Raw genomic sequence first — 67,641 nt, 5'->3', positions numbered from 1 at the left:
GAGGCCTCTGTGGCAGCTAGACTAATGCCTCACTCACCCCAACTCCCACTCCCATTCCCACTCCCACTCCCACTCACTACCCCCAACCCCAAACCCCAGTCCAACCCCAAACCCATGTCCTGAGCACAGCATAAGGCTTAACTGCAACCTGCTGCGATCAACAACAAAAAGTTTAATTAAAAACTTGCTGTGCTGAGGAGGGAGCAGACACGTTCAGGAGAGACAGGCCCTCTCACTTCAGCGCCTCAACAACCAACATGCTAATGTGTAAAGTGGTGATTCACAGCAGCTCCACAGCTCCACATTCCTCAGTGACGGGCTGCTGCCTTCATTAAAGCTGCCACACAATAGAGAAATAGACAGCCGGCTGACACAGAGTCTCAGCCCTGTCTGCCACACAAAGAACTGCCCCAGAGTTTGTATGTATGTCAGGGAATATGAGGGGCCACATTTGGTTAATATTCACTGTAGTTTAAATCTTATTTTAGATTTGTGACTCACACTTCACACTCATCAGCAGCACATTACACCACAAAACGTTTACAGAGGGGAAGGGATCAGACCTCTTCATAACCACCTCCAATTTGTTAGAGAGACTCTGAAGCGACCTCTGTGATCTGCAAAGCGAGGATCACATGACTGACAGTACTGCTTGCTAAAAGGGAGTCCACAAGTAGTAGAAAAATAGTGGGATGTAACAAAGTGCATTCACTCAATTCCATTTTTACTTTACTTATTTATTTTTCAATATTACTCTACATATGCACTGCATTGATAACTTGTTTATATTGTTTTTCATATATATACAGTATATATACTACTGATCCAATCGGATCTGGCAGGGAACATTAGACCCCTCCTCCTTCTATAAGAGCAAAATGCATCGGCAGCAGCAGCATCACTGGTGCAGAAACACAGAAGAGGCCACCACTGACACGCAATCGTACTGATGTAGTAACCTGTTGCATTAGGGCACAGAACACTGAAATATACTTTAAGAAGTCTATATTTAAAATCATTTTTCTCAGGTAAAGATTCATCTGGTACTTTTAGTTTATGTCTATTATATGTACTTTACTTTTAAGTGGGGTTAGCATAAATAAATTGATTTACACATTTGGGCAAGATCTGCAAATCTGTCAATTCTGTGTGAGCCCTGAGAGCTAACTGCTGAAGCACCACAGAATAGGCAGCAAACACAAAGCAGAAAACCAAATAACTGAAGAAAAACCTCCATTGGTAAGCCGTTAAGACTGTGGAGAGACCACTGCGATGTGCCTCCGGACCGGGCTGCAGGATGTGGCATGAGCATGCATGAATATGGGGGGTGAAGCTTCTGAAGGAGCAGTGAAGAGAGGGGTGCATTTGTTTTCAAATATCAGCAGTCAGTCCACAAAAAGCCGTAGTTCAACCTTTAAGTAAAATGGTTGGGTACGTCCCCCCACCACTGTCTGGATGTGATCGACACAGTTTGAAAGGTTGAAAACTGATTATCAGGAATATCAATCAATCAATCAAATTGTATTTGTATAGCCCATATTCACAAATCACAATTTGTCTCATAGGGCTTTAACTGGGTGTAGCATCCTCTGCCCTTAACCCTCAACAAGAGTAATGAAAAACTACAAAAAAAAACTTCTATCAGCTCTTTAAGTGGCACATTCTTTAATATTTAGTCAGCAATTTTATGTTATAACAACAAAGTCACAAAATCCATCTAGAGAGGTGACTCCACACCAAATACTGTCCTTACCTCATTTCAGACCCTACAGACCGACATTGTTTACAATTAATGGAGGTGAAAACTGTCCTCGCTCTGTGTGTGGGCAGGGTGATTTATTGTGGGGAACACACAGACAACACAGCCGGGAACCATCCATCTCAACACTGGAAAAGTAACAGTTTCACAATTGATTAGAAACCAAATAGTAATTGCAACAAATTGAATGTTTTCTCTTTTAAAGTCAGTCAATGTCTTTTTGAACAAACAAGTTCAGGACATGAGTAGGGGGCAGGAGAACCTAGTGAGCCAGTGGGTCCTCTCTTAAAACTTAACAAAATTTAAAAATAATACCCAACCAAACCGATTTGAGAGTCAATCTGCACTATCCACAAAAACATGTGTTAATAAATCACCCAAACCTGACCAGGCCAGCACTCGACCAGCTGTCTCTTTTCCCTGCCCATATTTTTTTTTGCGCTTGACGCGAGCGTATCGCTCCAGGAAACACACTGAAAAATGATTTTAAACGATATTGATGACATTTTATATGATATAAATGATAAAGTATGCATCCCATAGTTTGTATTCCCCTTCTGTTGTCCTGGAGTTTTAATTTTACCAATTTTACAGATCACATTATTAAATGCCCCCCTCTGCCCATCCACTACAGACACACAAGCAGTCATAAAGATAAAAAGAGAGGGGGGGGCGGAGAATACGTAATTTACCCTCGACACCCGACATTGAACGGAGCAAACAGCGGAGAAGTTCTTGAAGATAGATGACATTAAATTGGGACGCTGTTGCAGTTAATGTTGGAGCAACAAGTGACCATATGCTTTTATACTACTGGGTCAACGGGTGATATTATTAGCGCTGCCCGGCGCTTCAGCGTCCGGTGTGAACCCGGCGTGCCTCGCTAGCCTCCTGCGGAGCCATGACAGCGGAGCTCTGGGAGCGCAGGTCGGTCTTCTCTCACCAGGCGCTGGAAGGGCAGCTGCGGATCAGCAGCTCCGTAGATTTCTGGTAGCGACGGAACTCTCTCAGAGCCACGGTCCCGGGCCTGTAACGGTCCCGAGCCGGTAGCGGTGAGGCTCTTTCACGCCGCCGGGGTCCGGGCGCTCTTACGGCAGCCCTGGTCTCCAGCTGCTTCCTGGGGGCTTTGCCGCCGGTGGATTTACGAGAGAGTGAATAAACTCGAGAAGTACCGTCATGTAATCCACTGATTTCAACAATGTAACTGTATTCTGAATACCATCTATTTATTTTGTAACTGTAACGGAATACAGTTACTCATAATTTGTATTCTAAATACGTAACGCCGTTACATGTATTCCGTTACTCCCCAACACTGTATACTCCCACCCACCTCCCACCGGCTGACCTGTGTGATGCATTATGGACTGGAGCGAATCCCGTCCACTTCAACCCTCAAGTATAAGCAGGGATAGATGGAGTTTTATTATAATGTTGATGTTTGTTTCTATTGTTAATGCAACTGCATTAAAAGCGGCTTTTTGAGGAACTGATAAGGTGAATAATGTGTCTGTAAGGTACATGATCATAAATTCAGGCAACCATGCAAACGTGGTGTATTCTCTCAATCCAGTTTCCTCCAGAGAGCACAGACAAACCATGACAGGGGGTCATCTTCTCTGGAAACAAATACTGTCCAGATTAACTCACAGCAACACAATCTGTCCCTCTGAGTCAGTATTTGCAGCTTATACATGGCACCATATGGGGCAGTGGTCTGTGGAGAAACAAACATTTTTACAATACACAATACATTCACAAGCAATAATAGATTTCATGCCTGAAAAATTACAGCTATTATATGTTAACTTATATTCTCCTTTTACATCTGCACAGTATGGTATTAGAGGGAGACTTATAATAAGTGCAGCAGGAAGATTCACAGATCAACAAACATCTAAGAGTGTGTTTAACAGCAAGAACATGGACTTTTGTATTCTGACTGTTGAGTGAAGCTGCACAATCTTTCTCTGTTGCTTTTCTGAAAAGAAATTAATCACAATTTTTGAGATGCATTTTTAAACTATTGAACACTGAATCACTACATGCTCCATACACTGAGACCTTCTCTTTGTGGACCATTAAAGGAGTTGCTCCACACTTTGAAGTTGTATATGAAAGTCAGGGTTCATTCATTTGCAAATATGTTCTGCAAATCATCAGGGAATGTGATACCTTGTATCTGGGAATTTACAAGTGTGTGTGTGTGTGTGTGTGTGTGTGTGTGTGTGTGTGTGTGTGTGTGTGTGTGTGTGTGTGTGTGTGTGTGTGTTTGTGTGTGTGTGTGTGTGTGTGTGTGTGCGTGTGAACATACTATTCCATTTAAGAATGATTAAGTCCATACAAAGACCATGTGTGTTTTAAATTATACTGAAAGATGTTTACATGTTGTACTTTGAATCTCTCAGATGTAAGATGCACTTGCTGCTGTTCAGGTTCCGGCTGGTACAAAGCAGTTAAAGAAGAAACACTGTTGGTGGTATTTAACAAGGTGTGGGAAGAGCAGCAGCTGGCTGCTAATGGGCCGTCTGTACTAATTCTGCTATTGAAGAGAAAGTGAAGTTTACAACAGTCAATCACTGCCCACTGATGTGCATCTATTAACAGTCTGACCACTAGTAGGCCTTTTCTGTTTTCTTTATAAAAACTACCAGATAACATTTCCCACCTTCTCTGGTGAGAGGGGGGGACAGGGCTGTTTATAATTTATGTCTCCTTATAACGTTCCAGACAGGAGATTTGCTGTGGGCACTCCATCTCACCCTCTCCCTCTCCCACTCTCCCCTGCACACAATCGCTCCACGTCTCAACAATGGCATTTCAAAAGAGCTCCAATTGCCTTGCGAGCCTTAACCTCACCCCCTACTTCTCCTTTTAAAAAAAAACTGGCAACAAAGAATGCTGCAGTGCTCAGATGGGGAGGCATTCAAACTCCATTTAACACAGAACAAACAAGCATAACAACTAAGCTTTAAACTAAAGGTTACTAGGCCAAACTAAAGGCAGATATGAAAAATGCAAAAATAGATCTAAAGGTCAATCAATCAATCAAGTTTTATTTGTATAGCCCACATTCACAAATAACAATTTGTCTCATAGGGCTTTAACATTGTGTGACATCCTCTGTCCTTAACCCTCAACAAGAGTAAGGAAAAACTACTAAAAACCCTTTTCACAGGTAAAAATATGTAGAAACCTCAGAGAGAGCCACATGTGAGGGATCCCTCTCTCAGGACGGACAGAAGTGCAATAGATGTCAGGTGTAAGAAAACATCATCAGGATTTTTAGCAGCATCCATTAGGCTAAACATTTTTCAATACTATGTGTCAGGCAGTCCCGCTGCAATCACAGTCTCTGGCCAGCAGCAAGACCACGATCCAGCATCAGGATGGATCCACTATAATCCACAGTCATTGTCCACCGCCGCCAGTTAGAATCCATTATCAGCTGCCGCCTCGGTCGTGGTCCCTCATCATCCGATGCCAACGCGACAAAGGATCCTCCATTACAACGACGATCAGCTGGCACGATACAGAATCCACCGAACTGGATCCACCATTGCGACCTCCGACACGCGATCCACAATCATAATCCATGGTGCGGCCACAGCTGTGGCCCTGCATCCGCGGGCGCTAAGGCACAGAAACTCCGGGAAAGGGGTCAAGTTAGTAACATGTACTGATCAGATAAGAATTATCTTGATGTGATAAATATGGAGAAAAGGAAGGAGAAGCAGGAAAGAGAAGCTCCGTGTGTCTTGTGTCATAAATTCCCTGTGCGTCTTAGCATCATCAGGGGTTTTTGCCATTTAATCAAATTTGGAACATCGCACAAATTAGCTCTAACTATAAGCTTTATAAAAAAGGAAGGTTTTGAGTCTACTTTTAAACGAACAGAGCGTGTCTGCCTCCCTAACTGAAAGTGAGAGATTATTCCACAGCAGTGGGGCTTGATGGCTAAAAGCTCTGGCTCCTACTCTACTTTTAGAGACTTTAGGGACAACAAGTAAACCTGAGTTCTGGGATCGGAGTGCTCTAGTAGGTTGATATGGAACTAACATCTCTTTAAGGTAAAGAGGTGCCATATCATTAAGGGCCTTGAAGGTGAGGAGGAGAATTTTAAATTCTATTCTAGATTTAACAGGAAGCCAGTGTAGCGATGCTAATACTGGAGAAATGTGCTCTCTTTTCTTAGTTCTCGTCAGGACACGTGCTGCGGCATTTTGGACCAGCTGCAGAGTCTTTAACGACTTACTGCTGGAGCCTGATAATAGTGAATTACAGTAGTCCAGTCTCGATGTAACAAAGGCGTGGACTAGTTTTTCTGCATCTTTTTGCGAAAGGACATGTCTGATTTTTGAGATATTACGCAAGTGGAAAAACGCGGTCCTAGAAATTACTTTTAAGTGACTATTAAAGGACAAATCAGGATCGAAGATCACTCCCAAGTTCCTGACTGTGTCATTGGAAGCAAGGGCAATGTCATCTAGCGCAGCTATATCATTAGATAATGTATCTCTAAGGTGTTTAGGGCCGAGTATTATAACCTCTGTTTTATCTGAGTTTAATAAGAGAAAATTGCGGGTCATCCAGGTTTTTATGTCCTTGAGACATGCTCGAAGTTTAGTTAATTGATTACTTTGATCAGGTTTTATTGACAAATATAACTGGGTGTCATCCGCATAACAGTGAAAATTTACCGAGTGTGTCCTGATAATGTTTCCTAGTGGAAGCATATATAATGAGAATAAAATTGGGCCGAGCACAGACCCCTGTGGGACACCATGGTTAACTTTGGTGCGCACCGATGACTCATCATTGATTTGAACGAATTGGGAGCGATCAGCAAAATAAGATTTAAACCAGTTTAAGGCCGTTCCTTTAATGTTAATTAACTGTTTTAGTCTCTCTAATAAAATTTGATGGTCAATTGTGTCGAATGCTGCACTGAGATCTAACAGAACGAGGACAGACACAAGTCCCTGATCTGAAGCTATTAGAAGGTCATTAGTGACTTTTGCCAGGGCTGTCTCTGTGCTATGATTGGTTCTAAACCCAGACTGAAAGTCTTCATATATATTATTTTCCTGGAGAAACTCACACAGCTGATTGGCTACAACTTTTTCTAAGATTTTAGATAGGAAGGGGAGATTAGATATTGGCCTGTAATTTGCTAAAACCTCTGGGTCTAGGGTGGGTTTTTTGAGTAGGGGTTTGATTACAGCTATTTTAAAAGACTGTGGTACATAACCTGATGATAATGACAGATTGATTGTGTTAAGTAACGAATTATCTATTAGGGGCAGAATTTCTTTAAGTAATTTAGTTGGAATCGGATCTAAAATACAGGTTGTTGGTTTAGAACCTGAGACTATTTTGGTAAACTGATCACGGGTGATCAGAGAGAAGCTGTCTAAATAATGGGAAGGATTCTCAGCCGTTTCTGAGATCTCTATTGTTGGGAGGGTATTAGTGCCAATTGAGGGCAGGAGATGATTGATTTTATTTCTAATAGTTAGAATTTTATCATTAAAAAAGGTCATAAAGATATTGCAATTTAGGGATCGAGGAATACTGGGTTCGGTGGAGGTGTGACTCTCTGTCAGCCTGGCTACAGTGCTGAAGAGAAACCTGGGGTTGTTTTTATTCTCTTCTATTAGTTTTGAATAATAGGCAGCTCTTGCTTTGTGGAGAGCCTTTTTATATTCTGTAACACTACTCTTCCAGTCTAGGAGATTTTCAACACTGTTGCTGGAGCGCCACTTCCTTTCTAATTTTCTTGATATTTGTTTCAACTCATGTGTCTTGGAATTATACCACGGAGCTAATTGACTATGTTTTACACATTTCTTTTTTAGAGGCGCTATTGAGTCTAATGTTAATCGTAATGAGTCTGCAGAGCTTTCTACGAGGTGGTCAATCTCAATAGAGCTCGGGTTTTTAAAGAATTTGTTGTTTATGTCGACGGATAATACGGGTTTAAATGTAATCGGAATTATTTCCTTAAATTTAGCTACAGCACTATCAGGTAGACATCTAGAAAATGAGTTTTTTATTAGTGGCATATATTCAGATAGTGAAAAATCGAAGGTTATTAAATTATGGTCTGATAGTACTGGATTGCGCGGAAGTACTGTTAAATGTTCAATTTTGACACCGTATGATAACACAAGGTCAAGTGTGTGGTTACAACAATGAGTAGGTTGATGCACACACTGACTAAAACCAATTGAGTCTAGTATTGAAATAAATGCTACGCTCAGGCTATCTTTATTATTGTCAACATGAATATTAAAGTCACCAACAATAATAATTTTATCTGTCTTTAGGACTAGGTTTGATAAAAACTCAGGGAATTCTGTTAGAAATTCAGTATAAGCCCCAGGAGCACGATAAACTACAGCAAATATGATTGGCTGTTGGTGTTTCCTGGATTGACGTGGAAGATTAAGAACAAGACATTCAAATGAGTTGTAGCTAAGTTTAGGTTTAGGATTAATTGATAGACTGGAGTTAAAAATAGCAGCAACTCCACCTCCTCGCCCGAGTTCCCTGGGAACGTGTGAATTTATATGACTGGGGGGAGTAGATTCATTTAAACTGACATATTCATCAGGATGCAGCCACGTCTCAGTAAGGGACATTACATCTATATTGTAGTCTGAGACTAGTTCATTAACTAAAATAGCCTTTGAGGACAGTGATCTAATGTTTAAAAGACCACATTTGAAAGTCTTAGTTTCCTGTGTTGTTCCAGAGGTTGTGTTAATTTGTATAAGATTATTGTGAGTTCTCGCTCTGTTATTGTTTAATTTAAATAATTGAATCGGACGGTAGACAGAGACAGTCTCTATGCGGTTGGGTGACTGATCCAGAGGGAGCGCAGAGAAGTGTTTAGCACTGCAGCTCTGCTTCCTGGTCCCAACTCTGGGTTGTCATGTGATAGACTTAGTAATATTCTTAGATAAGAGAGCTGCTCCATCCCAAGTGGGATGAACGCCGTCTCTCCTAACAAGACCAGGTTTCCTCCAAAAAGTTTGCCAATTATCTATAAAGCCCACACCGTTTACAGGACACCACCTCGACAGCCAGCGGTTAAAAGAAAACATGCGACTAAACATGTCATCACCTGTAGTGTTAGGGAGAGGGCCAGAGAAAACTACTGTGTCCGACATCGTTTTAGCAAAAGCACACACAGACTCAACATTAACTTTAGTGACCTCCGACATACAAAGCCGGGAGTCGTTGCTGCCGACGTGAATTACGATTTTACTGTATTTACGTTTAGTTTTAGCCAGCAGCTTCAATTTGGATTGGATGTCGCCGGCTCTGGCCCCCGGGATACAATTGACTATGGCCGCTGGTGTCGCTAATCTCACGTTTCTGAGAACCGAGTCGCCAATAACCAGAGTTTGATTCTCAGCGGGTGCGTCGCTGAGTGGAGAAAAACTATTTGAGACGTGAGCTGGTGGGTCTTTAATCGTGGGCTTTCTATGGGTGGTACTATGCCCCCTCCGGACCGTCACCCAGCCACCCTGGGCTCCCGGCTGCCCGGGGCAAGTCGAGGGACTGCTAGCTGAAGCTAAGCTAGGTGGCTTCGCTGCGGCTAGCACGGGCCGGCTAACTATAGCTAACGGGGGTTCTAAGCTGAGGAGCCGAGCTTCTAAGTTGCTAAGCCTCGCCTCCATGTCTACCAACATACTACATTTATTACATTTACCACTACTGTTAATGGAGGCGGAGGAGTAAGTAAACATGAGACACTCGGAGCAGGAGAGAGCGGTGGAGCGAGAGGGAGAGAGAGAACACATCGCTGCTAAAACTATGAGTGTGAGATTTAAACAGAACACAGAGTCACAAAGCACCAGAGAGGAGGGGCTGGTATGTGAGGGTCCTTAACTATATACCGGTGATTTTAGCCGTAGTAGAACAGAAAGACAGTTGTGTTTAGCGGAGGAGCTAATTCAGATAGCGACTACACCACCCGTGTCCCGTGGCAATAACAGGAAGTGACGAAATGACGCAGCACGCTTACCGTAAACACTGGAGAAGATCCCACATCCACCAGCAACCTGTGAAGAAACAACGTCCTCCTCCTCAGACGTGATGAAACAACACAGACCCTAGGTGGGCACTAATGACTGATAATGGAAGAGGACATGTATTTGTCAATGGAATTAAGGGGGCTTTTCTCCTTTAAGTTGACTCTTCTTGCTTTTGTCTGTGAAAACAGTTGTATCACGTCCAATGTGGCTCTGGAGGAGGTTTTTTCACGAATTAGAGAATAACCTGATGAAGTCACCAGGGTTATGTTGGCTTGTGCTTAGAGAATACAAATGATTATGATATACACTTTTTAACAAGGTGGGGAGGTGCAGTTGAAAGACAAGGACATCAACCAACCTGAGAGTACTAATAAAAGTTCATGCTTTATTGCATAATGGGAAGGATTACATGTTGTAACTTGATTCATTTAACTATAGGCTGTATACAAGAGGATGGGACTCCTCCCCAAAAGTGAAGCTAAGGGGGCCTGATCACCCCTTGGTGGCTGGGTGCAGAATATGTCATAATTCACACCTCCTCCATGTTAGCATATGAGACTAGAATTATGTGTTTTTTCTATAGTTGTAGTGAAGGCGGAGAAAAAATTTGTAGGGAAATGAAATAAGTCGTTTTCAGACATGACCTACGGGTTAAAAACCAGGGGAATTGGCTACAGAGTTTACAGAGAGTTTGACTTTCACACATGCATAACCAAGCAGGAGGTTCTCTGCATAGACACATTCACAACAGCAAGAAATCCTCTGCATTATTCAGTGGAGTAGCAGAGCTGACGGGTGCAGCAGGCGGAGGCAGGAGGTGACGTATTAACTTTGCTGGGTAGATCAGGGGATTTGTTAAAAGCACCCCGACGCCGTCAGCAGCTCTTATCGCCACAAAATCTCTTGACATCTTCGTAGAAGGCTTCCACTCCCCCACTCGCTCACGGTGAATCCAGCTGTCTGAAAGCAGCAATATAGTCAAACCTTCATTTGAATCTAATCAGTAGGTCACATCTACAGCAAGAGTTTCACTTTAGAAGCTGTTGATAAAAAAGATTAATAAGCATGAATGTGTCTAGCAAAGTTCCTCTGACGAACAGCGAATTGTGGTCCACAAACAAAAGTATTTGGTTCCCTGAGAAAACTTGAAGTCTTCCCTTTCATTTTTATATTATTACATTCACATGACTCCTCTTGATAACATACATAGCTCATGTTAATTTTAATATACTGTTTATAATCAAAATTAAGTCTATTAACCTAGGTAAATACCATAAGTGAATGGTCTAATTTAACCAACTTTAAAAATAGATTTGTTCCAACAACAATGCTTTCATTCAGCCACGAACCACAGTTTATCGTGTGTGGAAAACCTCTTGAATACATCTTTAATCCAGTTTTACAATTAGTCTTTTCTAAGTGAAAATAGCATAAGCCGCTGTAACTCTGTTAACCCTCACATATGGGAATACCTGGAGTTTTAGACACAAATGTGGAAAGCCTGTATTTCAGAGAACGTGTGGACTCCCTTAATGACATGGTGAAAGCTGAGTGATCCTCTTACTTCTCTAATCTAATATCCTCCAGCAAGAAATATCCTTAAGTCTCGTTAAGGCATAGGCTATCAACTATGCTGTCTTCTTTGACAGTGGCTTCCAGTGGCGGCAGGTCAATACGAGGCGCTGGGGTGCCGCCCCCTTCAAGTCCCCGATACAAAAAAGCCTCTACAAAAATGCTAAACATAACTTACTTTTATAATAATATCTCGTACAATGCTACTGGTTGACTGTAATCGCCTGTGAGCATTCAATATAAGTTTGTTTCAAATTGTATCTGGTTAATTTTTGTCTAAATACATATACTTCCAGGTCCGGGGCACTGGCCAAATGTATGTGAATGTGGATCCTGCAAGTTTTGGCAAAGACAAGACCTGAGGCTGATCTTAAATTGGGTGTTTCAGATTTTCCATGTCCAATGTCACTGAGTGACGTCCGCTGCGAGATCACCGGTTACAGGGGAACTTCGGCAAATCTGGTAATTTCTTTACAAAAACAACCTGACATTAAAAAAAGAGGCGAGAGGTTCCGAACCACCTGATTTACAGATTCAGCAGCAAGTATGAGGGTGAGCTTAAACCCTGGGCTTCTCCAGCTGTTGTTATGAGAAACAGAGTTGACTATGTGGTGTGAGTAAATTTTATTGAGCTGCTGTTTGCTGTTTTGCATGAACTAAAACATCTCTCTGAAAAATGCAAATGACATGAAAGTTGCATTAGTCATAATGAGGCTACATTTTAGATGCAGTGTGTTGTGTTGTTCTTGTTGAGTCTTGCTTCAGTCCCCCCCCCCATACAAAAAAAACAGCCGCCACTTCCCTCAAAACCCCTGACTTAATCCTCTCGCAAAAAAACTGTGATACCTTTCTTAAATATTCTAAAGATGGCAAACATCTCACCCTCAGCAAGTCCAGTGCTTTTGTCTTGAACCTCTTCTGTTCTGTGTAAACAGACGCTATTGCAGCCCTTTAAAGACATCTGAAACTGTCATAAGCCGTTGTAAGACATGAACTCCGGAGAATATTTATACAATGGGGTCCGGACTTACAAGAGTTTGCCTTACATAAATAACGCAGTAGGCGATTCTCCGCTCAGCTGATTCACAACAACACAGAAATCAAATCTCTGGAGCGTTCAAGTGAGAGGTGGCAAAGCAAACAGATTGTAACATATTGATTCTGCAGCAGAAAGCAGTTTTTGTTTTTGTTAACAGCGCTTCAATACCGGAATTGGCCCTTTTAACCAAAAGTTCTCTTGACATCTTTTTTGGTGTCTTCTATGTCTATGGCACCGCTACTTCATCATGAGATATTTGTTTTCTTTTAGACTTGTTTTTTTGCGTGTTTTGTTGCATTTTTCTTGTATTAGAAACATCATCAACATGCAATCTTGCTTCCAGTGTTTCCTCCAAAGGATCTCTTACTGTGTTCTCACCTGGACTCATGTGGACATATCCATAATCCAGGGGCTGGCAGGAGATGATCAGGAGCCTCGCACTCATTTGACTTCTCAGGGTTAGGTTAGATTTGAACTGTACTGGCCTTCCATGATTAATATTGTAAACCGCTCTCTTTCAACAGAGTGCATTAAGCTAGCTGCTTAGCATTTCTGGTGCTGCATTGGAGTGTTTTACCCTTATCCCACAAATAGGACTTTGTCAGTCTCAGTTGGTTTGCCATGCGGTGTCCCCCAGGGGTCAATGTTCGGACCCACTAGGGAAAATCACCCTTTTAATAAAATGATTTGCTATTATTAAGCTGAAGACAACCAGTAACATCAATCATTTATGTTCCTTTCTGAAAAACTGTTAATTAGGATTTGATGAAATGTAGATATATGCATATAAAGCTGCAGTGAAAATTATTTCTACCTCTGTATTTTCTTCAACTTCTCTGTCCAGTCTACACAATCCATGAGTTTTGAGGCTCAAAATAAAAGCATAGACTCCATTGTGTGTCTTTCACCTCAGAAACCATATAAAGGTGTTACATGCATTGCATCAATACTGAACAACTGTAAGTCCTCTCTCATAAATCAGCCTTACTCTGTTTACAAACCAATTAAAACAGTGCTGCTGGGCTTTCAACTTTGATTCAACAGATGGTGAAATAATACACTTATTACAACTATAAGTTCTCTGCACTGGCTTTCTGTTCATTTAAGAATAAATCTTGGTGCTCACTTACTGAACCTTCTTCACCCCGTGTTCAGCTACTCTGTCCTCTGCCTGGGCTTTTCTAAATGCATCCCATACACATGTTAGGACAATAGAGATTTGGATTTGGGAGAGGCGGTGGACTAGTTGCAGAAATTTGAACTATGGGCAGAAAAGGTCTCTGGTTCGTCTCTGGTTCGACTCCACGGAGAAACAACAAAAAGACGAACCTGGATTGATCTGTCCAAAAATCCAAGAGGATTCTCCCTACCCTGTCTAGTGCCCCTGAGCAAGGCACCTTACTCCCCCAACATCTGCTCCCCGGGCGCCGTACATGGCTGCCCACTGCTCTGTGTGTCCTGCACCAGATGGGTTAAAAGCAGAGGTTCAATTTTCCTCTTGCATGAGTGTGCTTGTGCATGTCTGTGCATGTGTTTGGGACAAATAAATGTATCTTAAATATCTTAAATAATTCGACTCCCCCAGGCTCTTCCAGGTTTTGGAACGTCCTTGCTTGCTATATTTGGAGTTTATAAAGGCATTACGCCAGTATACAGTTATTTTGTGTTTAAACTTGAAATGTACTTTATAAAGGAACTAACTAAGAAAATACCAAAGACAATTACTTTATTTTTGTAATTTTGGAACACCAAACAGTCTTGAATCAAAATAAGTAACAAAAAGGCATTACAAACATGTATGCCCCCCCCCCCTTTCCCCAGGTACACACCAATTAACAACCCTGAAAAGAACTGCAAAATCTGCTTTTTTGTTTATTTGTTCATATTTAGATAGAAGACATTGGTGGTCATCCAGACTTGATAATTCATCCACTTTGGACCATGACAGTCTAAGAAGTTTGGTTCAATTTGGCAGAGATCAAAGGTTTTCCATCATCATTATGAACTCTCCTTTGGGGACCATGAATATAATTTACAAAATTCAATGGAATTTGAACAATATTTGTTAAGATTTAGACATGTAACATTCCGTCAGTCTGTTGAATTTTGTAGTTCTTTTCTGCAAATAAATGAATGATAACAACTACAACCACGTTTTTTCCTCCTCTTCTGGAGAATTAGTGTAGAGTGGAAGCCCCAGTAAGAGGATTCTGGCCTGTCCAAGCATCTTAAAGAGCCGCAGTATTGGATACGTGACCAAATCCCTGAGGTTTCTCACTGAGGGAGAAATGTTGTTTCCTGACACTAACTCGCCAAAACAGATCTGTGCTCTGATTTCACTAATTGCTCCCGTTGTCTCTAATACCTGATTAGCACAATAAAGTGATTTATAGGCCAACTGGGGTCTTACTCACTACTATGTCTGTACATGGGTCTGTCATTCTCTTTTGGCTCTTATTAAGGATGTGATCCATGCTCTCCTGGAGTCTGCATCGTACTATACAATATATTTCATTTTCAATAACCTAGGTGGATGTGTGCCTAAGTCTTCAAGTTTAATATGAGAATGTCTGCTGTACAGAAAAACAGCTGACCTCTAATGATATTTTCCCTGTATGGTACAAAGAGATTGTCAGGCCCCAGTCTGTTGTCTTGTCCACTGGCCCCATGTGTGCAGTAATCTTGATGAGGGGCTAATAAGCTAGAGAGACAGCAGATCGGAGTAGTGCCTACTTCACCCCACCCCCACTGGGCCCCTCGACCTTCTAAAACATCCCCCATTAACCCTTCGTCACCCAAACCTGGTCTGAAGTATGGCCGCTCAAATACTCAAGTAATGAAAAGGGATTGGAACAAAGCTAGGAGGGATCAAAGCAAACTTCCTCTAGTAATATTTGGAAAGTAAATATAATAGAAAAACATTGAATTCCACTGAGCTTTTAAGATTGTGTCTGCCTGTCAGCTTAGCTCTGACATTCCTACCAGGAATTCACAGCAGGGGATTCAGGACAGGCCAGACAGACATGTATGTCTATTCTCTGAATGGTGTGCCATTTTATAAGACTTGCATTTTTATATATAACATTGATGAAGTATCACATTCATTTAATAACAAGTTTGTAAAACTTTACTTAAAGAAACACTCTCATTTTCAGAATAGAGGCTTAGGTACTTCTTATTATAGGCCTTTTTACAAACAGCTTCAAGGAGCTCTAATTAGTCAATGAAATCAGTTTGCCTCACTTGACCTAAAATAATTTAAAAGTCACAACTATACTTCAATCCAATTAAAAGTTGAGTGTGAGTGAGTCTTTAGAAGTTCTGAGGGTTTGTGGAACAGAGTTGCTGCTTTGCCTGATCTGTATTCCAGGCTTAGCATCGGTCATCATCAGTGTTTTCTCAAGTGAAACAAGAAGAATGCAGTTTCTTTAATGTTTAACACCATATAATACATCTCTGTGACAATGTTCAGATATCTGAATTATACCAACTGTGCCTGAACATGAGACTTCAGGATACACATACACACACAAAAACAAACTATGATCCATCTCCAGTGATGGTGCATTTGTTGCATGTCCCTGGCTGCAGGTAGGACCCGGATGTGGGCTCTGGCCACTGACAGTCATGTGCTTTGGCCGACTGCACTCTGAATCCATTGCTAATACATGCAGTGCATTTCCAAAACATATTTGCTGCCACGATTTATTTGTATAGGGAGACAGACTTGAATATGCACTCACAGGATGACTTTATTCCATGATTAACTTTTTAAAACAATTTAATAAAAATCTTAGTAGATTTAGTAGTAGAAAAGTCAGTAGTCTAATTGAAATAGATCATGTGAGTTTCATATTAAACCATACAAACAGAGACACAGCTTTCAAGTGGTGACTGTGCCCTGTAAAGACCCAGCCAGTAAAAAGGTGGAGGCTGGAGGTCCAGGAGGAGAGTGTGAGATGATCTTACCTGGAACAGAGTCAAGCCAGTGGAAACTGAAAGGGCCCAATAGTTAAAGTGGGCATTGCCTAATGCAGAGATGAGTTTAAATTTATTTTATTTTTGTAGTTTTTGTTACCAGTATTAGATTTGTATCTTTTCCTTCTGTCTATATTTTCTTCAAAAAACAGGCCTGCACTGTGAATATTGCTGCACAAGTTTGTGCCATAACCGTATGATCCAACCTTACAGTAGCAAATCATTTTTATAAAGAAACAAGCCACATGTTGTAAATGCTGCACATACGTTTGGCTTCATTACCTGATGTCATAGTGACACCCTGAGAAATCCCCTGGCTAACATATCGTGTAGGAGTTGTTATCACTATGAAGGTGATCTTTGGAATCTCTAAAAACAGTCCTGGGATTGTTCGAGGACAAAATATTATTTATAAAACTAGAATATCAATGAACGGTTGGGTGGAACAGATTTTGTCTGCACATGTGAAAATTATAGAAATACTGCTGCAGAGTGACTGTGGTACAAACTGTGTAAATAACTGTGTATGTAACTGTTGAATGTAAACCATTAGTGTAGAGTGTTTATCAAAGAGACTACGTTCCTGAGTCAGCAGTGATACAGTAAAGGTTCAGATCAGTCATGAGTCCAATGCAGGCTCCAGATGTTTGAGCACTCCTCCCACCAGGTACAGACTTCCAGTCACCAGCACAGACAAGGTGCCCGTCTCTCCCAGCCTGTCAGAGAACTCAGTGGAGCCCACTGATCCAGCGGGTTTCAACACTGGCTGTTCTCTCTGGTTTATCCATCGGAGGGCGCTTAGGATGCAGGGGAATACCAGGCTGTGACTCACAGGGCTGGTCACCAGGTGGCGCCGGTGATGATGGATGGTTTCTGCTGCGTTCAGGCTCTGCCAGTTGCTCTGGTTTTCTCTGCAGTGAGCCAGCAGGCGCTGCACACACACACTGATGCTGTGATGAGCTGCAGAGAGCAGCAACATGGGAGAAGCAGGAGTACATGTAAAAACTAAAAGTAAATCACGTTACCAAGAAACTATAATAAACCCTGCTGACTCATTTTAACAATATAAACCATACTGTATTTGCTATCCACTGTCAGTAATGTATTATTGAATTTCCTAAAACCTGTTTTAGCGTGTCAAGGACATGTGAAGATATATTGTTGAAAGTTTTAAATCAACGCCCAACCCCTACCCCTCAGCCCCAAACAAATGTAAGTGACAGAAACAATTTACTGAAGTAAAGAGAAATATGGAGAGGTGAAAGTTGTAAAATATGCAGAATTATTCATTGACTTGAGGCTCAATCGTCTCCTTGAATTTAGTCAGGATTAAATGTGCACACACTCATAGATATTAGTCCCCTCAATGTGCCAAATCTTTTCTGAATCAAGAGCTCATGGGAAACTGATGAAAATTACACAAAACTCTCTATCTTGCAAATCATTTTTTCATCTTTCTTTATTGCTAATGTTCCACCTGTTCCATCCATTCTGTGTTAACAGATGCAAAAATCACGCATGATTCACCAAATACAATTTTTTGGCTCTGTAATATTTCTTGAAATATTCTTTAATATCTTTCAAACCTTTGAATTATCTCTCTCATTGGAATTATCTCACATCTGATTGTAGTCTGACAACTGATTCACACTAAATATCTCCGAGATCACCCAGTCTGAACAAATCTGTATTTGAGAGCCAAATGCCTGACTTTGTTAAAAAAAAAAACGTGTTCCACCCAATGCCAGCAGGAGGAGATCAAGTTAAAGGATCACATGCATCTCACCTGTTTTGTCAGCAGGTGTTTCAGAGACGTTGGGACAGAAGAGTGCGTAATCAAATTGGCAGGTCTGCAAATCACACACAGTCACTTAGTGTCATGTAGGTGTTGTAGGAGTATTGAAGTTTGTATTCGACTCACCAGCAGCACTTTGAGTAAAGCAGCAGCGTCCCTCTCTCCTGTTGTGTTAAAGAGCAGGATTTTAAGTGCACCGCTCCTGTAAGACAGAAATGGTCTGTATTTATAAAGCACTTTCTAGTGTTGATTATCACTCAGAGCACTTTACAGTACAGTTGATTGCCATTCACACATATATTCATACAGTGCATCTATGGGCAGCACTGAGGGGCAATTCGGGGTTCATTATCTTGCCCAATGACACTTCAGATGCTGATGGGGAAGACTGGGATCGAACCACCTTCTGCTAAGAGGACACACACTCTAGTCCCTCAGCCATAGCCATACCAGAAGAAGATCTATAGTTATCAAAGTCACTCCTCTAAAACAACAACAACAAAAAAACATAAAGAAACACATCGTCCTTCTCTCTATTGTTATCCAGATTGGTTTAATTAATCCATCCACCGAGAAATTAAATTCCTTTTTGTGGTTGTCTCTTTCCAGAAACAGTTTATCCTGTCCTGCTGATCATCCACACAAATTTAAACAGCTTTCTTCAGGACTATTTCTTTAGTGGAAAGTAGTTCCTGTAAAAACTGTTGACAGTCTGTTTTTGCAGGAATTGGGGCAGTGGTTGTGGAAACACTTTCTATGTACATTAGCTCTATGAGCACAACAAAGTAAACTCCCTTACCACATCTTGGAGACAGATAGCTCAGCTGCAGCAAGAAACAGACAAGGTAAACTAAGAGAATACATATTGTATAATTCAGTGAACCAACTGTCAAAACAAACATTTCCTTAGATCCAGCAAATAAATGATTTGATATAATTCAAACATTTCACTTTTTAGTGAGTATCTGATGCGTTAATGTGCATTCCACAACTACACACAGTGATGGGATGTAACAACTATATCAAAATATAGATAAATATAAAACGATTATATATATAAACTCTATATTACATGTCATTTAGCTGACGTTTTATCCAAAGCAACTCATAATAAGTGCATTCAACCATGAGTGACAAACCCAGAACAACAAGAATCAAAAGAGTACTATTTCTTCAAGCCAAATTACAAAATGCTTCAAGTAAGTGCCATTTAAGTGCTACTAAATTGTTAGCTTAAACTTTTATTCAAGGTGTTTTTAGTTTGCAGCGGAAGATGTATTGAATTTCTGCTGTTCTAATGTCATTGGGGAGCTTGTTCCACCATTTAGGAGCCAGGAGAGCAAACAGTTGTGATTTTGTTTAGTGTTTAGCTCCCAGTGAGGGAGCAACAAGCCGATTGGCCGAAGCGGAGTGAACGGGCTAGGGTGTAATGTTTGACCATGTCCTGGATGTAGACTGGACCCACAGCACAGTACACATGTACTAATGTTTTGAAACGGATACCGGCAGCCACTGGTGACCAGTGAAGGGAGCGGAGGAGCGGACTAATGTGAAAGACTATATATCACCATAACACTTTAATTACGTTGGTTACTGAGTTTTTTTCTAAATGGTCATATCTGTTCAGCATACCTAGGGATCTGAGGACCACACATACATTTCACATTGTGGGTTTTGATGACAAGTGGTTTCACTTAAAAAGTGGGGCAGCCTTTGAAGCAATATTAGGTATTAAGAACCCAAAATTAGAATTTCAATGCCTGAACATTAAAGGCCTTGTATTTGTCATCATTCACTGGTCTCCAACTTGTGTCTGTGGAGTCAAACTGCAATGTTGTTAGTTTCCTCTTACTGAGTCTGGTCCCTCTGAATCATCTCCTGTCTGAACCAGTAGACGCAGGCCTGCATACTGGCTGTGGTATGTGCTCCATCCAGGTAATATGTGACAGAGCCACACTTCAGCGTCTGGTTTCGTCCCAACCACTCTGTTTCCTGTAGACCTGGAGGGGGAGAGGGAGGGAGAGGGTAAGGCGAGTATATTTATCCAGCACCTTTTCAAGGCAGAACAAAAGATCTTAGGAAAATAAACAGAAGAAACACACAAAGACAAAAAATTTACATAAGGTACACCTGAGCTAAATAGAGGAGGGCGGATTTAACAGCTTGGTATTTGGTGCAAAGGATATATTATAGATATATTATATATGGACGTCTGGATCTTAAGTTGTCAGAGAAATAAGCTAAACAAACCTAATGTTTGCAGTTCGTCGAACCATCGAACAGGGAATTTCAACATGAGGGTGCCTTACTCAGTGTCTGTATTGGAGTTAATCAGCAGGCCTGCTAATGGAGGAGGACGAGACCTCTGAGGAGAGTTCATCTCTTGTTAAAAACCTCCTGAACCATGAATACTGAAGGAATCCTAACCAGGAGAAGTCTGACTGCACTGACAATATCAACTTCCATTAACACACAGGAACAAAAAGAAAGTTACCTAACGATATTTAATTATACAGTAGTTATTTAATGTGACAAGTTTAGCGAGTGAGTCAGGTTTTAAACTAACTAAGAAGTTGATGGGGGTGGAAGTGGGTGAAAAGGGGGGCTGAAATCTTGCATAATCAATGTTTATGTAAGATTTTATAGATTTTGATGATGCAGAGTTTTTACCAACATACACTAGTGCAGATACCCGTTTATTTCCGTCTTCACTTTTGGAACTTGCCTTTTAGCATGGCTGTGCTGGGCTGGAACACGGCAGCTTGAGAGCTCAGTCTGCAGCCTGCAGGAACTAAGCTGAGACCACCTGCAAGTATTCACAAGTGTGAGGTTTCAGCATTAAGGATCTCTATGTGTGAAAGCAAATGTACAAGTGAGAGCCTGTAGACCAGGGGTCGGAAACCTTTACCCACATTTTGCCCCTTCTTCCAACTAGTTCACGTTCATTTGTTCTATTTTTTATAATAATAATAATAATTTAGGTGACAACCTACCGATTATGTGTATAGTTATTAATCGATGGTGTCAGTGTTAAAATTAGCAATGCGACACAGCAGAGATCACAGCAGGAGATCCTATATATGCAGGATTCACCGCAAGTAAGAAGGCGTGCTGACAACATTTCTAACACATGACAGGCACAGAAATTAAATAAAAGCAAAACAAATATTGCTGGATGAAAAAGCAGTACCACACACATGAAAAACACAGTCGAAGATGGCAAGAGAGGTTTTGGTGACAAGGGCCGACGCCTCGGTTGATGTGCTCTTAACAAAGACGTGTTATTTCCGCAGAAGAATGAATACAATAGTTCCTGCCTCTGCCTGCTCTGCCACCTCTCACCTGAATGCTCCAGAGATTTCTATGCTGTTGTGAATGCTTCTAAGCAGATAATCTTTTGCTGTGTTGTTCATGTTTGAAATGAGAATAAAATGGAGAAAGTCCCAATTCCCTAGCCTTGCTCCTGAGGTGATGTATGAAAATGACTAAAGAGAGCAGAGTAACTACACTGCTTAAATAAGTCCATTAGTATTTAAGAGATTTATTAGAAACCTTCTCACTTGATTTATAACATCAGTAAATATTTTTCTAACAGTTAATGAACTAATTCGCCTGTTTAAATTCTCCTGAAGAACAATTTGATGTCAATTGACTTTTTGCAGTTGTAACTATTCATTTAAAATCAACAATCATTGTAGGATCACATTTGACCTCCTCATACAACTGCTGGTACAACATATTTCCCACAGTGCACTTGTTCCATTTTCATCTGAACAAATATAGATTGCCCACCTCTTTTCTCCTCGGCTTTGTGGCGCTGCAGCCAGCTGTAACTGAGCTGCAGGGCAAGGGATGCATTTGAGCGCTGGTGTTTCCCCGACAGTCCCAGGCTCACGGGCCCGACCGCAGCTTCATACTGATCCAGCTCAGGAGAGATGTACAGAGGACACTGTAGAGGGTCACGAACAAATTCAGATGCCTTTGTGTGCTGTAAAGGCTTACATTTAAGTTATCTTTACAGAACTAAATCACACAGTGACTTACAACTACACTTCATACCGGTTAAAAGGTCAAAACTGATTTGAACTAATTAAGCAAGGATAAGGGTTTTTATTTTATTATTAACATATATGTCCCATGTGTCTCTATCCATTATTGTATTGTTTAAGGTAACATGTAAATTTGTATGTCCACACAAACACATTTTTCTTTCAAAACGTCTTCAATCTTCGTCAAGGTGACCGCTGAGTAATCCCTGTCCATATTAACGCACCTAACTGAAAGCATATATTACATGAACATTTACGTAGCACTTTGCTCCAAGACAAATTTTCAATTTTGATTTGATGAATGTACACGGATCATGCATATGCCAATACAATGCGTGAGAAGCAGCGATGGTGAAGATAAATAATGAGGTGGAATTTACAGTGCTAGCAACGTTTTGTATTCACTGTCAAGTAAATTGACTGACACGACCCAGTAAGAAGATATTACACATATTAGTGTGGACGTGGCCTTACTCCCATATAAGTGAGGGCTAAACACAGTGTCTGTCTTCATACCCCGATGTCTTCAGCTCTGCGCCGCAGGATTGTCAGGGAACTGGGCTGTTGCCGGACAGTAAAAGCTGGTACACCTGGCTGAGGACAGAGGCAGCCATCACAACATAAACTACATCAGTCTGCCCTCATTGTTTCTGCAGTAAGTTGAAGTTCTTTCTAATTGCTTTAATTATGTAACTCAACACAGGGGATCTGTCCTCACAACCATCATACTGTATCTTTGCCTGATATCACTTCAGCTAAAAAGAATGTGCTTTGCACCTCATTACAAGATCATAATTATCACTCTGTACTCCATGGAAATATAGTTAGTGCCATATTTATTCTACTGCCTCCCCTTGTTGATCAAATGAACTACAAAGGGTTTTCAAACTTAAAGTCTGATATTACCAACTGATTTATACATTTTAATTTTCAAATCTATTATGTGGAGTTTGTAAATGTGTATAAGGCTTTGTGTATTTTTTTTCTGACTATTTTCTTTCTCTGTGGTGTACACTTGTAAAAGAGATGCTGGGCTCCATTAAATCAATAAATTAAATAAATATGATATCACAGTGTTAACATTCGTCTTATAATCATTTGATCTGTTTGTAACACTAAGTGAAGGAACTTTGATCTACCTTAAATATCCCAGCCTTCTGCCAAGCAATCTTCTCCATTGTGTCACCCAGCAGACTACAGTGATCAAAACCAAGAGATGTGATCCCACACACCCATGGCTTCCTATGGACCAATCACAATAATCAACTACTGCAGCATGAATAGAAAACATTAAGCAAGATAGATTATACATCTGAAATATATATAAAACCATTCCGTTATCCAAAACATTACCTAATTATATTTGTGCAGTCATACTGCCCTCCAATCCCCACTTCAACCACTGCTAAATCCACCTGTGCTCAGAGAAAAGCCACAAAGATCAGTGTCAGGCTTTTTGAGGGTGTGTGTGTGTGTGTGTGTGTGTGTGTGTGTGTGTGTGTGTGTGTGTGTCTGTGTGTGTGTGTGTGTGTGTGTGTGTGTGTGTGTGTGTGTGTGTGTGTGTGTGTGTGTGTGTGTGTGTGTGTGTGTGTGTGTGTGTGTGTGTGGGGTACAGGGGTATGTAATGGTTCACTGTGGTGGGCTTCCGTGTGCAGCTTTACCCTCTCCTGCAGGAAGACGTGAAAGGCCAGTAGCGTCAGGAACTGGAAATAGAAGGGCATGGTGCCTCCATTGGCATCCTGTGGATTCATGGAGGTTTGTTGGAGCAGCTCAGTTGGTTTTAACACGAGACACATCTAAACACATGCAGCCTGACATATCACATCTGCTCAACCTTAACCCGTCATTTCTAAAGTCCGATACACAGATAGCTTTGTATGATGTCATTTATGACTTTTATTTGCGGTCATGTTGGTTGGGTTACACTGCTTGACTTTTCACACTGCACACACAGTATCTGCAATAATGGAAAACAAGCAAAACTTGTGACTGCATATACGTTGGGCTCGGTTGGGCTCAGGCATTGTCAAACTGAATTCCTGTGGCGTTTGGCTCAGTTTGTTTTCTCATGAGGTCTAATACAGGCAGGGATGAAAACAATACACTACTTCCGGCTAAGCCAGCACACAGGATAGCACATATTTGCTTCCCACTTTTGGAGACAGCTCGTAATCAGTAATGTATTTATATAGAGCTTGACTAGTCTTGACCACTCAAAGCGCTTTACACTACAGTTTATTGGCATTCACACATTCACACACAAATTCATGAAGCACTCTATGGGAAGCACATTTTTTTCTATGAGGGGCCACTTTGGCCTGCTGATGGGGAAGACTGGGATCAAACCACTGACCTTCTGGTTGGAGAACGAACGTTAAGTAAAAAACTGGTAATGCAAAAGTTGGCTAAGTAAGTCCACAATTGCTCAGGACATATTTTTTACATGTCATTCACAAGTCCTCCAGGAAAACGAGAAGTTTAAAGTTGAAGTTGGTCTGATGGTATCAGAGTGTGTGTACTAGGGTACTGAACCATAATGTGAAAGCTGAGTGAAGTGGTGGTGGTGGTTGTAAAAAACCTAAGTCTGGACTGACGCTCATAGTAATTTATTTCCTATCAATACCAGAGAGCACCATAAACAAATCCATGTGTCCACTTTTATAAAAGTCATATGGACTAAAATCATGAAAGGTTCCTACCTTTGTGTCGTCGAGTCGCTCATAAGCCTCCCAAAAGTACTTGGTAAAAAGATGCTTGCTGATTGGCCATCCATTAATGCGTATTCTCTCTCTGACATGAACCAAGTGTGGAGAGCTAAAGGCAGGAAGGCAGTGGTTATCTTCCCAGATAAAATAGTGAACTTCTCAGAAACTCCTTGAATTCATCCACTGGATTTTAAAAAGCTTTCCAATGGACTTTTGAAAGCAGTGAGGGGTGTTACATACCAAAAGGACACCTATGAAAGTTAGACTGTATGTTTACTTATGAGGTAAAAATGTGGTCGTTATTGTCATTGGACTGTACAGCATAGAGACTAATTTGTGATAGGTATAAACAAACAGTAAAAGGTTCTGCTCTTACTTGGCTTACGCCCCTCCATTGAACCATGATTCTGACCTATAGAGCTCATTCCTCCCTCCATGGTGATTATTTTAACAAGTAAATTTGCATGTCACCATACCCAAAGCAAACTACAGATAAACTCCTGCTATCTCCCAGACAGGCAGACATGAAACAGCAACATCTGTTAACCATTAATTAGTTGGAGAGCAAACCAGCCAAAGTCCAGACTCCGAACACCACAGATGATAGTAAAATATTGTAATACGTTGTCGTGTTTAGTATGGTTTTGTTATTAGAGTATTTCACTAATATGCACTACTTATAAGAGATTCTTGTGAGCATCACCATTATCATTCGTGGCAGTTTGCTAAATTATTCTTTAAAATGTTTGATTCTTAAATAATAATTATTATTATTTAATAAGAAAAATATCAAAATAATGTATAAAATACCTGTAAAACCCTGTGCGAAAGCCATAATTCCGGATTATTCTTTCAGTAAAAGCACACGTTGATCCCTGGAAATAGGAAATATATATATAGTTGGTTTTGTTGTTTCACTGTTAAATTAGAAGATGGTTTTGCTGTCTGATACCTTTCCTTTGGTCCCAGTGACATGGATGATGTTGAGTTTGTCAAGTTCACTCACCTGAAAAAATTTCCAGATATAGTGGTAAACACAGATCCTGAGTGTTCTGACTATATGACGTTTGTTATTTACATGTGTTGGAATGCATCACCTGAGTGGTTCTTATTCTTTATTCTTGCTGTTTACATGAATGCAGCACTACAACTGACTACACTGTTGTACTTTATTGATTGTTTTACTTAACTTAACATTACTTCTTCTCAAAACGTCTTTCACTACAGCAGCCTCAATGCTATCAATGAGGTTATCCTCAACAGGTAAGACACCACTTTAGAAACTATAAGAATAATAAATCAGACTGGATGTGACCAGGTCAGTTGCTGAGGGCCCTTCTTCACAATTAGATAGAATAACAAAAAACCTTGAGATACTTGGATAATAATGGAATAAATGCTGCCGTAATGTCTGTACGTACAGTGATGCCAGTGCGATGGAGGAATCCCTGCATGGCCTGGAGCTGCAGGCCTGGTTTCTTCTGACGTCCATTATTCTGCAGGCTGTTCAGGACACATACAGCTCTCTGAGAACACACAGACACACACATATACACACACACACACACACACACACACACAGTGACACTTATAGGAAAAACAATTCAACCAATATCAAACCATGTTAAACAAAAAAATATTTTACTCACATCTCACCTGTTATGGTGCATATAAAGGAAGCTTGAATTTTTAATGATACTCACCTGAAAGGTTTTGGTCCTGTTCATTACCACCATTTGACTCACCATGGTAGTAAAGCCTTATCAATACATAAACAGTCTATAACTACGACATGAAAAGTACAGCAATATAAATAAAGCCGGAATAAAGGCAATATAATCAGCATAGTGTAGAGCACAGCTGTTATAGACTCTCTTGGGCTGAGCAATGGAAAACTCCAACTGGTGTTATCATGTTCCTGCTGTTTTTTGTTTTGTTTTTTCAACAAGAGGCCACTGTTTGCACAAGGCAGCAGTTTCTCCTATTTAATAGCCTCATAAAAGCATGCTGGCAGAGGAAAGATATACAGAGAGACAAGTGGCCATCAGAGTCAAAACATTGGTTTTAACTAACTAAAACTCTATATTCTACTCTATTAATATATATTTAGGTATGATTTTCATAAAAAATGCTAATCAGAACGACTGACAGGATAACATTGCTTTCAATGAAGTCAAGTTTTCAAAGTTTCTACCTCATAATCTATCATGAACTCTCTGCTGGTCTTCGATCAGATTTGTTGTTAGTAAATCAGCCTAATCTGATGGGCACATGTCATTTTTAAGGCCCAGTGTCAGATGATTGGTATATTTTAGCTGAGTAAGAGAAAATGTATGGATTTGGACAGTGGTCACCCACCTGGCTGAGTTTCATGTCGCATGCAGTTTTAAGGTCAGTCAGCCCCTCTGTTACTGTTTAATTAAGGCAGATTAAGAACTGTTAACGTTAAAAACAACAACGATAGTGACAGGACAACATTATTTCTATCCCAGCATTTTGCTTGTAAGTTTAACCTGCCTTCTCTGTCACAGCTTCATGACTCTTAGCAGCACTTATTTTCTACACTTTTATCTTCAATATCTTGCCAAATGACACTTTGGAATTCATACTGTAGGAGCGCAGTGTATGACCCACTCTACCTTCTCAGCCACAGCCCCCTCATGTAGCATCATCACTGCTACTAGCTACGTTTCTCACTGGAATATTTTAGCTTCCAAGGTTGTCCATCAAAGGCTGTGTGTGTGATTTTTTTTTAGGGCAAGCAATGGGAGTGTGGCCTAAAAATTTACCTTCAAACATCAATTTCACAAGTTTGTGCTGCGTTGTAAACTGTATGACAGATAAACAGATTTAATTCTGAAGAGGTTTTTTACTATTGAGTCAAGAATTTAGAGAACAGTGTGAAGTCTACGCTGATTGAACAATTGACTACAATTATGTGACCTGTGGAGAAAGCTTTCACCTGGTTTACATTCAGGGTACTATGGATGTGCATGGAGTTGGGAAAGTTAAGTTTCACTACGTTAGAATTAATTACTTTTTCAATAGAAAATGGGCCAATATTGGAATCAGTTTTTCAGTAAAATATTTTGGTAGATAACCTGACATCCTGACCTAGATTTTGGGCTTCAGTTCTGTGACGCTTGTTAGCTTTAATGGTCTTATAGGGGCAGGTCTGGTCCCCTTCCATACTGGAACTGCAGTGTCATATTCCTGGGCTAGAAGAGGGGTGGTTACTCCAGAGATACCTGGATAAGAAAATACCTGTAGCAGAGCAAACTAAAGAATCATGTGAATATTAAGTTAAGACAATTTGCAATCTTCAAATCTGGAGTACTGGCAACACAGCAGAGAGAAGATTCAAAGTCCTGATAAGTTTTCTCTGATTGTCTATTAGACAGGGGATGAAGACCAGAGAATAACCCTGAACTTTCTGAAAACTTCTGTCAACCAAGAGATCTGAATTAGGGAACCCTATCAGAAACTAATAAGGAATTCCCAATTCAATGAGGGTAGGCTAGATAAATGAGCAAAATAATTGTGTCTTTAGCTTAGTTGAGTTTGGGCAGAGCTGGGTTTAGGTTATTCATGAGCTCATAAGAATCAGTTCACTGTTACTGTGATACTGCAATGTTGAATGATGGATTGTTGAATGTGAGATCCCATTGTGATTGATGTCTCTAGCCAAACATTTACCATCAAGGGCAGTCCCTTTGATAATTTAAACAATTGTTCAGGGTTAATCTCACATTTTTTAGCCAGTTCATTTTCAAGACATGTCCTTTTGCTCCAGTGTCATGGAAAGTCTAGATAAGGAATGGATAGGGTTTTCACTACTCCCATTATTACTTATGAGGTTGGTGAACAAGTCGATGCAACGGCCGGTTCACAACAACACAGGCATTTTCCAGCTCAGTTTCTTCTTTGGCTTTCCTCTGCTGTAGGCTGAGTTTTTCCAAATTGCATTGTCTCCACCTTCTGGGAGCAAGGGGAACCTGCAACTGAATCCTGCACTGACATGGGCAATAATCGTGGCAAAGGCTGAATTTGACAGCATTTGACTGTAAGGTTTTCTTTTTTCCCTTTTCAAGACGTCTAATGTCTAATCTAAAGACAGGTTGAACCTGAAAACTCGTCCTTAATCTGCTCATTGATTGATTGAGCCCTTTGATAAAAATCCCATTTAAGAGACATTTCATTCCATTTTGCATGAGGAAAAAGTCCAAAAATCTGTCAAGGTCAAGGAATTTATGACCATCCTCATACATAGCTGTATTTCACTATATATTATGTATATATTGCATTTTACAAATTATATATTTACAGGAGAATAGTTCCTGTCTAATTCCACACAAACTCTCTTCTCTCTCTAAGCAGTACCAAGGTCAGGTTATAGATAAAGGACTGTGGCAGTGGTGCATGCCAGGGGGCTCTCCAACACACAGCCAGAGACGGAATGATTGCTCTTGAACATTTGTATTAAACACCACACACGTGCACAAACAAATAAACTTAAGTCACTCGCTTTTCAGCCGAGTCTGGCTTCTCTAAGGTCTCTTGTCTCTGAAGTGCCATGAGGCAGCGAAGCCGCTGCCTTTCAAAGTGTGAGGACCAATCAGCTAACAGCTCTCACCTGTGCTGACTGATCCTCTGTGGTGCAGGTGAGTGTTCTCTCCCAGCCCCCTCACCTCCACAAGGACCAACCTACACTGTAAAAAAAGAAAAGTTGACTCAACTTAAAAAAGTAAAGCAACCAGCTGCAACGCTTTTTTGAGTTGACCTCACTTAAGGGCTTGTGAGTTGTGTCAACTTAAATAATTAAGTTCACTCAAAATGTTATATAGAGTAGCTCTGAATGGTGATGTTCTGTTAGACTAACTTAACATCTCCATTCAGAGCTACTCAAATCTACAAGTTAGGAATACTAGATTATATGCATGCTAATGATTTGAAAACATACAACAGAACTGGATAGTTTCAGTCGAGAGAACTTAAACTTAAACTTGAAATGCTTAGTTAACTCAACTTTGCTGCCCATCAGTTGAGCTAACTCAAGTTTACTCTATTCATACTGTTGTGGAAATTCAATAATAACAGCAAAATTCTATAAAGAATCTGTTTATTAAGAACACAGGGGTTAACATTATATACATCCAATAACTACAAAAAAGGCAACATTGAAATTGCAGCAGCAGGGATGCTTAAGTGAACTTGGTAACATTATACAATTATTTTCAAAGATAGAATATGTAAACACATAACAAAGTGCAGAATCAGCTCTCAATACTTTAGCTATAATATAGAAAACAGTATGATTGACACTATGCATCACAAAACATGTGTTAGTCAGATACTTGAGGAAACCACTGGCCAAACCCAGCAGTGAAGAAAGTGCATCCATAAAAAACATGTAACAAGACACAAACGTGTTCAGTTGCAGAGATAACCAAATCCAGCACTTAGTAAACACTAACTTCCAATGGGAACATGGGATTCGTAGCAACACTACACAAACTTGTGTAGCTACTACTGAACTTGAAAACATATTTTGAGGAATAAAGTGACATGTCTATAGAAAGTGCATCCATAAAAACGTGTAACAAGACACAAACGTGTTTAGTTTCAGAGACAAACAAATCCAGCAGTTAGTAAACACTAACTTCAAATGGGAACATGGGATTTGTGTAGCTACTACTGAACTTAAAAACATATTTTGAGGAATAAAGTGACATGTCAATGTGTGCAAATATGTGCATTGAACACATGTCTATGTGTCATGGTATCGGGCTACTTTAACAAGTTGTTTTTCAGAGCCTGAACACGGGCAGAACACTCTGTGCCAAGGTTCATAAAAATCTTTTGAAGGGCCTCAAAAGTGTACCTCAACCCTTTGGGGTAGTCCAGGTTGAGGTTGTAGATGCATCCAAAGAGAAGGACAATGGCTGTACTGATGTCAGAGATGTCCTCCACAACAACCTTTTCCTCGATGACAAGGGCAATGTTGATTGTTCTGGGCATTGAGTGAGCTCTCCCAACATCATCTTCAACAATGGTGACTATGCCAAGTTGAACACCTGCAACGGACGTTTCCTCCGAGTCTGTATCATAGAGAAAACAAACAGACATTACTTAAATTTTTAATGTTTTCATCACCACATTTATAAATAAATTATATACCCCTGCCCATGAGTAAAGTGACATGCACCTTTATGAGTTAAACTTTGAGTGCAAGTGACCACTGTTCAAAATATGAAGAAATTTCCTAACGACAAATTTAAGATACATTAAAAAATACAATTTGTAAGGCCACCAGATAAATTTTGACCACCCAGATGTCATCAATTAATCCATGTGAAGGGATAATTTGTGCGAAATCTGGCATTTTTTTTCTAAAGGTGCTCTTAAAATTCAGCTGGTGTGCAGTTTAAAAGGTGTGGGATAATCCTTTGATTCCATAAGTGTTAACAATCCAAAAAGGATGGACAATATCTCACCCTGACAGTGCATATAAAATCGGCCACAATCCAAACACTAAAACTTGCAGCAAAATTTACTGATTTAAGGTTTTTTTTAGGTCAACCCTCATAGATTACCTCTTGATAATGTGTTTTTACTTTTATTGTTAAAGATTTCAGCCTTAATTAGGGATAACTACTTATATTACATTAAAGGGAATATAAATAAGTGGTTTTATTGCATATTCCTATCAAATGAATGCGTTTGCTCCTTAATCAGAGATGTACTGGCCCCTTGTATATTTATATTGGCCCAGCTATTAAAAAAAATGGAAGAAAAAAACTTCAATGGTATAAACCGAAGTATTCTTACCAGACATGTCTTCAGGACGTTGCCTGGATTCTCCCTCAAATAGAGAGGTAGACCTCGGAGAGCTGTGGCCTTCCTTTGTGCAAGCACATTGGTTGTCTGAAAGACACAAATAAAGTTAAAAAAAATATACCATGGCCTGAAAATAAAATCACACCACACCTATTCACAATTTATGTTAATGTCTGTTTGCAATGTGAAAATGCACTCTCAGAAAACCTTAATTTATCTCCTACTTGCATTACCTGTTCATCAAGGTTGTCAAGGAGGGCCTTTAAGTCCTTTCCTAGTGTCCTGCTACGTGTTCTGTAAAGCTTTATCAGGTTTGAGGCGTGTGCATCCAAAGATGTGAAGAATGTCTTCTTTAGATCCACTTGAGTGATTCAAAAAAACTCAGCATATATCTAAGAGAGGAGAAATAACAGTATTAGTGTTAATACAGACTCCAATTACAGAAGGTGCCCACATTGTACAGTTATAAACTAAAAAGGTTTGCTACATCCGGAAGCTGAGCAGAATGGTGGAATTGGTAGAGCATTTAGGACATTACACATTATATAAAAAAAAAATCTTACCAACAGTAAACAATAAACAGTCACATGCTGCCTCAAATGAGTCCTTAGATGGGCTATGTATTTCTTTGGGGCACAGATGTCTTTAAAGTCACACAATTGACAAAAAAAGGTGACTTCTACTTCAGTTTTTCTGGACTTTGTGTGTACTCTTGAAAGGTGGCATTTTAACCCACCGCTTGTTTTGAAAGTGCAGCAGCAGTCAGTGTACAGGCACGGCAGTGGCCAGAAGCGTCCCCGGTAGTGGCAAAGTCGGTAATGCTTGAGGAGAATATCCTGATTAGGGTGCGAGAACTTGCACTCCTAACACTGCATCCAAATCCTGTGAAACAAGGAAAACACATTTAGTTTATGAGTTTAACACCACCCAAATGAACAAACTCAATTTGGCTGAGGCAGAGGTAGGCAACCTTTACATCAAAAGAACCATTTTGCCCACTCTTCGCCCAAATAAAATTTGTCTGGAGCTGAGAAACATATTTGATAAGAAAGCTTATAAAGTTGCATTTATGAAATTATAGAACAATAAAGAACTGTTGACTTTTATAGCTATTTTTACCTGTTACAAAGGAAAACACCAAACTCTTATGAAGAGAAGAAAAATACAGAGGCAAGTGTAGGTGTACTTTGAAATAAATTAAACACAGAACTATGTAGGGCTATTTGAGTTACATTTCCCCATATTTGTGGGAAATGTATGAAATAAGTAGTTATTTTGAAATAAATAACACGTGAACGAGCTCTGTATGAAAGCTTAATTGTTAAATTCACCGTTATGCTAAGATTCAAACAGAAAAGACACCAACAGACGACACATACCCCAGTATACACAAGGAGAAGATCATCAAAATTTACCATTATTTTATTGATAACTCAACTTAACACGTTGGTAGTTTATAAACGTAGCACGGTGGTTTGGGTGGGGTTGGTCTACAGATAACTTAAAGTAAGCAAACACGTGGCTTTCACATGTAGCTGAAAGTTAGCAAACACGTGGCTTTCACGGGTAGCTAACAGGTAGATTTTATGGATAGCTTACACATGTAGTTTTGTAAACGTTGTGAATCATTGCATTCGAAAGACAACGGGTCGCAGAATAACCAGTAAAATAGCGGCGGGAGTCTTACCTAGTTAGTGCTGGAAGAAAGTGAGGAGGACACGCAGCCGTAGGACATGCGGTCGGAGGACATCAGTCGACAAAACTTGCCGTCGGGCGATATCAGGCGGCGGAACTTGCGATAGAAGGACGTGAATCTGATCAACTACACCCCAACATGTCCGGACAAGCCCACTCTATCTGAGAGCGCTGGGCTGGCGTCTCAAAACACGAGTGCGCAGTGACGCTGACTACGTCATGACGTCGCTTTCCGGACGCGGAAGCCACGCTGAAGCGCCGTGCAGCGCTTGCTCCAACATTAACCAACATTGTCCCATCATTAATCTTTTTTTTCACTGCACTTCTCCACTTCAATTATTCATTTAATGTCATCCATGTTGAAAAAGTTCTCCGCTGTTTGCTCCGTTAAATGTCGGCTGTCGAGGGTAAATTACGTATTCTCCACTCAAGCCTGTGTGGAGAATACGTAGCCCCACTCTCTCTTTTTATCTTTATCACTGCTTGTGTGGCTGCAATGGATGGGCATAGGGGGACATTTAATAATGTGGTTGGTAAAAGTGGTAAAATTGAAACTCCAAGACGACAGAAGGTGAATACAAAGTAAGGGGTAAAAAGAAATCTGAACATGCTATATATATATATATATATTTTATATGTGTGTGTAAATGTGTATAATAATAATACAAGACATAAATATATATGTTCACATATGTATATATGTTTGTTTGTGTGTGTGTGTTTATATATACATATCTAAGTAGATATATTCCATATATAAATGCATTCATATCATTCAATCTGAACTTATATTTTGCATCCCGGAGCTGGCTAAGCAATATTTGAAGTTTCCTCAACTTAAAATGTTCAGTTGACTGCACTACTTATTTGTAAACTTGAAACTTTGGGTTTGCTCAACATTTAAAAAAAAAATTTGCTCACTCAACTTTTAAAAATAAGTTAGACCAATGATTTTGAAGTTGGGCTTTTTACAGTACAGTGCATTGTAGCGTCTATGCTTAGGGACTTTCAAATCTAATTCAGATGTACCAAGAGAAAGAGGCACCTACTTCAACCCTCACCAACTGTAACTCTGTTGCATATTCCACCAGTGGCAACATGTAAGGACACAATATGATTTAGGAATGCATCCTTTAGACTTAACTATCCAATAGGATGCGAACACCTACATGTGACATAGAGAGTGACAGCAATTCTAACGCTTCATGGATGTGCTGTTAGAAAGGGTGACGCAAGTAGAGGGAGATATACTGGGATGCAATGGGAGACATCTTGAGACTTGGGGGTGACAATTGCTCACGTTACTCTGTTAGCGTTTGTATATTGTTCCACCTTCTGGTCTCCTTGATGCATCAAGTGTACATTAAAATCTTCTGCATAAGACATCAGCTGCTGACTGATTTATCCTTTCACCAGCTTCCAGAAAACTTCGACAACAACTACCAGAGTAGATGGTCAAATGTTTTTTTTCAAATATCGTTTCTGAAGGCATAAATTACCATGCTAGAGCCTTTTCAAATGTAATGTTATAAACCGTTATTATTCATAGAGAATGAGAGAGGGCACTTGTTGACATTCTATCAAACTGAAAGACGAATTCACAGCATTTATAAATGTTGCTGTTAACTCTACAGGTTTTGGGGAGTATACAAGTTCAGTCCGATTATTGTAGTGCAGCAGGTGAGTGAGTTTATTGACTGTTAAAGTAAAGGTGTTTAACAGGAGGAGACTGAAGGGGTGTTCATGCCAGTCAGCAAAATTGCCTTTAGAAAAACAAAGGGATGGGACAAGTTTAAACACTCCAAGGTCTTACTTTGAAACCTGTTTTTCTTTATTATTATGGTTATATGATTCACACAAGCTCACTAGTTAAGGAAGATTTACTCATCTCTCCCAAGGCACATTTTACATAAGAAAAATGTCTGCAACAACACTGAGTGCAGAAAACCAGGTGATCATCAGCGTAACATGATACCTACGTCATGTTTGTAATGTTGCAGGAATATACACATTGGAAAAGATCTGTGATGGAAATAATGCAGCAAAGACAGAGTATTGTTTCTAGTGCTGTGACTATCCTGCTAGAGCAGTTAACTATAGCAGTTAACTATAGTATAAATCACAGGAAAAATATATTTACTGAAGAGTTCACCTTTCAATGAACTGTGACAATGCTACTTTGCTAATCTACAGCAACATGCTATGTATGCATTATAGATTAATAATGAATTGAAAATCACCTGACACAATATTCTTATTTAGATCCATCATACTTCTCTTATCTACGGTGGCCCTGAGAGCTCAATGCACAGCAACTTAAGAAAACATCTTCATCAATTTCACAACAAACCACAACACATTTCAGAAACACGCAGTAAATAGAGAAATACGCAGCAAATAGAAAAAACGGCATCGGAAGTGTTTCCAGAGGACAGCTAAAAGTTATGGACACTGCTGCCATAGGAGACACAAAAACGTCCAATACATCATACAAATTCGGTTCCCATAGGGGTCTGCAAACCGCGGCACTGGAGCTGCATGCTCTTCAGCCCATCTGCAGTGGCTGTACAGTACAGTGTTGTGCATATTTTTCGCGAACGGTGAACTTAACGAATCAGTTTTCATATGATTAACGTGAGCGTAAAGATGAACGTGAGTGAACGTCACGTTCATTTTTTAAATCATCATCGTATCAGGCCATCATGAAATACCAGGAGCGGTTGTGTGTGTGTGTGTGTGTGTGTGGCCCCGGGGCTCCGACCCCGCCCACTCGCCCGGAGAGACACACAGTGAGATCGGAGCTCGGAAGAGGGGGCAACATTTCTATTTATTTAGATTTTATTTACAGAAAGCAACACAGGGATCAACAAGGACTGTCCGTGGCACCAAAGAAAAGAACATAAGTAATTTCCTCCTGTCGGCAGATTCATCGATGTAGTTTCCTCTGAAGAAAATCTGAAAAGAAACCAGTTCCAGATTTGATGCCACTCTAGGTCCAGGGCAACAGCAGGACATTTTCTAACATGTTATTTGCATGTCCTTAGAGAAAGCCAAGCACTCAAAACGGTCCACATAAGGCGTAAGACAAGATTCAGTGAAACCCAGAGCCATCTTGCTGTGAAGCAACTATACACATAGTGTTTCTTGCATATAGTGAAGTAGCAGTGAGTTTTTATTGATTCTGTTGTGTTAACATGTCTTTACACCCTGTTTAATTCTCTCGCAAACAGATCGGTTACGTAAATTGGGTGGGAAAACAATTCAATTCAATTGAATACATTTTTTGTTAAATTCACTTCACTTTGTTTCACTTCAATTAGGTTTGTTTGGTTAGCCCAAAAATCTTTACTTTACATATAAGTCGAGTCCTTTCAATATTACAGAGAAACCCAACAGTTCCCTCAAAAAGAAAATAATTAGTGACTGTGTAGAGAATAAAAATCTGCACAGCACAGAGTGAGGCAAGGCTTGCACAATGCAAATCACAACAATCATCACTTTGCAGGCTTCAACATCTTTGAATCCCTTAAATCTTGGGAATGGATTGAGAGGTTCATCTTTGAACAAAACAGATAAATATATATTTGCATATCTACGGGTGACATTGGACGGAATCTCTCGGAGACATGTCCAAACTAGTTCCTGTCAGTCTCCAGTATATGCAAACAAGGTCTCTGATGCAGTTAAATGTAGCTTGTTAAATAACACTTGTACTAGTGGGCGTGTTGTTCTTATAATGTGGTGTGGTGAGACATATTGCTGGTGCATCTGTCCTTAGGCTGCAAAAAGTAATTGAATAATTCACCAACAACAAATAAAGTCGGTGTTATTTAAGGTGGCATTATCTAGATACTAATATTCACCCTTCATGTGTCTGCATTACATGCATATACTCAATTATTATCTATTCGCTCTGCAGAGAAGTATTCTCTCTCACATCGTGAGATCCAATTGGATACTACACATTTGCCAAAGCCCATGAGTTTTGTCAGGCCAGATTCTGCATTAGTATTATTATGGTCTGTATCTATTTAGTACATTTCTAGTCTTGGTGACCAATCAAAGCACTTTACAGTACATTTTTTTCCCATTCTACAATTCACATAAACATTCATACAGTTCATCTATGGGCAGCACTTTTTCTGTGAGGGGCAATCTCCCCCCAGAGGAATCCGCATATCCTGATTACCTAATTACTGAATTGGGACATTTAGATATTTAAACATCTGGTCTGACATGTAAGGATATGGTCGAAGTCGGAAATAAGTTGTGTTTGTGTTCCCATCTCCCCATGTTCCCACTGGTGTATGTGAGGAAGGAGCTAAATGCACACTGCTAAAAACTAAAGTGAGCCTGTACAAATAGGATACAGAGGTACATATATCACTTATTCACATTCTGTCCTGAGGGAGTTCGATGAAATCGTCCTAATGGGAACATGAATCTCCACAGCAGCCTTGTTTACACTCTGGCCTGTATTGTCTACATACTGTACATAGGTTTTGGACAAAAGTGACATCCTGGACAATGGATTTATATGATGAGTTGGTTCACAGAGATTTAACAGGTGCTTTGAAACCACTGCACAAAAATATGGTGTGAATTACAGACTACTGGTCAAAGTTCAAAAAGTACAAACTTTGTACAAATCATGATGGATTTATGGATGATTTATTTTCTTTCATTCATGAATCTTACCGATCTGTTCAGTATATTCTCTAAAAAAAAGTAATGAAATAGAAAAAGCTAAGCTAATTCAATATACCTACATCTTTTTTGATGATGTGAATCCATTAAAATGTCCATCTGTAAATTAGTTACAACTTTTCAACTTTTACCATTGACTGTTACTCAATTAGAGATAATTTTGATGGGTTCCAAGTTACCAACCATACATAATGTGATTGTCCAATCCTAATTAATGATATCATCAATCTGACTCACTGATCAAAATGTTCCTTCTTGATATCAACATTTCAGTTTTCACAAGTAGAAAGGTCAATCATTGATTACAATTCAGTTCTTACTTCTGGGGATGTTGCAGATACCATCACCTATTTTTCATTACAGATATCATAACATGCATTTATGGATTCTGAATATCTCAAATTAATTTCTGGCTTGTCACGATTAGATCATTGATATATTGGTTTGGAACTGTAACTAGTAAGACTGCAATTTCAGCCATGTAGAAATCCGTTTCAAAAATAGGTGAAAATTCTATTCATAATAGTTGGAATTATATCTAGGAACTCTACATTTTCCTTTTAGGTCGATATGAATTAACAAAATAATTCCTTTGAGTAATAATTGCATTTTAGATACCTGGATCAAATGAATATGCTATTTAAAGCGACATATATTTATCAATCAATTAATCAAATTTATTTTGTAAACCCCATGTTCACAGATCACAATGTTTGTCATTCAGCTTTAACAAGACGTGATATCCTCTGCCCTTAAACTTCAACAAGAGTTAGGAAAAACTAGAAACATTTTAACAGGGGAAACATGTAGAAACCTCAGAGAGAGCAACGTGTGAGGGATCCTTTTCCCAAGATGGAAAGAAGTCTGGATATGTAGGTAAATAAAGTTTTATCAAAAGTTGCCACGTGTGACTGAGTTCATCAACAAAATTACCATATTTACAACATTCATTACCAGAAACAGTTTGTAAAATAATGTAATTTTTGAAAGTGTGAGTAGGCATATTGCATATCAAGCAGGTTTTTTGTTATCATAGTCCATGATCAACTGCCACCACGATCAGGATCCACCACCACTATATCTGACGGTCATCCTCCATCATTTAAAGAATATGAAAATTGGGCCATGTCAATCATATCAGAAATTGCAATTGTGGATTTCTTAAATTTGAAATTATATTTTATTTTAACAAAACACGTGTGGAATTTCAGTTGTAGATATCTCTTATCATTTTTATGACTTGTCAAATTTTACTATTTTTACATTACATTTCATTTAGCTGACACTGTTATCCAAACCAACTTACAATAAGTGCATTCCACCATGAATGTACAAACCCAGAACAAAAATAATCAAGGAAGTACAATTTTATTAAAAATAGCCAAATTACAAAGTTCTATATGTAAGTGCCATATACGTGCTACTAAAGCGCTACTTTTTTATTTATAGTTATATTTTTAGTTTGCGGCGGAAATTGTGTAGACTTCCTGCTGTCCTGATGTCAATGGGGAGCCTGTTCCACCATTTAGGAGCCAGGAGAGCAAAGAGTCATGATTTTGTTGAGTATTTAGCTCGCAGTGAGGGAGCAACAAGCTGATTGGCAGATGCAGAGCGGAGTGAACAGACTGGGGTGTAAGGTTTGACCATGTCCTGGATGTAGACTGGACCTGATCCTTTCACAGTACTTTACCCAAGTAATAGTGTTTTGAAACGGATGCGAGGAGCCACTTGTAACCATTGAAGGGAGCGTGGGAGCAGAGTAGTGTGAGTGTTCTTAGTTTAAAGACCGGTCCAGCGGCTGCATTCTGGATGAGCTGCAGAGGCCGGATGGCACTAGCAAGTGCACCAGCCAGGAGGGAGTTACAATAGTGTAGGTGTGAGATGACAAGAGCCTGGACCGGGCCCTTCGCCTTCTGAGTGAGAAGGGGACGTGTTCTCCTTATGTTGTGCAGCATGTATCTACAGGAACAGGTTGTTACAGTTATATTCCCAGTAAGGGAGAGATTACTGTTGAGTGTCACACCCAGGTTCCTAGCAGTCTGGGTGGGGGCTACCATTGAATTGTCAAAGGTAATAATCAGTTCGTGGTTGGGACAGCCTTTCCCTGGAGGGAAAAGTAGTCCGGTCTTATCAAGTTTGATTTTGAAGTGGTGTGCAGTCATCCAATGAGACATGTCAGTCAGACAGGCAGACATTTTTACTTTGAATAAGTACATTTTGTTCATAAGGATTGATTATCTCCAAATAGGTACGAGTGACAATTATGTATATAACATGAAATACTTTCCTACTTGACTTAAGTAAATAATCCGAGGACTTCTTCCACTATGGTGTGTAATCGTTTCTCAGTCTTCTTGTAAACAAAATGTTGAGCTGAATGAAATAGTGAACAGATAAAAACTTACGACTAAACAGTAACAATGTTCTTTACAGCAATGTTCATTTGCATGTATTTTAAGAGCAAAGCTTGTGTCTCGTTGTTTGTGCTTTGGCCAATCAGCTGGTCTCGATGAAAAGAATGAAGACGTTACCCTGAGCATCACGTCAGGCCCTGCTGCTGTAGAGGAATCTTCTCCTGGTGTCACAGTTGCATCACAATGACAGCCGTTGAAGCAAGTTAGTCCAGATGTCTGTTCCTCCCACCGTCCCCCAGGCTTCATCGATGCCCATGTGAGCCTTGAAGCTCCTCAACGGGGCTACTGAATCCCAAAGTGATCTCACCTCATGGACCACACCTATAGGCTCCAAATGGTTGTCTGTTCTCTACATATACTGGCAATAATCAGAGCTGTCCTTGGAGCAACTTGCTGTGCTTTCACTGGTTGTGATCCTCTTTTTCTCCTGCACAGCTGTCCCAGTGCCTTGCAGCCTGGTCAAGACCGGAAAAGGATCAACTGCAGCCCCGGCAGGAGTCTGTTTCCAGAGTCAGTCTTCAGTTTGTCAGTGTTTGATGTAGGCCACAGCTTGTTAAAACCACCAGCAACTGTGTAAGATTGCTGTCAGATGGCAGGAAGGAAACTGTACTGCACCGGAGGAGACTTTTCCACAACCTGTGTGATAGAATCTCAACCACCTCAAGGCTTCGCTCATCTATTTTCTGTTTACATGTTTTCTTTGTGTGCAGCTCTTCAGTTGCTTCATTTATCCCTTGTATTGTATGGATCTATGGTGGTAACCAAGACTGAGCAGTATAACAGGTACTATCTGTTAATTAATAGTCATATGAACACATTTTCCATCTTTTAATTGAAATATATCATTTTTTAAGTACAGAGGAACCAAAAAAGGCCTTATTCATTATCACACGCTTCAAAACATTTCCCCCAAAAAAGAAGAACACAAAGTTTGACAAAAGCCTAAATTGCCTAAATTGCACTAATTTGTCTGTGGAATCCTGGATTAGAGAGACAACCACTCAATCAAGAGTGGTGCAGACGAGTAGCAAAAGTGGGCTATTCAACAAACAGCCACACTGTGCGCTGTGAGACATGAAAAAGGTTAAGTGGCTGCAGGGAAGTACCAGCAGGAAAGGGCTGGGGGTCGGTCTCCTCCTCCATACAGACAAGAGGAAGGAGCGGTGAGATCTGTGTTATAAATACTGGCTTTGAGACAGCAGACAGCAGTGTGTACACAGGACATTCCCTCAGATCTTAGGAACACAACCTGACGCAGGTGAGTGCTAGAGATTAGTTTGTGTAAGATACAGTAGATTTGTTTCAACCATCAGCACATTGTGTCTGAGCACCTGCTGAGTGTTCCTTCAGATTATTGGATTTTATCTTTTAACTCTGTCCTCATTTGTTATGTTCTCCCTTTCAGCCCTCACAACCACAGACATAATGGCAGGTAAGTGACTAGGAACTATTAAGAAACAAAAACATCATCACTGTCGAGATCTTTGTCATCACAGGTCATAATTAATCCTGTCTGTACCCACGTGTGTGGACAGCCAGGCACAGTAATTGCTCATAGCATGTGTTTTTTTGTGTGCACTTAAAGTTGATACCTTCTTTTCTGCAGATGAAAGCTTTCAGAAGGAGTTCCTGGAGACTCACAATGCCTACAGGGCGATGCATGGTGCGCCGCCACTGACGCTCAGTAGCGACATGAATGATTCATCTCAGAAATGGGCCGATCACTTGGTGGAGCTCGGTACCTTAAAACAAAGCGATACAAAACATGGAGAGAACATCTACTACATGATGGGCTCCGGGGCCATGACAGGTGAGATTCACACAATCACATTCATTCAAACATTTTAAATAAGGAATATGACTATTCTAGACTGATCATTAAAACAACTTAATGAACAAGCATAATATCACACTCGGGGGATTTGGTGCTGCAGCCTCACTTACTGCAGTGTAACCAGCAGCTCCTGGGGGCTGAACTTAACAAGCTTTAAGACATTCCTTAGTCAGTTGTGTAACTTAATGGGACTTCTTTACTCACTATGCTGTTACACTATGTTTAGCATTTACCACTACACTGTAATTTTCTCTTACAGCATCTTAAGTTTGTCATAATGGCATTATCATCATTTTGTTTTTCAATCACATCATTGTAGTTTGTTCATATTGTGTTCTTTTTGTGCGTGTCTTTTCTCTTTAGGGAAAGGAGCTGTGGATGCGTGGTACAGTGAGATCAAAGACTACAACTGGAGCAGTCCTGGGTTCGGCATGAACACTGGTAAAACACATAACATCAGATGGGCTACATAGGGAGACAATGAATGAAGCCAGATTTGAAATGTGCGGGTGAAATATATATCACTTTCAGATAATTACTTTTTTTCTGTAATAATTCAATTCAGTAGAAAAGCAAAACATTTATACCGACCTTTACTTTTGAAATATTACTCATTTTATAAAACACTAGACACAACAATTTAAGTTAGAAACACATCACGACACATTTGTCCTCACTTCACTGCTGTGCTTCTTCTCGCAGGGCATTTTACTCAGGTGGTTTGGAAAGAAACCACTAAACTGGGCGTGGGTGTCGCCTCTGTTGGTGGCAAGGTTTATGTGGTCGCCCAATATTCTCCACCTGGCAACATGAACATGCCGGGATACTTCGAGAAAAACGTCCTTGAGAAAGGTAAGAAATTACCAAATTACGTATCTGTCAACCCTCGACCACTGGTAATCACTCTATTACTTTAGTTTTACTGTTTGTCCACTAAATATTGTATTTTTCTCACACTAAATGTATTTGACCACACTATCATTTATTTTTACTTTGAAGATTCCAGTTTTACATAAAAAACACATGATACACTTCTATAAAAAAATTCATTCATGTATTATTTTATGTATTAATGTGTGATATATAATAGCATTCAAATACAGCATTCATCTAATATATTTACTGTATATGCAAAGGAGTCAGTTTCTAGTTACTTTAGGAATGTTAATCACACTTTGCTTCACAAACTTATGATCTTTTACTCATATATAAATATTCTAAATGCAGTCATTTGACTTGTAAATTAGTATATTTAAACTGCCACTTTTTAAAACTGCAGACACATAATGAGCCAGTTTTGGTTTGAAAAACACACAGAGGAATGCTGCAGCACTGGATTTATAAAAGAATCGGGATATCTTAGATGTGGTTCACTTTTAGTGAGCAGAAACTCATTGTACATCATAACAAACCAGTTATGTTGGATCCAAATCTTCTTGAAGTGTGATGAACTGATCAAGAAAAGTTTTTTTAATGTGCTTGATGCAACAGCTATTAGAGGATTATCTCCTGCTCACACTATGTTAGGTATACAAGGACAGATTTGTGGGTAATCCAGCAGGTTTAAATTGTTCCTATGTATTTTCCTGCAGCAGCAGCAACAGTCGTGTGTTTCAGGTGATTCGGCTTAAGTTTAACAAATTACTTTTACGGGTAGTGGACGAATGGGGAAAGCAACAGGCAGCAGCCCCAGTTGGGATTCTGACAAAAGCCAAAGGAAACGTTGCACACTGCTTGCTCCATGTTGTCAATGAAAAATTAAAGCTTGTCTTATCAAATTGTTTTGATTGAGAATGCTTTTAGGTGTAATTTCAACAACTGATTTAATATCTTCAAAATTAACACAATAAAACGGGCCTTCTCCAGATTGAGCTAAATTGACAGACAGTGTGAAGTTCCAAAATGTACCACGAGGTAGAAGCATAATACAACTAATCGTCTCCCCTCTCTTCATGTTGGATAAATAAAAAAACTGAAATGGTTGTTTTCACATAAATCTGCAACTCAAGGAAAGATCTATGCTTCATATTAGTAGCTAGTGACTACAGTTCCCTTTAAACTATTTTCATAAAGTTTCATTAAGTGAAGCCAAGAGACATGAAACCAGCTATACAGACCTTTCAGAATCAGTTTTTGATGTCAAATAAATATGAAGGATCTCAGTATTTCAGAGTAACATAATGTTCACATACAATTAGTAGACTACAGCCACCATAGTCTTATTTATTCTGCTTCAGCTGATGTATTATCAGTAGGAATAGGGACATAAATGCATGTACTCTGTGTTTGCCCAGATGTGGGGAGCGGGACGGCCTGATCCGAGCAAAAGGCGTGACCTGCTGGATTTCAATTAGGGAACAATAATCTACACTAGTGAGTGTACTTTCATCATCAGTATCTTCCAGAGTATAATCTCTCAGATACTCTGGGGTTTTACGCTCTCTGGTGGGATATCTCCCACTGTCTGAGGCATGTGACGTCACCCTGTGTTTTCTCAGGTGGATCTCATCCCACATGTTCGAGTCTGTCAGTAACGGTGGAAGAAGGTGAAGACGTGAGTCTTTGGTGTGGACTTGTTGTTCCCTCGGTCAACTTGAGGAATTACACGGTGGAAGTTACAAGAACTGACCCCAGGCAGTTCGTCCTCCTGTATCGAGACAGAAGAGTCCTCCTTGATGTCCAGATGGAGCAGTACAGACACAGAACCACACTGGACCTCAGAGGCCTGATCAGTGGAAACGTCTCAGTGCAGATCTCCTCTGTGAAGATGTCTGACAGAGGAGATTACACATGTTTGATCCCCAGACTGAAACCCAGGTGCATCATCACCCTGCATGTCGGTAAGGATCCTGAACTCATGTCTGTACGGCACAGTGGACAAACGGCAGATTGTGAGTGAACGTGTGATGTGAGAAAGTGCTCAACCTGTTTGTATCTCATGTGAAACAGTGGAACAGAGGAACCACGTCAGTGCTGCGCCTCGTCTGGAGAACATCTCCACATCCAACCAGCCGGGGAAAGGTATCATCACATGTCAGCCCAAGTGTCAGAAAAGCGCTGGAAACAGGGAGATAAGCCTTTTTTGGAAGAAATGGTTAAATTCTTGAATTTTTCATCACACATCATCCCAAATGTCACTAAACAGCTGGAAACGGGGAGATAAGCCTTTTTTGGAAGCAATGGTTAACATTTTGACTTTTTCATCACATATCAGCTCCAGTGTCAGAAAAGCGCTGGAAACAGGGAGATCTGCCTTTTTTTGGAAGAAAAGGTTAAATTCTTGAATTTTTCATCAAACATCATCCCAAATGTCACTAAACAGCTGGAAACGGGGAGATAAGCCTTTTTTGGAAGCATTGATTAAGATTTCTGACTTTTTCATCACATGTCAGCCCAAGTGTCAGAAAAGCGCTGGAAACAGGGAGATAAGCCTTTTTTGGAAGAAATGGTTAAATTCTTGAATTTTTCATCACACATCATCCCAAATGTCACTAAACAGCTGGAAACGGGGAGATAAGCCTTTTTTGGAAGCAATGGTTAACATTTTGACTTTTTCATCACATATCAGCTCCAGTGTCAGAAAAGCGCTGGAAACAGGGAGATCTGCCTTTTTTTGGAAGAAATGGTTAAATTCTTGAATTTTTCATCACACATCATCCCAAATGTCACTAAACAGCTGGAAACGGGGAGATAAGCCTTTTTTGGAAGCAATGGTTAACATTTTGACTTTTTCATCACATATCAGCTCCTGTGTCAGAAAAGCGCTGGAAACAGGGAGATCTGCCTTTTTTTGGAAGAAAAGGTTAAATTCTTGAATTTTTCATCACACATCATCCCAAATGTCACTAAACAGCTGGAAACGGGGAGATAAGCCTTTTTTGGAAGAAATGGTTAACATTTTGACTTTTTCATCACATATCAGCTACAGTGTCAGAAAAGCGCTGGAAACAGGGAGATCTGCCTTTTTTTGGAAGAAAAGGTTAAATTCTTGAATTTTTCATCAAACATCATCCCAAATGTCACTAAACAGCTGGAAACGGGGAGATAAGCCTTTTTTGGAAGCATTGATTAAGATTTCTGACTTTTTCATCACATGTCAGCCCAAGTGTCAGAAAAGCGCTGGAAACAGGGAGATAATGCCTTTTTTGGAAGAAATGGTTAAATTCTTGAATTTTTCATCACACATCATCCCAAATGTCACTAAACAGCTGGAAACGGGGAGATAAGCCTTTTTTGGAAGCAATGGTTAACATTTTGACTTTTTCATCACATATCAGCTCCAGTGTCAGAAAAGCGCTGGAAACAGGGAGATCTGCCTTTTTTTGGAAGAAATGGTTAAATTCTTGAATTTTTCATCACACATCATCCCAAATGTCACTAAACAGCTGGAAACGGGGAGATAAGCCTTTTTTGGAAGCAATGGTTAACATTTTGACTTTTTCATCACATATCAGCTCCTGTGTCAGAAAAGCGCTGGAAACAGGGAGATCTGCCTTTTTTTGGAAGAAAAGGTTAAATTCTTGAATTTTTCATCACACATCATCCCAAAGGTCACTAAACAGCTGGAAACGGGGAGATAAGCCTTTTTTGGAAGCAATGGTTAACATTTTGACTTTTTCATCACATATCAGCTACAGTGTCAAAAAAGCGCTGGAAACAGGGAGATCTGCCTTTTTTTGGAAGAAAAGGTTAAATTCTTGAATTTTTCATCAAACATCATCCCAAATGTCACTAAACAGCTGGAAACGGGGAGATAAGCCTTTTTTGGAAGCATTGATTAAGATTTCTGACTTTTTCATCACATGTCAGCCCAAGTGTCAGAAAAGCGCTGGAAACAGGGAGATAAGCCTTTTTTGGAAGAAATGGTTAAATTCTTGAATTTTTCATCACACATCATCCCAAATGTCACTAAACAGCTGGAAACGGGGAGATAAGCCTTTTTTGGAAGCAATGGTTAACATTTTGACTTTTTCATCACATATCAGCTCCAGTGTCAGAAAAGCGCTGGAAACAGGGAGATCTGCCTTTTTTTGGAAGAAATGCTTAAATTCTTGAATTTTTCATCACACATCATCCCAAATGTCACTAAACAGCTGGAAACGGGGAGATAAGCCTTTTTTGGAAGCAATGGTTAACATTTTGACTTTTTCATCACATATCAGCTCCTGTGTCAGAAAAGCGCTGGAAACAGGGAGATCTGCCTTTTTTTGGAAGAAAAGGTTAAATTCTTGAATTTTTCATCACACATCATCCCAAATGTCACTAAACAGCTGGAAACGGGGAGATAAGCCTTTTTTGGAAGAAATGGTTAACATTTTGACTTTTTCATCACATATCAGCTACAGTGTCAGAAAAGCGCTGGAAACAGGGAGATCTGCCTTATTTTGGAAGAAAAGGTTAAATTCTTGAATTTTTCATCACACATCATCCCAAATGTCACTAAACAGCTGGAAACGGGGAGATAAGCCTTTTTTGGAAGCATTGATTAAGATTTCTGACTTTTTCATCACATGTCAGCCCAAGTGTCAGAAAAGCGCTGGAAACAGGGAGATAAGCCTTTTTTGGAAGAAATGGTTAAATTCTTGAATTTTTCATCACACATCATCCCAAATGTCACTAAACAGCTGGAAACGGGGAGATAAGCCTTTTTTGGAAGCAATGGTTAACATTTTGACTTTTTCATCACATATCAGCTCCAGTGTCAGAAAAGCGCTGGAAACAGGGAGATCTGCCTTTTTTTGGAAGAAAAGGTTAAATTCTTGAATTTTTCATCAAACATCATCCCAAATGTCACTAAACAGCTGGAAACGGGGAGATAAGCCTTTTTTGGAAGCATTGATTAAGATTTCTGACTTTTTCATCACATGTCAGCCCAAGTGTCAGAAAAGCGCTGGTAACAGGGAGATAAGCCTTTTTTGGAAGAAATGGTTAAATTCTTGAATTTTTCATCACACATCATCCCAAATGTCACTAAACAGCTGGAAACGGGGAGATAAGCCTTTTTTGGAAGCAATGGTTAACATTTTGACTTTTTCATCACATATCAGCTCCAGTGTCAGAAAAGCGCTGGAAACAGGGAGATCTGCCTTTTTTTGGAAGAAATGGTTAAATTCTTGAATTTTTCATCACACATCATCCCAAATGTCACTAAACAGCTGGAAACGGGGAGATAAGCCTTTTTTGGAAGCATTGATTAAGATTTCTGACTTTTTCATCACATGTCAGCCCAAGTGTCAGAAAAGCGCTGGAAACAGGGAGATAAGCCTTTTTTGGAAGAAATGGTTAAATTCTTGAATTTTTCATCACACATCATCCCAAATGTCACTAAACAGCTGGAAACGGGGAGATAAGCCTTTTTTGGAAGCAATGGTTAACATTTTGACTTTTACATCACATATCAGCTCCAGTGTCAGAAAAGCGCTGGAAACAGGGAGATCTGCCTTTTTTTGGAAGAAAAGGTTATATTCTTGAATTTTTCATCACACATCATCCCAAATGTCACTAAACAGCTGGAAACGGGGAGATAAGCCTTTTTTGGAAGCATTGATTAAGATTTCTGACTTTTTCATCACATGTCAGCCCAAGTGTCATAAAAGCGCTGGAAACAGGGAGATAAGCCTTTTTTGGAAGAAATGGTTAAATTCTTGAATTTTTCATCACACATCATCCCAAATGTCACTAAACAGCTGGAAACGGGGAGATAAGCCTTTTTTGGAAGCAATGGTTAACATTTTGACTTTTTCATCACATATCAGCTCCAGTGTCAGAAAAGCGCTGGAAACAGGGAGATCTGCCTTTTTTTGGAAGAAAAGGTTAAATTCTTGAATTTTTTATCACACATCATCCCAAATGACACTAAACAGCTGGAAACAGGGAGATAAGCCTTTTTTGGAAGAAATGGTTAAATTCTTGAATTTTCATCAGTCATCATCCCAAATGTCACTAAACAGCTGGAAACTGGGAGATAAGCCTTTTTTGGAAGCAATGGTTAACATTTTGACTTTTTCATCACATATCAGCTCCAGTGTCAGAAAAGCGCTGGAAACAGGGAGATCTGCCTTTTTTTGGAAGAAAAGGTTAAATTCTTGAATTTTTCATCACACATCATCCCAAATGTCACTAAACAGCTGGAAACGGGGAGATAAGCCTTTTTTGGAAGCATTGATTAAGATTTCTGACTTTTTCATCACATGTCAGCCCAAGTGTCAGAAAAGCGCTGGAAACAGGGAGATAAGCCTTTTTTGGAAGAAATGGTTAAATTCTTGAATTTTTCATCACACATCATCCCAAATGTCACTAAACAGCTGGAAACGGGGAGATAAGCCTTTTTTGGAAGCAATGGTTAACATTTTGACTTTTTCATCACATATCAGCTCCAGTGTAAGAAAACCGCTGGAAACAGGGAGATCTGCCTTTTTTTGGAAGAAAAGGTTAAATTCTTGAATTTTTCATCACACATAATCCCAAATGTCACTAAACAGCTGGAAACGGGGAGATAAGCCTTTTTTGGAAGAAATGGTTAACATTTTGACTTTTTCATCACATATCAGCTCCAGTGTCAGAAAAGCGCTGGAAACAGGGAGATCTGCCTTTTTTTGGAAGAAAAGGTTAAATTCTTGAATTTTTCATCACACATCATCCCAAATGTCACTAAACAGCTGGAAACAGGGAGATAAGCCTTTTTTGGAAGAAATGGTTAAATTCTTGAATTTTTCATCAGTCATCATCCCAAATGTCACTAAACAGCTGGAAACGGGGAGATAAGCCTTTTTTGGAAGCAATGGTTAACATTTTGACTTTTTCATCACATATCAGCTCCAGTGTCAGAAAAGCGCTGGAAACAGGGAGATCTGCCTTTTTTTGGAAGAAAAGGTTAAATTCTTGTATTTTTCATCACACATCATCCCAAATGTCACTAAACAGCTGGAAACGGGGAGATAAGCCTTTTTTGGAAGCATTGATTAAGATTTCTGACTTTTTCATCACATGTCAGCCCAAGTGTCAGAAAAGCGCTGGAAACAGGGAGATAAGCCTTTTTTGGAAGAAAAGGTTAAATCCTTGAATTTTTCATCACACATCATCCCAAATGTCACTAAACAGCTGGAAACGGGGAGATAAGCCTTTTTTGGAAGCAATGGTTAACATTTTGACTTTTTCATCACATATCAGCTCCAGTGTCAGAAAAGCGCTGGAAACAGGGAGATCTGCCTTTTTTTGGAAGAAATGCTTAAATTCTTGAATTTTTCATCACACATCATCCCAAATGTCACTAAACAGCTGGAAACGGGGAGATAAGCCTTTTTTGGAAGCATTGATTAAGATTTCTGACTTTTTCATCACATGTCAGCCTAAGTGTCAGAAAAGCGCTGGAAACAGGGAGATCTGCCTTTTTTTGGAAGAAAAGGTTATATTCTTGAATTTTTCATCACACATCATCCCAAATGTCACTAAACAGCTGGAAACGGGGAGATAAGCCTTTTTTGGAAGCATTGATTAAGATTTCTGACTTTTTCATCACATGTCAGCCCAAGTGTCAGAAAAGCGCTGGAAACAGGGAGATCTGCCTTTTTTGGAAGAAATGGTTAAATTCTTGAATTTTTCATCACACATCATCCCAAATGTCACTAAACAGCTGGAAACGGGGAGATAAGCCTTTTTTGGAAGCATTGATTAAGATTTCTGACTTTTTCATCACATGTCAGCCCAAGTGTCAGAAAAGCGCTGGAAACAGGGAGATAAGCCTTTTTTGGAAGAAATGGTTAAATTGTTGAATTTTTCATCACACATCATCCCAAATGTCACTAAACAGCTGGAAACGGGGAGATAAGCCTTTTTTGGAAGCAATGGTTAACATTTTGACTTTTTCATCACATATCAGCTCCAGTGTCAGAAAAGCGCTGGAAACAGGGAGATCTGCCTTTTTTTGGAAGAAAAGGTTAAATTCTTGAATTTTTCATCACACATCATCCCAAATGTCACTAAACAGCTGGAAACGGGAAGATAAGCCTTTTTTGGAAGCATTGATTGAGATTTCTGACTTTTTCATCACATGTCAGCCCAAGTGTCAGAAAAGCGCTGGAAACAGGGAGATAAGCCTTTTTTGGAAGAAATGGTTAAATTCTTGAATTTTTCATCACACATCATCCCAAATGTCACTAAACAGCTGGAAACGGGGAGATAAGCCTTTTTTGGAAGCATTGATTAAGATTTCTGACTTTTTCATCACATGTCAGCCCAAGTGTCAGAAAAGCGCTGGAAACAGGGAGATAAGCCTTTTTTGGAAGAAAAGGTTAAATTCTTGAATTTTTCATCACACATCATCCCAAATGTCACTAAACATCTGTAAACGGGGAGATAAGCCTTTTTTGGAAGCAATGGTTAACATTTTGACTTTTTCATCACATTTCAGCTCCAGTGTCAGAAAAGCGCTGGAAACAGGGAGATAAGCCTTTTTTGGAAGAAATGGTTAAATTCTTGAATTTTTCATCACACATCATCCCAAATGTCACTAAACAGCTGGAAACGGGGAGATAAGCCTTTTTTGGAAGCATTGTTTAAGATTTCTGACTTTTTCATCACATGTCAGCCCAAGTGTCAGAAAAGCGCTGGAAACAGGGAGATAAGCCTTTTTTGGAAGAAATGGTTAAATTGTTGAATTTTTCATCACACATCATCCCAAATGTCACTAAACAGCTGGAAACGGGGAGATAAGCCTTTTTTGGAAGCATTGATTAACATTTTGACTTTTTCATCACATGTCAGCCCAAGTGTCAAAAAAGCGCTGGAAACAGGGAGATCTGTCTTTTTTTGGAAGAAAAGGTTATATTCTTGAATTTTTCATCACACATCATCCCAAATGTCACTAAACAGCTGGAAACGGGGAGATAAGCCTTTTTTGGAAGCATTGATTGAGATTTCTGACTTTTTCATCACATGTTAGCCCAAGTGTCAGAAAAGCGCTGGAAACAGGGAGATAAGCCTTTTTTGGAAGAAATGGTTAAATTCTTGAATTTATCATCACACATCATCCCAAATGTCACTAAACAGCTGGAAACGGGGAGATAAGCCTTTTTTGGAAGCAATGGTTAACATTTTGACTTTTTCATCACATATCAGCTCCAGTGTCAGAAAAGCGCTGGAAACAGGGAGATCTGCCTTTTTTTGGAAGAAAAGGTTAAATTCTTGAATTTTTCATCACACATCATCCCAAATGTCACTAAACAGCTGGAAACGGGGAGATAAGCCTTTTTGGAAGAAATGGTTAACATTTTGACCTTTTCATCACATATCAGCTCCAGTGTCAGAAAAGCGCTGGAAACACGGAGATCTGCCTTTTTTTGGAAGAAAAGGTTAAATTCTTGTATTTTTCATCACACATCATCCCAAATGTCACTAAACAGCTGGAAACGGGGAGATAAGCCTTTTTTGGAAGCATTGATTAAGATTTCTGACTTTTTCATCACATGTCAGCCCAAGTGTCAGAAAAGCGCTGGAAACAGGGAGATAAGCCTTTTTTGGAAGAAATGGTTAAATTGTTGAATTTTTCATTACACATCATCCCAAATGTCACTAAACAGCTTGAAACGGGGAGATAAGCTTTTTTTGGAAGCATTGATTAAGATTTCTGACTTTTTCATCACATGTCAGCCCAAGTGTCAGAAAAGCGCTGGAAACATGGAGATAAGCCTTTTTTGGAAGAAATGGTTAAATTCTTGAATTTTTCATCACTCATCATCCCAAATGTCACTAAACAGCTGGAAACGGGGAGATAAGCCTTTTTTGGAAGCATTGATTAAGATTTCTGACTTTTTCATCACATGTCAGCCCAAGTGTCAAAAAAGCGCTGGAAACAGGGAGAACTGCCTTTTTTTGGAAGAAATGGTTAAATTCTTGAATTTTTCATCACACATCATCCCAAATGTCACTAAACAGCTGGAAACGGGGAGATAAGCCTTTTTTGGAAGCAATGGTTAACATTTTGACTTTTTCATCACATATCAGCTCCAGTGTCAGAAAAGCGCTGGAAACAGGGAGATCTGCCTTTTTTTGGAAGAAAAGGTTAAATTCTTGAATTTTTCATCACACATCATCCCAAATGTCACTAAACAGCTGGAAACGGGGAGATAAGCCTTTTTTGGAAGCAATGGTTAACATTTTGACTTTTTCATCACATATCAGCTCCAGTGTCAGAAAAGCGCTGGAAACAGGGAGATCTGCCTTTTTTTGGAAGAAAAGTTTAAATTCTTGAATTTTTCATCACACATCATCCCAAATGTCACTAAACAGCTGGAAACGGGAAGATAAGCCTTTTTTGGAAGCATTGATTAAGATTTCTGACTTTTTCATCACATGTCAGCCCAAGTGTCAGAAAAGCGCTGGAAACAGGGAGATAAGCCTTTTTTGGAAGAAATGGTTAAATTCTTGAATTTTTCATCACACATCATCCCAAATGTCACTAAACAGCTGGAAACGGGGAGATAAGCCTTTTTTGGAAGCAATGGTTAACATTTTGACTTTTTCATCACATATCAGCTCCAGTGTCAGAAAAGCGCTGGAAACAGGGAGATCTGCCTTTTTTTGGAAGAAAAGGTTAAATTCTTGTATTTTTCATCACACATCATCCCAAATGTCACTAAACAGCTGGAAACGGGGAGATAAGCCTTTTTTGGAAGCATTGATTAAGATTTCTGACTTTTTCATCACATGTCAGCCCAATTGTCAGAAAAGCGCTGGAAACAGGGAGATAAGCCTTTTTTGGAAGAAATGGTTAAATTGTTGAATTTTTCATCACACATCATCCCAAATGTCACTAAACAGCTGGAAACGGGGAGATAAGCCTTTTTTGGAAGCATTGATTAACATTTTGACTTTTTCATCACATGTCAGCCCAAGTGTCAGAAAAGCGCTGGAAACAGGGAGATAAGCCTTTTTTGGAAGAAATGGTTAAATTCTTGAATTTTTCATCACTCATCATCCCAAATGTCACTAAACAGCTGGAAACGGGGAGATAAGCCTTTTTTGGAAGCATTGATTAAGATTTCTGACTTTTTCATCACATGTCAGCCCAAGTGTCAAAAAAGCGCTGGAAACAGGGAGATCTGCCTTTTTTTGGAAGAAAAGGTTATATTCTTGAATTTTTCATCACACATCATCCCAAATGTCACTAAACAGCTGGAAACGGGGAGATAAGCCTTTTTTGGAAGCAATGGTTAACATTTTGACTTTTTCATCACATATCAGCTCCAGTGTCAGAAAAGCGCTGGAAACAGGGAGATCTGCCTTTTTTTGGAAGAAAAGGTTAAATTCTTGAATTTTTCATCACACATCATCCCAAATGTCACTAAACAGCTGGAAACGGGAAGATAAGCCTTTTTTGGAAGCATTGATTGAGATTTCTGACTTTTTCATCACATGTCAGCCCAAGTGTCAGAAAAGCGCTGGAAACAGGGAGATAAGCCTTTTTTGGAAGAAATGGTTAAATTCTTGAATTTTTCATCACACATCATCCCAAATGTCACTAAACAGCTGGAAACGGGGAGATAAGCCTTTTTTGGAAGCATTGATTAAGATTTCTGACTTTTTCATCACATGTCAGCCCAAGTGTCAGAAAAGCGCTGGAAACAGGGAGATAAGCCTTTTTTGGAAGAAAAGGTTAAATTCTTGAATTTTTCATCACACATCATCCCAAATGTCCCTAAACATCTGTAAACGGGGAGATAAGCCTTTTTTGGAAGCAATGGTTAACATTTTGACTTTTTCATCACATTTCAGCTCCAGTGTCAGAAAAGCGCTGGAAACAGGGAGATAAGCCTTTTTTGGAAGAAATGGTTAAATTCTTGAATTTTTCATCACACATCATCCCAAATGTCACTAAACAGCTGGAAACGGGGAGATAAGCCTTTTTTGGAAGCATTGATTAAGATTTCTGACTTTTTCATCACATGTCAGCCCAAGTGTCAGAAAAGCGCTGGAAACAGGGAGATAAGCCTTTTTTGGAAGAAAAGGTTAAATTCTTGAATTTTTCATCACACATCATCCCAAATGTCACTAAACATCTGGAAATGGGGAGATAAGCCTTTTTTGGAAGCAATGGTTAACATTTTGACTGTTTCATCACATATCAGCTCCAGTGTCAGAAAAGCGCTGGAAACAGGGAGATCTGCCTTTTTTTGGAAGAAAAGGTTAAATTCTTGTATTTTTCATCACACATCATCCCAAATGTCACTAAACAGCTGGAAACGGGGAGATAAGCCTTTTTTGGAAGCATTGATAAAGATTTCTGACTTTTTCATCACATGTCAGCCCAAGTGTCAGAAAAGCGCTGGAAACAGGGAGATAAGCCTTTTTTGGAAGAAATGGTTAAATTGTTGAATTTTTCATCACACATCATCCCAAATGTCACTGAACAGCTGGAAACGGGGAGATAAGCCTTTTTTGGAAGCATTGATTAACATTTTGACTTTTTCATCACATGTCAGCCCAAGTGTCAAAAAAGCGCTGGAAACAGGGAGATCTGTCTTTTTTTGGAAGAAAAGGTTATATTCTTGAATTTTTCATCACACATCATCCCAAATGTCACTAAACAGCTGGAAACGGGGAGATAAGCCTTTTTTGGAAGCATTGATTGAGATTTCTGACTTTTTCATCACATGTTAGCCCAAGTGTCAGAAAAGCGCTGGAAACAGGGAGATAAGCCTTTTTTGGAAGAAAAGGTTAAATTCTTGAATTTTTCATCACACATCATCCCAAATGTCACTAAACATCTGGAAACGGGGAGATAAGCCTTTTTTGGAAGCAATGGTTAACATTTTGACTTTTTCATCACATATCAGCTCCAGTGTCAGAAAAGCGCTGGAAACAGGGAGATCTGCCTTTTTTTGGAAGAAAAGGTTAAATTCTTGTATTTTTCATCACACATCATCCCAAATGTCACTAAACAGCTGGAAACGGGGAGATAAGCCTTTTTTGGAAGCATTGATTAAGATTTCTAACTTTTTCATCACATGTCAGCCCAAGTGTCAGAAAAGCGCTGGAAACAGGGAGATAAGCCTTTTTTGGAAGAAATGGTTAAATTGTTGAATTTTTCATCACACATCATCCCAAATGTCACTAAACAGCTGGAAACGGGGAGATAAGCCTTTTTTGGAAGCATTGATTAACATTTTGACTTTTTCATCACATGTCAGCCCAAGTGTCAGAAAAGCGCTGGAAACAGGGAGATAAGCCTTTTTTGGAAGAAATGGTTAAATTCTTGAATTTTTCATCACTCATCATCCCAAATGTCACTAAACAGCTGGAAACGGGGAGATAAGCCTTTTTTGGAAGCATTGATTAAGATTTCTAACTTTTCCATCACATGTCAGCCCAAGTGTCAAAAAAGCGCTGGAAACAGGGAGATCTGCCTTTTTTTGGAAGAAAAGGTTATATTCTTGAATTTTTCATCACACATCATCCCAAATGTCACTAAACAGCTGGAAACGGGGAGATAAGCCTTTTTTGGAAGCAATGGTTAACATTTTGACTTTTTCATCACATATCAGCTCCAGTGTCAGAAAAGCGCTGGAAACAGGGAGATAAGCCTTTTTTGGAAGAAAAGGTTAAATTCTTGAATTTTTCATCACACATCATCCCAAATGTCACTAAACATCTGGAAACGGGGAGATAAGCCTTTTTTGGAAGCAATGGTTAACATTTTGACTTTTTCATCACATATCAGCTCCAGTGTCAGAAAAGCGCTGGAAACAGGGAGATCTGCCTTTTTTTGGAAGAAAAGGTTAAATTCTTGAATTTTTCATCACACATCATCCCAAATGTCACTAAACAGCTGGAAACGGGGAGATAAGCCTTTTTTGGAAGCATTGATTAAGATTTCTGACTTTTTCATCACATGTCAGCCCAAGTGTCAGAAAAGCGCTGGAAACAGGGAGATAAGCCTTTTTTGGAAGCAATGGTTAACATTTTGACTTTTTCATCACATATCAGCTCCAGTGTCAGAAAAGCGCTGGAAACAGGGAGATCTGCCTTTTTTTGGAAGAAAAGGTTAAATTCTTGAATTTTTCATCACACATCATCCCAAATGTCACTAAACAGCTGGAAACGGGGAGATAAGCCTTTTTTGGAAGCATTGATTAAGATTTCTGACTTTTTCATCACATGTCAGCCCAAGTGTCAGAAAAGCGCTGGAAACAGGGAGATAAGCCTTTTTTGGAAGAAAAGGTTAAATTCTTGAATTTTTCATCACACATCATCCCAAATGTCACTAAACATCTGGAAACGGGGAGATAAGCCTTTTTTGGAAGCAATGGTTAACATTTTGACTGTTTCATCACATATCAGCTCCAGTGTCAGAAAAGCGCTGGAAACAGGGAGATCTGCCTTTTTTTGGAAGAAAAGGTTAAATTCTTGTATTTTTCATCACACATCATCCCAAATGTCACTAAACAGCTGGAAACGGGGAGATAAGCCTTTTTTGGAAGCATTGATTAAGATTCCTGACTTTTTCATCACATGTCAGCCCAAGTGTCAGAAAAGCGCTGGAAACAGGGAGATAAGCCTTTTTTGGAAGAAATGGTTAAATTGTTGAATTTTTCATCACACATCATCCCAAATGTCACTAAACAGCTGGAAACGGGGAGATAAGCCTTTTTTGGAAGCATTGATTAACATTTTGACTTTTTCATCACATGTCAGCCCAAGTGTCAAAAAAGCGCTGGAAACAGGGAGATCTGTCTTTTTTTGGAAGAAAAGGTTATATTCTTGAATTTTTCATCACACATCATCCCAAATGTCACTAAACAGCTGGAAACGGGGAGATAAGCCTTTTTTGGAAGCATTGATTGAGATTTCTGACTTTTTCATCACATGTTAGCCCAAGTGTCAGAAAAGCGCTGGAAACAGGGAGATAAGCCTTTTTTGGAAGAAATGGTTAAATTCTTGAATTTATCATCACACATCATCCCAAATGTCACTAAACAGCTGGAAACGGGGAGATAAGCCTTTTTTGGAAGCAATGGTTAACATTTTGACTTTTTCATCACATATCAGCTCCAGTGTCAGAAAAGCGCTGGAAACAGGGAGATCTGCCTTTTTTTGGAAGAAAAGGTTAAATTCTTGAATTTTTCATCACACATCATCCCAAATGTCACTAAACAGCTGGAAACGGGGAGATAAGCCTTTTTTGGAAGCAATGGTTAACATTTTGACTTTTTCATCACATATCAGCTCCAGTGTCAGAAAAGCGCTGGAAACAGGGAGATCTGCCTTTTTTTGGAAGAAAAGGTTAAATTCTTGAATTTTTCATCACACATCATCCCAAATGTCACTAAACAGCTGGAAACGGGAAGATAAGCCTTTTTTGGAAGCATTGATTAAGATTTCTGACTTTTTCATCACATGTCAGCCCAAGTGTCAGAAAAGCGCTGGAAACAGGGAGATAAGCCTTTTTTGGAAGAAATGGTTAAATTCTTGTATTTTTCATCACACATCATCCCAAATGTCACTAAACAGCTGGAAACGGGGAGATAAGCCTTTTTTGGAAGCATTGATTAAGATTTCTGACTTTTTCATCACATGTCAGCCCAAGTGTCAGAAAAGCGCTGGAAACAGGGAGATAAGCCTTTTTTGGAAGAAATGGTTAAATTGTTGAATTTTTCATCACACATCATCCCAAATGTCACTAAACAGCTGGAAACGGGGAGATAAGCCTTTTTTGGAAGCATTGATTAACATTTTGACTTTTTCATCACATGTCAGCCCAAGTGTCAGAAAAGCGCTGGAAACAGGGAGATAAGCCTTTTTTGGAAGAAATGGTTAAATTCTTGAATTTTTCATCACTCATCATCCCAAATGTCACTAAACAGCTGGAAACGGGGAGATAAGCCTTTTTTTGAAGCATTGATTAAGATTTCTGACTTTTTCATCACATGTCAGCCCAAGTGTCAAAAAAGCGCTGGAAACAGGGAGATCTGCCTTTTTTTGGAAGAAAAGGTTATATTCTTGAATTTTTCATCACACATCATCCCAAATGTCACTAAACAGCTGGAAACGGGGAGATAAGCCTTTTTTGGAAGCATTGATTGAGATTTCTGACTTTTTCATCACATGTTAGCCCAAGTGTCAGAAAAGCGCTGGAAACAGGGAGATAAGCCTTTTTTGGAAGAAATGGTTAAATTCTTGAATTTATCATCACACATCATCCCAAATGTCACTAAACAGCTGGAAACGGGGAGATAAGCCTTTTTTGGAAGCAATGGTTAACATTTTGACTTTTTCATCACATATCAGCTCCAGTGTCAGAAAAGCGCTGGAAACAGGGAGATCTGCCTTTTTTTGGAAGAAAAGGTTAAATTCTTGAATTTTTCATCACACATCATCCCAAATGTCACTAAACAGCTGGAAACGGGGAGATAAGCCTTTTTTGGAAGAAATGGTTAACATTTTGACCTTTTCATCACATATCAGCTCCAGTGTCAGAAAAGCGCTGGAAACAGGGAGATCTGCCTTTTTTTGGAAGAAAAGGTTAAATTCTTGTATTTTTCATCACACATCATCCCAAATGTCACTAAACAGCTGGAAACGGGGAGATAAGCCTTTTTTGGAAGCATTGATTAAGATTTCTGACTTTTTCATCACATGTCAGCCCAAGTGTCAGAAAAGCGCTGTAAACAGGGAGATAAGCCTTTTTTGGAAGAAATGGTTAAATTCTTGTATTTTTCATCACACATCATCCCAAATGTCACTAAACAGCTGGAAACGGGGAGATAAGCCTTTTTTGGAAGCATTGATTAAGATTTCTGACTTTTTCATCACATGTCAGCCCAAGTGTCAGAAAAGCGCTGGAAACAGGGAGATAAGCCTTTTTTGGAAGAAATGGTTAAATTGTTGAATTTTTCATCACACATCATCCCAAATGTCACTAAACAGCTGGAAACGGGGAGATAAGCCTTTTTTGGAAGCATTGATTGAGATTTCTGACTTTTTCATCACATGTCAGCCCAAGTGTCAGAAAAGCGCTGGAAACAGGGAGATAAGCCTTTTTTGGAAGAAATGGTTAAATTCTTGAATTTTTCATCACACATCATCCCAAATGTCACTAAACAGCTGGAAACGGGGAGATAAGCCTTTTTTGGAAGCAATGGTTAACATTTTGACTTTTTCATCACATATCAGCTCCAGTGTCAGAAAAGCGCTGGAAACAGGGAGATCTGCCTTTTTTTGGAAGAAAAGGTTAAATTCTTGAATTTTTCATCACACATCATCCCAAATGTCACTAAACAGCTGGAAACGGGAAGATAAGCCTTTTTTGGAAGTATTGATTAAGATTTCTGACTTTTTCATCACATGTCAGCCCAAGTGTCAGAAAAGCGCTGGAAACAGGGAGATAAGCCTTTTTTGGAAGAAATGGTTAAATTGTTGAATTTTTCATCACACATCATCCCAAATGTCACTAAACAGCTGGAAACGGGGAGATAAGCCTTTTTTGGAAGCATTGATTAAGATTTCTGACTTTTTCATCACATGTCAGCCCAAGTGTCAGAAAAGCGCTGGAAACAGGGAGATAAGCCTTTTTTGGAAGAAATGGTTAAATTGTTGAATTTTTCATCACACATCATCCCAAATGTCACTAAACAGCTGGAAACGGGGAGATAAGCCTTTTTTGGAAGCATTGATTAACATTTTGACTTTTTCATCACATGTCAGCCCAAGTGTCAGAAAAGCGCTGGAAACAGGGAGATAAGCCTTTTTTGGAAGAAATGGTTAAATTCTTGAATTTTTCATCACTCATCATCCCAAATGTCACTAAACAGCTGGAAACGGGGAGATAAGACTTTTTTTGAAGCATTGATTAAGATTTCTGACTTTTTCATCACATGTCAGCCCAAGTGTCAAAAAAGCGCTGGAAACAGGGAGATCTGCCTTTTTTTGGAAGAAAAGGTTATATTCTTGAATTTTTCATCACACATCATCCCAAATGTCACTAAACAGCTGGAAACGGGGAGATAAGCCTTTTTTGGAAGCATTGATTGAGATTTCTGACTTTTTCATCACATGTTAGCCCAAGTGTCAGAAAAGCGCTGGAAACAGGGAGATAAGCCTTTTTTGGAAGAAATGGTTAAATTCTTGAATTTATCATCACACATCATCCCAAATGTCACTAAACAGCTGGAAACGGGGAGATAAGCCTTTTTTGGAAGCAATGGTTAACATTTTGACTTTTTCATCACATATCAGCTCCAGTGTCAGAAAAGCGCTGGAAACAGGGAGATCTGCCTTTTTTTGGAAGAAAAGGTTAAATTCTTGAATTTTTCATCACACATCATCCCAAATGTCACTAAACAGCTGGAAACGGGGAGATAAGCCTTTTTTGGAAGAAATGCTTAACATTTTGACCTTTTCATCACATATCAGCTCCAGTGTCAGAAAAGCGCTGGAAACAGGGAGATCTGCCTTTTTTTGGAAGAAAAGGTTAAATTCTTGTATTTTTCATCACACATCATCCCAAATGTCACTAAACAGCTGGAAACGGGGAGATAAGCCTTTTTGGAAGCATTGATTAAGATTTCTGACTTTTTCATCACATGTCAGCCCAAGTGTCAGAAAAGCGCTGGAAACAGGGAGATAAGCCTTTTTTGGAAGAAATGGTTAAATTCTTGTATTTTTCATCACACATCATCCCAAATGTCACTAAACAGCTGGAAACGGGGAGATAAGCCTTTTTTGGAAGCATTGATTAAGATTTCTGACTTTTTCATCACATGTCAGCCCAAGTGTCAGAAAAGCGCTGGAAACAGGGAGATAAGCCTTTTTTGGAAGAAATGGTTAAATTGTTGAATTTTTCATCACACATCATCCCAAATGTCACTAAACAGCTGGAAACGGGGAGATAAGCCTTTTTTGGAAGCATTGATTAAGATTTCTGACTTTTTCATCACATGTCAGCCCAAGTGTCAGAAAAGCTCTGGAAACAGGGAGATAAGCCTTTTTTGGAAGAAATGGTTAAATTCTTGAATTTTTCATCACTCATCATCCCAAATGTCACTAAACAGCTGGAAACGGGGAGATAAACCTTTTTTGGAAGCATTGATTGAGATTTCTGACTTTTTCATCACATGTCAGCCCAAGTGTCAGAAAAGCGCTGGAAACAGGGAGATAAGCCTTTTTTGGAAGAAATGGTTAAATTCTTGAATTTTTCATCACACATCATCCCAAATGTCACTAAACAGCTGGAAACGGGGAGATAAGCCTTTTTTGGAAGCAATGGTTAACATTTTGACTTTTTCATCACATATCAGCTCCAGTGTCAGAAAAGCGCTGGAAACAGGGAGATCTGCCTTTTTTTGGAAGAAAAGGTTAAATTCTTGAATTTTTCATCACACATCATCCCAAATGTCACTAAACAGCTGGAAACGGGAAGATAAGCCTTTTTTGGAAGTATTGATTAAGATTTCTGACTTTTTCATCACATGTCAGCGCAAGTGTCAGAAAAGCGCTGGAAACAGGGAGATAAGCCTTTTTTGGAAGAAATGGTTATATTCTTGAATTTTTCATCACACATCATCCCAAATGTCACTAAACAGCTGGAAACGGGGAGATAAGCCTTTTTTGGAAGCATTGATTAAGATTTCTGACTTTTTCATCACATGTCAGCCCAAGTGTCAGAAAAGCGCTGGAAACAGGGAGATAAGCCTTTTTTGGAAGAAAAGGTTAAATTCTTGAATTTTTCATCACACATCATCCCAAATGTCACTAAACATCTGGAAACGGGGAGATAAGCCTTTTTTGGAAGCAATGGTTAACATTTTGACTTTTTCATCACATATCAGCTCCAGTGTCAGAAAAGCGCTGGAAACAGGGAGATCTTCCTTTTTTTGGAAGAAAAGGTTAAATTCTTGTATTTTTCATCACACATCATCCCAAATGTCACTAAACAGCTGGAAACGGGGAGATAAGCCTTTTTTGGAAGCATTGATTAAGATTTCTGACTTTTTCATCACATGTCAGCCCAAGTGTTAGAAAAGCGCTGGAAACAGGGAGATAAGCCTTTTTTGGAAGAAATGGTTAAATTGTTGAATTTTTCATCACACATCATCCCAAATGTCACTAAACAGCTGGAAACGGGGAGATAAGCCTTTTTTGGAAGCATTGATTAACATTTTGACTTTTTCATCACATGTCAGCCCAAGTGTCAGAAAAGCGCTGGAAACAGGGAGATAAGCCTTTTTTGGAAGAAATGGTTAAATTCTTGAATTTTTCATCACTCATCATCCCAAATGTCACTAAACAGCTGGAAACGGGGAGATAAGCCTTTTTTGGAAGCATTGATTGAGATTTCTGACTTTTTCATCATATGTTAGCCCAAGTGTCAGAAAAGCGCTGGAAACAGGGAGATAAGCCTTTTTTGGAAGAAATGGTTAAATTCTTGAATTTATCATCACACATCATCCCAAATGTCACTAAACAGCTGGAAACGGGGAGATAAGCCTTTTTTGGAAGCATTGATTAAGATTTCTGACTTTTTCATCACATGTCAGCCCAAGTGTCAGAAAAGCGCTGGAAACAGGGAGATAAGCCTTTTTTGGAAGAAATGGTTAAATTGTTGAATTTTTCATCACACATCATCCCAAATGTCACTAAACAGCTGGAAACGGGGAGATAAGCCTTTTTTGGAAGAAATGGTTAAATTGTTGAATTTTTCATCACACATCATCCCAAATGTCACTAAACAGCTGGAAACGGGGAGATAAGCCTTTTTTGGAAGCAATGGTTTACATTTTGACTTTTTCATCACATATCAGCTCCAGTGTCAGAAAAGCGCTGGAAACAGGGAGATCTGCCTTTTTTTGGAAGAAATGGTTAAATTCTTGAATTTTTCATCACACATCATCCCAAATGTCACTAAACAGCTGGAAACGGGGAGATAAGCCTTTTTTGGAAGCATTGATTAAGATTTCTGACTTTTTCATCACATGTCAGCCCAAGTGTCAGAAAAGCGCTGGAAACAGGGAGATAAGCCTTTTTTGGAAGAAATGGTTAAATTCTTGAATTTTTCATCACACATCATCCCAAATGTCACTAAACAGCTGGAAACGGGGAGATAAGCCTTTTTTGGAAGCATTGATTGAGATTTCTGACTTTTTCATCACATGTCAGCCCAAGTGTCAGAAAAGCGCTGGAAACAGGGAGATAAGCCTTTTTTGGAAGAAATGGTTAAATTCTTGAATTTTTCATCACACATCATCCCAAATGTCACTAAACAGCTGGAAACGGGGAGATAAGCCTTTTTTGGAAGCAATGGTTAACATTTTGACTTTTTCATCACATATCAGCTCCAGTGTCAGAAAAGCGCTGGAAACAGGGAGGTCTGCCTTTTTTTGGAAGAAAAGGTTAAATTCTTGAATTTTTCATCACACATCATCCCAAATGTCACTAAACAGCCCGAAACGGGGAGATAAGCCTTTTTTGGAAGCATTGATTAAGATTTCTGACTTTTTCATCACATGTCAGCCCAAGTGTCAGAAAAGTGCTGGAAACAGGGAGATCTGCCTTTTTTTGGAAGAAAAGGTTATATTCTTGAATTTTTCATCACACATCATCCCAAATGTCACTAAACAGCTGGAAACGGGGAGATAAGCCTTTTTTGGAAGCATTGATTAAGATTTCTGACTTTTTCATCACATGTCAGCCCAAGTGTCAGAAAAGCGCTGGAAACAGGGAGATAAGCCTTTTTTGGAAGAAAAGGTTAAATTCTTGAATTTTTCATCACACATCATCCCAAATGTCACTAAACAGCTGGAAACGGGGAGATAAGCCTTTTTTGGAAGCAAAGGTTAACATTTTGACTTTTTCATCACATTTCAGCTCCAGTGTCAGAAAAGCGCTGGAAACAGGGAGATCTGCCTTTTTTTGGAAGAAAAGGTTAAATTGTTGAATTTTTCATCACACATCATCCCAAATGTCACTAAACAGCTGGAAACGGGGAGATAAGCCTTTTTTGGAAACATTGATTAAGATTTCTGACTTTTTCATCACATGTCAGCCCAAGTGTCAGAAAAGCGCTGGAAACAGGGAGATAAGCCTTTTTTGGAAGAAATGGTTAATTTCTTGAATTTTTCATCACACATCATCCCAAATGTCACTAAACAGCTGGAAACGGGGAGATAAGCCTTTTTTGGAAGCATTGATTGAGATTTCTGACTTTTTCATCACATGTCAGCCCAAGTGTCAGAAAAGCGCTGGAAACAGGGAGATAAGCCTTTTTTGGAAGAAATGGTTAAATTCTTGAATTTTTCATCACACATCATCCCAAATGTCACTAAACATCTGGAAACGGGGAGATAAGCCTTTTTTGGAAGCAATGGTTAACATTTTGACTTTTTCATCACATATCAGCTCCAGTGTCAGAAAAGCGCTGGAAACAGGGAGATCTTCCTTTTTTTGGAAGAAAAGGTTAAATTCTTGTATTTTTCATCACACATCATCCCAAATGTCACTAAACAGCTGGAAACGGGGAGATAAGCCTTTTTTGGAAGCATTGATTAAGATTTCTGACTTTTTCATCACATGTCAGCCCAAGTGTCAGAAAAGCGCTGGAAACAGGGAGATAAGCCTTTTTTGGAAGAAATGGTTAAATTGTTGAATTTTTCATCACACATCATCCCAAATGTCACTAAACAGCTGGAAACGGGGAGATAAGCCTTTTTTGGAAGCATTGATTAACATTTTGACTTTTTCATCACATGTCAGCCCAAGTGTCAGAAAAGCGCTGGAAACAGGGAGATAAGCCTTTTTTGGAAGAAATGGTTAAATTCTTGAATTTTTCATCACTCATCATCCCAAATGTCACTAAACAGCTGGAAACGGGGAGATAAGCCTTTTTTGGAAGCATTGATTGAGATTTCTGACTTTTTCATCATATGTTAGCCCAAGTGTCAGAAAAGCGCTGGAAACAGGGAGATAAGCCTTTTTTGGAAGAAATGGTTAAATTCTTGAATTTATCATCACACATCATCCCAAATGTCACTAAACAGCTGGAAACGGGGAGATAAGCCTTTTTTGGAAGCATTGATTAAGATTTCTGACTTTTTCATCACATGTCAGCCCAAGTGTCAGAAAAGCGCTGGAAACAGGGAGATAAGCCTTTTTTGGAAGAAATGGTTAAATTGTTGAATTTTTCATCACACATCATCCAAAATGTCACTAAACAGCTGGAAACGGGGAGATAAGCCTTTTTTGGAAGAAATGGTTAAATTGTTGAATTTTTCATCACACATCATCCCAAATGTCACTAAACAGCTGGAAACGGGGAGATAAGCCTTTTTTGGAAGCAATGGTTTACATTTTGACTTTTTCATCACATATCAGCTCCAGTGTCAGAAAAGCGCTGGAAACAGGGAGATCTGCCTTTTTTTGGAAGAAATGGTTAAATTCTTGAATTTTTCATCACACATCATCCCAAATGTCACTAAACAGCTGGAAACGGGGAGATAAGCCTTTTTTGGAAGCATTGATTAAGATTTCTGACTTTTTCATCACATGTCAGCCCAAGTGTCAGAAAAGCGCTGGAAACAGGGAGATAAGCCTTTTTTGGAAGAAATGGTTAAATTCTTGAATTTTTCATCACACATCATCCCAAATGTCACTAAACAGCTGGAAACGGGGAGATAAGCCTTTTTTGGAAGCATTGATTGAGATTTCTGACTTTTTCATCACATGTCAGCCCAAGTGTCAGAAAAGCGCTGGAAACAGGGAGATAAGCCTTTTTTGGAAGAAATGGTTAAATTCTTGAATTTTTCATCACACATCATCCCAAATGTCACTAAACAGCTGGAAACGGGGAGATAAGCCTTTTTTGGAAGCAAAGGTTAACATTTTGACTTTTTCATCACATTTCAGCTCCAGTGTCAGAAAAGCGCTGGAAACAAGGAGATCTGCCTTTTTTTGGAAGAAAAGGTTAAATTGTTGAATTTTTCATCACACATCATCCCAAATGTCACTAAACAGCTGGAAACGGGGAGATAAGCCTTTTTTGGAAACATTGATTAAGATTTCTGACTTTTTCATCACATGTCAGCCCAAGTGTCAGAAAAGCGCTGGAAACAGGGAGATAAGCCTTTTTTGGAAGAAATGGTTAATTTCTTGAATTTTTCATCACACATCATCCCAAATGTCACTAAACAGCTGGAAACGGGGAGATAAGCCTTTTTTGGAAGCATT

At 39.4% G+C, this 67,641-nt stretch overlaps 2 protein-coding genes and 1 long non-coding RNA gene across 3 annotated transcripts; 1 reads left to right on the top strand and 2 right to left on the bottom strand.

Annotated features, from left to right (window-relative positions):
• Nucleotides 1–15,828: 15,828 nt before the first annotated feature.
• On the bottom strand, nt 15,829–26,855 carry LOC133001383 (folylpolyglutamate synthase, mitochondrial-like). Its single transcript, XM_061070951.1, has 15 exons — nt 26,646–26,855; nt 26,364–26,468; nt 25,895–25,948; nt 25,753–25,817; nt 24,937–25,051; nt 23,899–23,976; nt 23,591–23,652; nt 23,377–23,479; nt 22,754–22,831; nt 21,981–22,137; nt 20,914–20,994; nt 20,041–20,188; nt 18,315–18,390; nt 18,180–18,243; nt 15,829–17,353 (listed from the first exon to the last, which is right to left on the bottom strand). The coding sequence occupies exons 1-15, from the start codon at nt 26,688–26,690 to the stop codon at nt 17,013–17,015; spliced, it is 1,572 nt and encodes a 523-aa protein (XP_060926934.1). The 5' UTR covers nt 26,691–26,855; the 3' UTR covers nt 15,829–17,012.
• Nucleotides 26,856–30,044: 3,189 nt separating this feature from the next.
• LOC133001878 (uncharacterized) lies at nt 30,045–33,642 on the bottom strand. The gene is made up of 5 exons (XR_009678236.1): nt 33,467–33,642; nt 32,516–32,661; nt 32,013–32,171; nt 31,771–31,866; nt 30,045–31,040 (listed from the first exon to the last, which is right to left on the bottom strand). It is a non-coding gene; the product is annotated as an uncharacterized LOC133001878 (long non-coding RNA).
• Nucleotides 33,643–40,807: 7,165 nt separating this feature from the next.
• LOC133002218 (Golgi-associated plant pathogenesis-related protein 1-like) lies at nt 40,808–44,746 on the top strand. Its single transcript, XM_061071984.1, has 7 exons — nt 40,808–40,851; nt 41,031–41,092; nt 42,001–42,027; nt 42,202–42,405; nt 42,793–42,870; nt 43,132–43,281; nt 44,724–44,746. The coding sequence occupies exons 1-7, from the start codon at nt 40,808–40,810 to the stop codon at nt 44,744–44,746; spliced, it is 588 nt and encodes a 195-aa protein (XP_060927967.1).
• Nucleotides 44,747–67,641: the final 22,895 nt, after the last annotated feature.

The sequence above is a fragment of the Limanda limanda genome, chromosome 5 (genome assembly GCF_963576545.1).
Source record: "Limanda limanda chromosome 5, fLimLim1.1, whole genome shotgun sequence".
Taxonomy (NCBI): Eukaryota; Metazoa; Chordata; class Actinopteri; order Pleuronectiformes; family Pleuronectidae; genus Limanda; species Limanda limanda.
This window is presented reverse-complemented; position numbering and strand designations above follow the sequence as displayed.

Excerpts from the sequence above, each read along its gene's own strand:
- LOC133001383 (XM_061070951.1), bottom strand. The coding sequence starts at position 26,690 with ATGGTGAGTCAAATGGTGGTAATGAACAGGACCAAAACCTTTCAG. Across the intron at positions 26,469-26,645 it reads ACAGGACCAAAACCTTTCAG|AGAGCTGTATGTGTCCTGAA; the intron begins GTGAGTATCATT and ends GTGTGTTCTCAG. Across the intron at positions 18,391-20,040 it reads ATTCAGAGGGACCAGACTCA|GAGCGGTGCACTTAAAATCC; the intron begins GTAAGAGGAAAC and ends TCTGTCTTACAG.
- LOC133002218 (XM_061071984.1), top strand. The coding sequence starts at position 40,808 with ATGTCTGTTCCTCCCACCGTCCCCCAGGCTTCATCGATGCCCAT. Across the intron at positions 42,871-43,131 it reads TGGGTTCGGCATGAACACTG|GGCATTTTACTCAGGTGGTT; the intron begins GTAAAACACATA and ends TTCTTCTCGCAG. Across the intron at positions 43,282-44,723 it reads GAAAAACGTCCTTGAGAAAG|ATGTGGGGAGCGGGACGGCC; the intron begins GTAAGAAATTAC and ends GTGTTTGCCCAG.